Source organism: Abramis brama, assembly GCF_963993115.1.
Source record: "Abramis brama genome assembly, chromosome: 14".
NCBI lineage: Eukaryota > Metazoa > Chordata > Actinopteri > Cypriniformes > Leuciscidae > Abramis > Abramis brama.
In genome coordinates this window covers 19,615,794-19,687,882 of record NC_139976.1, presented here as the reverse complement: position 1 = coordinate 19,687,882, position 72,089 = coordinate 19,615,794, and the positions used below count along the sequence as shown (strand labels likewise).

Here is a 72,089-nt window from a genome sequence, read left to right as displayed (position 1 = left end):
CTTGTACCACCAAAAGTTTCTCTGAGTTTTCCTATTTTTTCGTATTTCCCATTCATTTCCTATGTCGCCCGTTTTCGGGCGGGAGGAAGCTAAGTGTGACTTTTTTTTTTACGACCCTTTAACATATCAGAATCATCTCCTTGATTTTTTTGTGTGTTCATATAGGTAATAAAACAAAAGTCACCAAGTTTCACCCCCATCCGATGAAGCAAAAAAAATTAACAATTCGAAACGTTCAAGTTTTCGCCCGTTTTCGGGCGAAGAAGCCCGACAGCACAGATGCAAGCTGTTCTGTAGTAAACGACTACAGTTCATTCATTCACACACACACACACGCGATTCATATTTAAAGGGTTAGTTCACCCAAAAATGAAAATTCTGTCAGTAATTACTCACCCTCATGTTGTTCCAACCCCGTAAGACCTTCGTTCATCTTCGGAACACAAATTAAGATATTTTTGATTAAATCTGAGAGCTGGCTCACTCCTCCATATAGGCTTCTAAAGACGTTATAACTTGCTGGCCCAGAAAATGCATTAAAGACATCATCATAGGACTATCCAAGTGACTACAGTGGCTCAGTCTTAAGTTTATAAAGCGACGAGAATACTTTTTGTGCGCAAAAAAAAACAAAAATAACGACTTTATTCCACTATTCATTTCCTTCTCTATGGGCCTCGAGTTTTTTCACGTAGTGTTTTAGAGCAGCGTGTCTGTGTTGCACGTCACCATTATTGGCCGACGCTGGTCATGTGTGTGATGCGTGTGACGTACAACACAGAAGCGCTGCGCTATTATGGGCGGCGGGGGCTCGTCCGTTTGGGGCATAAGCACAGGAGAAAAAAGTCTCTCTCTGTAAAATGTGAGTCACGCGGGGGCGGGGCCAGCGTGGGCTCACCTGTTTTTGAATGCTCAATAATGCTCGAACTCCGGCGATGTGAACAGGAGGGCGTGAGGGGCAGGGTCGCTTTCTGTATGTAAGGAAGCTAGCCGCAGGCGCAGTGAAGAACAGCATAATTTTCACCTGCTGCCAGAGCCGGGATTCTATGGCGCGAAAGCCTTAAGATTCCACCACTGATCCACAGGGAGGGAATGACGGTTAGTGCAAGCAGAGAAGAGAGCTGCATGTTTTGTGTCCACTGTAGAAATGGCGTTTGTTTGCAGGTGAGCATGTTTTATAACAGGCTCATTTGCTGCAATATTGACATTTCCAGCCACCTTAACTGGGAACTGGGACTGGGAAATGTGTGAGAAATAGAGGTTGGTCCGTCCTCGGCGGAATTTATAGGCAAAATCCGCACCCATTTTGGCGGGCTCTTTTTTCACCTCCACCAATGTGCGTGTTCTTAAAGAGAAAGACACAGTCTTTTCAGCTTGCCACTATAAATCGCTATTTTTCTGCACTAAACTAGTGACTTTTGGCAAGATATATTCAGAGATGATAGACAAGATGTTATAGAATAATTTAATGAAAATCCAATTTTGACAAAAATATTGACATTCAACCTGTTTTTAGACCTTACTGAAAACGTACCAGCGCGAGATCCGACGGGTTTTCCCAGATCGCATCACATATTTCAACATGTTTCCGTCGATTTCATATTTGCATGTGAATTGCTCGTGCGCGCGTGAGTGGTCACATTAGAGGTAATGAGCACGCACTTGAGAAACTGTACATCTCGTTGCTTTCATATCGATAACTTAGAGAATGTTTGTTTTTGATATTATTTACATAATTTAAAAATAGATGCTCAAGCTTTCTAAAAAAAACATCTCTCACGTATGTGTGGCAAGTATTCACTGAGTTTCAGTTCATTCTGTTTCAGAATGAACTTCACACTGAGAGAGACGGCAGAACGTGCATCATGTTTATTTTCTTTATTTTACGAAAAGCACAACATTTTGTTTTTATTTTGAGTGTACACAAATAAAAGTAGACATTTAACAGTTTTAAATGATGTATAACACTTGCCTGTCTGACAAAAATAGACAAATAAAAAAATCAAATAAAAAGCGAGGTGATCACGCCAGCATGACCGTCAACCCCAGGGGGTTAAACATTCTTGTAATATTAATATGTTGCATAGATATCAACATATAACATAAATGATCGTTCAGATAATTAAAATAGAAATATATAGATACTGTAACGACTGAGACAATCAGACACATAACTATTTGTTACATTTAACAAATAAGCTTTAAAGCTTAAAAGCTTTAAAGATTTAACTAAAAACATCCCCCTAAAAGAGACAAGAGAGCAGGAAAGGATTCAGTCGCCAGTGCGACAATCAGATAAGATGGTTTTTATTGCTCTGAAAAATGTGGTCACGTGGAAAAAGCAGAGGCCATAGGAAAGACCTACAGCCCTTAAAACAGACTTTCCTGCAATAATTTATTGACGAACTGATCTATAAATGAACATGCATCCCAGGACATTGTGCGTGTTAATTGTATATCTTGTATACTGTCTCTTGCATTTATATTTATTTTATAATAATAATAATTTGTTACATTTATATAGCGCTTTTCTGGGTATTCAAAGCGCTTTACATATGGAGGGGGAAACTCTCCTCAACCACCACCAATGTGCAGCATCCACCTGGATGATGCAACGGCAGATAACGCCCACCACACACCAGCTTACTGGTGGAGAGGAGACAGAGTGATGAAGCCAATCAGTATATATGAGGATGAGGAGGAGGCCATGATGGACAGAGGCCAGTGGGCAAGTTTACCCAGGATGCCGGGGTTACACCCCTACTCTTTTTCCGAAGGACATCCTGGGATTTTTGATGACCACAGAGAGTCAGGATCTCTGTTTAACGTCTCATCCGAAGGACGATGCTTTGACAGTATAGTGTCCCCGTCATTATACTGGGGCGTTAGGACCCACACAGACCACAGGGTGAGCACCCCCTACTGGCCTCACTTACACCTCTTCCAGCAGCAACCTAATTTTCTCAGGAGGTCTCCCATCCAGATACTAACCAGGCTCAACCCTGCTTAGCTTCAGTGGGCAACCAGTCCTGGGCTACAGGGTGATATGGCTGCTGGCTAAATTTATGCATGCTTTATGAGAGAACTACTAGTTAATGTAACCCCACCTATATCGCGTCTCTTATCTTATTAATACTCATTTAATGAATCACACTTTAGAGTACATTGCCTCATCATAGAATGCAATGTGTGTTTGTTAAATTTATCTGAGTATAAATATGAACACAAACGGCAAGGCCTATGTCTAACCACACTTGAGACGGAGTCATAAATCCTCCCAACAGAGGAATTTCCCACTTGGAAATTCCCCCTTTCTTATTGGTCGAGCCAACCCTGAGAGGTGGGACCTTTCTCAGACTTTAAATGGCCTCTACACAAGCTCTTCCCTCTCTTGGCCTTATCAGTACGTTCACATAGCTGTCCTGCGTGGCCATACTAGGCCCCAGGACAGCAGGCCTTGGCCCACAACCAGCCATGTGCTCATTCAGGAGAGAGAGGACTCTCTCAACCAGAATAGAATCAAAGGACAACATCAGGAGTGTGGCACAATGTCTTCATTCAATGCAGAAGAAGTCCATCGCAACTCCAACCATCAACTCTTTCGACTTCCTCCCTTCTCATGTTTGCTCTGTGTGTCCTCTCCGGCCCAGGGCTGCCATGGGAACAGAGTCAAACCAACCATGCAAGTTCATCCCCAATTCTTCAGTCAACGCCGAAGAAATCGATTCGAGACTCATGGGACCATCAAAATCCTTCTTCAGGAACTTCACGAAATGTTTCACAGCCAAGGCCATGCAAGTATACATTTAATGAGGTGCTCTGAAAATGATAAGCTGATGGTTTTTTTCATAGTTAAATGGATCTTTTCCATAGTTCCATTCCGGTTTCATTCTGTCACTCACCATTTTACCTATGCATGTATGTATGTGTGTTCAGTTTAGTTATGTTTGTGATTTAGTTAAAATTTGTGCACAATACATATTTGGTTCTGATTCTCTGCTTGCAACAAAGTTTAGTACTGTACAGTAAGAAAGACATTTCCCTCCCCCGGAAATGAACATTTCTTAGAATTAATAAACAATTAACACTGAGTGTTCACGGGACGAACAGGTGGATTGATTGTATTAATATTTAATTAATATTAATTTCACTACATTAAGTTCATTCTATTAACTGATCCAAATATTCATAATCAATTATAACAAGTTATGATTGATTATAAACATTTCTTTATCATTTCATTGTTGTAATCATACTCTAGATCTAATATTATCACATGGAATAGATGTTGATTCCGTTGAAATTCTGCAGCAGAGCGATGACATCTCAGATCATTATCTAGTCTCGTGTAAATTACATTTAGCCAAGGCTGCAAAGCCGACTCTGTGTTATAAATATGTGGGACCTATCACTTCTGCCACTAAAGATTGCTTTATCAATAATCTTCCTAATCAGTTTCATCATCTCAGCATCCTGGATAGCTTAGAAGAACTTGATATTGCAACAGAAACTTTTAACTCTCTCTTTTCCAGCACTTTAGACACAGTTGCTCCGTTGCGCTTAAAGAAGATTAAAGAAAATAGTCCAACGCCGTGGTACAACGAGCACACTCAGGCCCTTAAGAGAGCAGCCAGAAAAATGGAGCGTAACTGGAAGAAAACAAATCTAGAGGTATTTCGGATTTCATGGAAGGAGAGCTCGATTACTTACAGAGAGGCTTTAAAAGCTGCTAGATCTGCTTATTTTTCAACCCTATTAGAAGAAAATAAACATAATCCTAGGTATTTATTTGAAACGGTGGCTAAACTAACGAAAAAGAAAGCTTCAAGCCCAGAAATTTCCAAGCAGCACAGCAGTAATGACTTTATGAACTTATAAGATTGATAATATCAGGGACAAAATTATAACTATGCAACCGTCTACTACAGTATCGCATCAGGCCGTGCATTGTAGTCTCCCTGAGGAAAAATTTGATTCATTTATTGCTATAGGAGAGGAAGAATTTTGCAAACTCGTTAATTCATCTAAATCGACAACATGTATGTTAGACCCTATACCGACTAAGCTACTGAAAGAGATGCTCCCAGAAGTCATAGATCCTCTTCTTAATATCATTAATTCGTCTTTGTCTCTAGGATACATACCAAAAAACTTTAAGCTGGCTATGATTAAACTGCTTGTTAAAAAAACGCAACTTGATCCTACAGAATTAGTCAGTTACAGGCCAATCTTGAATCTACCTTTTCTCTCAAAGATATTAGAAAAGGCGGTATCCTCACAACTGTGTTCCTTTCTTGAAAGAAATGATATCTGCGAGGATTTTCAGTCCGGATTTAGACCGTACCATAGTACCGAGACAGCTCTCGTTAGAGTCACAAATGATTTGCTCTTATCATCCGATCGTGGTTGTATCTCTCTATTAGTGTTACTCAATCTTAGTGCTGCATTTGACACCATTGACCACAGCATTCTTTTAAATAGACTAGAAAACTATGTTGGCATTAGTGGAATTGCATTAGCATGGTTTAAATCATACTTATCTGACCGTTATCAGTTTGTAGCAGTAAATGAAGAGATGTCTCATCGATCACAAGTTCAGTATGGCGTACCACAAGGCTCAGTACTAGGACCGTTGCTGTTCACTCTGTACATGCTACCATTAGGAGATATCATTAGGAAACATGGAATTAGCTTTCACTGTTATGCCGACGATACTCAGCTGTATATCTCTTCAAAACCTAACAAAACTTACCAATTCACAAAATTAACGGAATGCATAGCTGATATAAAAAATTGGATGACTCGTAATTTCCTACTTCTAAATTCTGAAAAAACAGAGATTCTAATTATTGGACAATAAACTTCCTCACGTAATAATCTAGAATACTGTCTAACACTTGATGGCTGCTCTGTTAAGTCTTCGTCGTCGGTTAGGAACCTGTGTGTGCTCTTTGATACCAACCTTTCATTTGAAAGTCACGTGTCTAGTATCTGTAAAACCGCATTTTTCCATCTTAAAAATATATCTAAATTACGCCATATGCTCTCATTGACAAATGCAGAACAATTAGTTCATGCGTTCATGACCTCAAGGCTAGATTATTGTAATGCTCTACTGGGTGGTTGCCCTGCACGCTTAATAAACAAACTACAGCTAGTTCAAAATGCAGCAGCTCGAGTTCTTACCAGAACCAGGAAGTATGACCATATTAGCCCAGTTCTGTCAACACTGCATTGGCTCCCTATTAAACATCGTATAAATTTTAAAATATTGCTGATTACTTACAAAGCACTAAATGGTTTAGCTCCGCAGTACTTGAGCGAGCTCTTAACGCATTATAGTTATTCACATCTATTACGATCTCAAAATTCCGGCCAGTTAATAATACCTAGAATATCAAAATCGACTGCTGGCGGTAGATCCTTTTCCTATTTAGCACCAAAACTTTGGAACAGTCTTCCTAACATTGTCCGGGAAGCAGACACACTCTGTCAGTTCAAAGCAAGATTAAAGACACATCTCTTTGACCTAGCATTCACATAACACATTATAGACTTTTATAATTCAATGTTAGGCTGCATAGATTAGGTCAGCCAGAACCGGGAACACTTCCCATAAATCCTGATGTACTCGTTACATCATAGGAAGAATGACATCTACGCTAATTTTAGTGTCTTTGTTTAACCCGAGGTTTTCCCGCAGCCTGCCGGATCCAGGCCGTATCCAGATCTGACGAGGGACCTTCATCTGGACCCGATGACAACGCAGTGCTGAAGTGCCAACTAGTCTCTCCCTATGGAGGATCCCTTTACCACTCCAGATAAAGCGTTTTCGGAAAATTAGTTTCACGTACCTACCCCGAAGTGATAAAATAAAATAAAATTCTGTATCAAAATTTATAAGGAAAGACCAATACTTTGTTTAGGCTTGGTTTGTAGGGAATTACAAACCTGTTGTATTATGTGCGCGCAACACCAAAAGAAAGTGCGTTTGAAATGAGAAGCACGTGATCTGTCTTTATGTGAGGAGAAAAAGTGATTGTGTTTGTATGTCTAAGTGATTTTTCATCTTAAATATAAGGAGAAAATTAGCAAAAGTGATAATAATAATAATAATAATACATTTTATTTATAGTGTGTTTTTCTAAAAACCCAAAGTGCTAGAAATGAAAAGTTAGAAATTATATAGCCGTGTTTAAGCAGAACTGATAGAAAGGACGGAGACGCAGAGATAAAGTGCTTTTTGACTGGGCTCTGTGCTCTGCATAAAGGAAAAAAAAAAAAAATTACAGTTGAGCCAGTCAGATAAATTAGCACCAGGGGCGCAACTACCCAGTGTCAGAGGGGTATGCAGCAAAAAAATTGTGCTTTTTAATGTTGAATTCATCAATCTGGTGCACTTTGAGAGTTCAAAATTAAAAGCTCCAAAATTAAAAGCTGTCTACATTACACTACTACATAATAATAGTTATAATATTAGTCCCATGATAGTAATAGCCATATATTGTAAAACAAATGCACTGAAAAATAAAGGAAACTTTCATAATTAGTTTTGTACTAATTTCTATACATTAAAGATGTGATTGGGCCAGCCCAGTGTCAATCAAGAAAAGAACCAATGGGCTGCTGATCTAGCCTACGTGTTAAATGAAAAATGTCAACAACAAAAAAAAAAACTAATGCTGACTTTTTTTCTTTTTTTTAACCAATGTATTACAACGGCACTAACCCAGCGCCACCAATTAAACAAAACGAATGGGCCACCGATGTACGAGTTTTGTGGGCCGTTAAGACAAAGACAAAAAAATAGCCTGATGTATCGGCCCAAAAAGCACAATGTTCCTCAATGTTATATAAGCAAAAAGCTTATATAACATTGAGGAAATGCAGAAATTATTTAGAAACGCACAACAGCAGCTACGTATAGATTTAAAAAAAAAAAAAAAAAAAATTACCATCGCTTTGGCGCCCCCCTGGTGCTGCGCCCCTATGCGCCGCATATAGCGCATACCCACTTTTTGCGCCACTGAATAGCACTGTCCCGAAATTGTTACAATTGTATGCAAGTGACCTTGGCACCGCTCAGTGAGAAAAAAGGGAGTAATTAGGCTGAGAAAGTAAAACTCTTACAAGAAACAAGAATGGTGAATCAATGTTATTAAAAAGTTTAATGGATATTAAAGAAAACAAATTAATGAAAGGAAAATAAGAAAACAAACATATTAAAGAACAAAGAATATTCTTCGAAATTGCTTTTATCGGCTGTTTGGCTATTTTCCTGATTGTAAGCGTTGTGATCCAGATAAGGAAAAACAGCCCATATTGAACAAAAGTTTAACATTAACTTTGTTTTTTCATTTGTTACAAGAAAAATAATAAGAATAACGAGTGAATGTGTGTGTGTGTGTGTGTGTGTGTGTGTGTGTGTGTGTGTGTGTGTGTGTGTGTGTGTGTGTGTGTGTGTGTGTGTGTGTGTGTGTGTGTGTGTGTGTGTGTGAATGAAATCCCGGGTGTGTGAATGAACAACGTAGTACATTAAAAATAGTTGTATTGAGTTAAAGAAATAAGAGATAAAGAAATAAGGAGGAAGAGAGGTGACAGAGAGAAGAAGAAAAAAAAGAAGAGCTTTTTGTCTTTTTGAAGCCTGAAGATAAGAACACATGTGGACCAGAGTGAGGAATCATTATGAAGCAGAGGATAGGAGAGCACAGAGAGAAAAAAAGGACGAAGACGACTTTAAACAGGCATTAAGACAAACAAAAGGCATTAGAAACCATTTTTGTTTAGAAAAAGAGTTTATAGATGATGAAGGGCAGAGACAAGAGTTAACAGACCAAGGAAAGGACAAGCTCCTGAAAAAAATTACAAAAATCACAAACTTGAACCAGCTTGAGCGAGAGTGGCCCTTAGTGGATTGGCGTGATGTGATCAAAAAAACAACCCCAGAGATATTTGGTGTCTGTGGTTGGAAATCCATCGAAACAGACAAGAAGTAGAAGGTCAGGCTGCAACATCAGATGAGAATGTCGCAATTCTGGACGAAGGGGCAAAGGAGGGGCAAGAGGAGGAATAGGGGGAGAAAAATTTTAAACAAAAAAGGAAGAAAGACTTTAACTGATTTATTTGAACCCTTACAATTAGACACTTGCAGCAAAGAGGAATTAAATATTTCAGTCATTATGTGGAAAGGCCATGAAGTGAAACTGACCCCATCTCTCACTTATCTATATAGGGCAGGAGAAGTAACTGCACAAGGCCGGTGGTTTGAAAAGAACATTGTCTGGAGTTTCGAATTGGTGTGCCTGGGGGAGGACATCATTTGGAAACGAAATATACACGACTGGCTAGGAGAAGTGACGCCGAGGCCATTGTCTGAGGTACAAATATGAACCATCTTGAGATATCTTCAAAAAACCAAACAGGTACCGGAAGTTTTAAACCTAACAGAAAATTGAGAAAACAGATTATAATTTGACTAATTGGGTGAAGAGACAGAACAATTGAGGTTAAAACAATGGCTTCAACGTCACCACAACAAGAGACCCCTGTAGAGAAGCTTATATCACAATACCCGATATGTAGAGATGCTATTAAAAACCTATCAGGAAAGTGGGAAAAAAGAACTAGAAAATTAAACACTAAGTGGCCAGCAGAGGGAACATTTGATTTGGCTATGTGCAGGGAAATGGGAGCACTGATAAAGAATTGCAAAGCCCAAGATAGAAGCAAAAAAAGAGAAGAGAAAAGAGGAAAAGAGCAGGAGGGTGTTGAATCTTTTTAGAGACCAAGGGGTAAAATTGATTAAGGGAATTAGGGAGAAAACAGGAAAAGAAAGTGACATAACAGCAACCCCACCCCCTTATGTACTACACTATGATTCAACTGGTAAACAACTGCCATTGGTGAATGCAACTTTAACAGTACAAGGCAAAGTGGACTTTGAGGATGAACCAGCTGACGAAGGCAGGAGGGAGGAAGAAGGGATGGATGACGACAGAAAAGTGAGTCCTGGCTACAGAGAAAGAAAAGCTACAGACATCTTTGAAGCTTTAACTACAACAAAACAGGGCACACTGAGTCATGGGGGAAGTCAAGACAGCAACCTAAGCATGAGACATCTGACCAGGACAATCCCAGACCCCACCCTCTCCAATCCTTATCATCATGCAAGTAAAGCCCTACAAGAACTTTGCAGAAGGAGGTGGAAGCTGACAGCCAACAATTCAAACCTGAGTAAGATGAGATAGAAAGAGATACTCATAACCAAAGAACAAATCCAACGAGAGACTGAGTCCATGCGAAAGGCCTTGGAGGAAACCATGCGAAGAGAACATCGGAGACTTCAGGAGCCGGTTGCACCAACAGGGCTTTACTAAGCCTGGTCCTAACTGCTAAGTAGGTCTTAGTTAAGACCAGTCTTTAGAGTTGACCTAACGTCGGTTGCGCCAACCAAACTTAAGCCTAGGCTTAACTACGCCTGGTCTTAGCGTTGCGCGTTCATATGCGGTTGACTAGCAGCGTCCGTTGCTAGGTTACGCTATAAACTATCTTCCACTGTTTTGTTAACTTGTAGCCGTATCAATGGAGGAGCAAAGAAAAAGGAAAGGAAATTTCTCAGTGGGGAGGTGAGCAGATTGCGGAAGGCGACGGCTCCGTGCCAGTGACACTCTGTGAATGGCCCAACATGCGGTGGATTTGTGGATATTAATCATGTGTCCAACAGTGTTTTGAAACACACCATTTGCATAAAAACGTAACGTTAGCGCTATTAACAGCTGTAATGCTGGTGTCAATGCTGCGTTGTGGTTCGACACAAACTGTAAATCGGGTGACAGCTCTTCAACAAGTTCATATCTCTCTGACAGAATCGAAACCTCTCTATCAGCTCCTCATCATTGTAAATGATGCTTCTGTCCCTAATAACTCTCTCCAGTCTAAAAGCCTGCTCACTGTGTATAAGGCGCGCCATGTCTTTACTGCTGAGTTATCAAGTGGTTACTATAGAAACATTATCTGTCGGATAACGACTATTAACACTATTATATGCCTAGATTTTGAATTTACGCCTGCTACTGACTAGGCGCAAGATTTACGCCCGGTCTTAGCAAGAAGAGGACTTAAGCCTGGATGGTGCAACTGTCGTAACTTTTAGGTCGGACTTAGAATGCTGAGTTAAGACCTACTTACCTTAAGACCAGGCGTTAGCCCTGTTGGTGCAACCGGCTCCAGGACTACACAAGGAACAGACCCCGCTCAGCCAGCCCTAACAAAGAATACAATAATGTGTCAGGGACCCTCCTCTTGGAGGAACTCCCCCATAACAAACCACATTGGATAAGAGGGGACAATTTGAGAAGAAGGTCAATGAGTGGATTATGCCTGCACAAAGAAGAAAGAGACCAACTGAGAGAGGAACAAACACAGTGCCCCATCCTGATTAAAGGGCAACAAGGACAGTATGTGCCATGGGCAGGACAAGATTTGGAAGGACTGATTGCTCGCCTCCCTGACATACACGAAGGGGCGGACAAATGGATTTGACTACTGGAAGAAGAGACAATGGGCAAGATCTTAGCCATCGGAGATATCAAGGCCCTGCTGGCAAAGTGTGTGGGAGGTGCAAGAACAAATGAAATCCTTGCTGACTCAGGACTTAACCAGGCAGTCGACTCTACAAGGATGGATGCCATACCACTCGACCATTACAGAACCTAAGTTATTAAAAGGGGAACCAATGGGAGAAGAAAACCCAACTACCTATGTCCAGAGACAATCAAGAAGATGGAAACAAGAGCTGGAAAGAGACCCAGAACGAGACCCAGTGATAACAGCACTGTTCATGTCTGCTATAGTGGAAGCTATGCATCTGTCAGTAAAAGCCAAACTGGAAGATGTAGTGGGACTGAATTCAAAGACAACAAAAGAATTCTGCGACCATGTGGCTCATGCAGTAGAACAATACAGGAAGAATGAACAGAAGCTGAAGAATCAAGAAAGAGAACATCAAAGAAGGCTGACCCAGCTACAGCTGGATGACCTAATCAAAAACAAAACAAAAAAGTCCAAGCTACCATGAAGGATGTTGGTCAGTCTGTAGTAATGGCAGCGATGAACATCCCAAACCCAGCTGCACAAGTCATGCAGCCGGCACCAGCCCCTATGGGTCAGACTACACCCATCACCTTGGGAAATCCGCAGCCACCAAATGCACCAATTGTGATATACCTTCCTGAACAGCAAAACAGATCAAGGCCAAGTGGAGGAAGAGGAAGAGGAAGGGGAAGACAATACAACAATCAACAAAGAACATCTGACATGTGTTGGGGATGCAACCAGCCTGGACATACCAAGAGAAACTGTCCTATTAACCCATGGCCCCAAAATGAGCCTCCACAGGATCAGATGTACCAGCCATGGCAACAAACTCATCAGAACCAGCAACATCAAGTGTCAGGGCCTGTCAACCCATGGCGCGGCCCAGATCAAGGATACTAGGGATACCCAGAGAATCCTACAGGGAGGGGTCAGCTTCCAATGATATCATCTAATGCTGACCAAGAACCTATGCTGCAGGTTGAAATAGAGGACAAAATATCACCCATTATGCTTGATACAGCGGCAACATTTACGTGCTTGAGCCCAAATTATGCCTCTCACCTATAGGTCTGGAAAATATGTCAAGACAGTAGGATTCTCGGGACTAACGCATCTAATCCCAATGACGGCCCCTGTCAGCATAAAAACCAAAGACTCAGAGATAAAAATTCCCGTACTAGTGTCAGAACAAACACCAGTTAATCTCTTGGGTAGGGATGCTATATGCAAACTGAAATTACAGATATGTTGCTCTCCTGAAGGAATATACATAGATGATACAGGCATAAAACAAATGACAGTAATAGGTAATAGTGACCTGCAGGAACCACAAGCGAACATATTTTGGTTAGGGAACATAGAAAAGGGAGTAGGAGAAACACTTGAAAAATGGGGAAAATATATAAAAGAACAGCTTAGAAAACCAAGTCCACCAGGAACTGAGTTTCATTGTAGAATGATATATGACCCCCTAAGAAACCTGAGATTAGAAAATGACTGGTTAGAAAAAACCAGGGGACAGAATGTATATTTGAACTCAAATTATATAATTGTAGGACCAGCAGGGGCAGCATTGCAAATTTAAGAATGTGACTTTACTAAAACATTGTTTAGGGTAGATGATTAAATCCCACATGTTACTCTATACCTGAATGAAGGGTGTCAAGCGAAAGACTTAGGCCCAATGATGTTGAAAGCCACAGAAAAACAATGGGAAGCCACTGAAAACCCTTTCATTTTTCAAACACAGGAGGTGACACATCTTAAAATGTTATGCTCAACCACCATGTTAGGGATCCCTAAATTAATAGTAGAGACAGAAAAGAAAGATGAATTGAAGTCAGAAATGGAGGAGCTGATATTGGATATGGAACAAAAGGTACCGATACAGTTGTGGTCTAAGCATGACACAGATGTGGGCCTGGTGAAGTCAGCAAATCCTGTTAGAATTAAAGTAAAATCAGGAGTGCAGCTGCCAAGAAAACAACTATACCCATTATAGCGAGAAGCAGTAGAAGGAATCAGAAAAACAATCGAGGGACTGTTAAAGGCTGGAGTGTTGGTTGAAACTGTTAGTCAGTGTAACACGCCCATTCTACCAGTTGAAAAGGCCAGTAAGTCCAAGTGGAGGTTAGTGCATGATTTAAGGGCAATCAATGAAATAGTGGAAGATTGGCCGGCAGAGGTCCCAAATCCACATACGCTATTGACAAATGTTCCACCTGCTGCTAATTATTTCACTGTAATTGATCTCTGTTCTGCATTTTTCAGCATCCCGTTAGCGGACGAAAGCAGACACCTTTTTTCCTTCACTTACCAAGGTAAACAATATACATACCCCAAGGATTTAAGCACTCGCTACATGTTTTTAACCAAGTTCTGAAATTAGATTTGGAAGATCTAAGACTGGACAGCACATTGATACAGTATGTTGATGATTTGTTAATATGCTCAAAAACGCTAGAACAGTGCCATCAGGATTCAATCAAAGTGCTGACTAAATTAGCAGAAGGTGGCCATAAGGCCTCAAAAGAGAAATTACAGTATTGCCTGCTTCAAGTAGAATACTTGGGACGATTAATTGCACACCAGACAAAGGCAATATCACCTAATCAATTAGAGGGAATAAGCAAAGCACCACAGCCACAAACTGTGGGACAAATGATGACATTTCTGGGGATGACAGGGTTTAGTGCTGACTGGATAGAGGATTATGCCATTAAAATTGCCCCACTATGGGCCTTAATGAAACACGCAGGTCATCGAAATCTTAAAGCACAACTTATGTGGGATTCTGAGGCACTGATAGTGTTTGACTCGTTAAAGAAAGAATTGCAAACTGCCCCAGCATTAGCAACACCTTAGTATGATAAAGATTTCCACTTGTATGTCGCACACAGAAAGAATGGGTTTGCTTCTGCTGTTTTGATGCAGGAAACATGCAACGGTAGAAAAAAACAACCTATCGCATACTATAGCACCAAATTAGACAATGTAGCTCAAGGCTACCCCCCATGCTATCAACAAGGTTTAACTGCTGTATATTTTGCTTATAATAAAGCCTCTGCTGTCACCATGGGTTATCCAGTCATAATATACACTCATCATAAAGTTGCTGAATTAACAAGGACGTTTTGTTTTAACCCAAGCTAGATGTTTGACATACTCCAATTTGCTAACATATCCTGATGTTACAATAAAGAGAAGTACTGCAGCAAACCCGGCTAATTTTGTCCCGCTAGAGGGGGAGGGAACACCTCATGAATGTGTTTCTGCCTCTCTGGCCTTTACTCGTCTGAGACCAGATTTGGAATCAACACCAATTGTTGATGCAGACGTGGACTATTTTGTAGATGGCTCGTGTTTCAGAGACCACTTAGGCAATCAGGCTGGTTTTGCTGTTGTGCAAAGAGATGGAGACAGTTTCAATTCTGTTGTGATGCAGCATTGTGAACAACCTTGCTCGGCACAATTGGCCGAACTAAAAGCACTCACTGAGGCTTGCATGTTGGCCAAAAACAAAGTGGCCAACATCTATACCGATTCCGCATATGCCCATGGTGTTTGTCATCTCTTTGGTGCAGTATGGAAACAAAGAGGATTTAATAAGAGTGATGGAACCCCAATCCAACAATAAGTCCTCTAGCATAATATACGCCATAACAACAGTGAACAATAATATGACTATAACGACTATTCAAGAGAATTGTGAAAATGCCACCTTGACCCTTCCTTTGATAGGACCATTAGAAAATCAAACTGAAGCAATAGCTGACTATTTCTGGTTGTGCGGAGGAAAGAGACTAAGAGCCACCCTAGTAGACTGGAAAGGACTTTGTGTCAGAGTAAGATTAGCCCAGGAGGAGGGAATTGTAGACTGGGATCCTAATGACACAGGAACATTGGAGGAACTTAATAGACAAAACACAGAGTTAAAAGAGCCAATGTCTCAGACCCCAAAGTAACGATAGACTCAATTGGAAACCAAGGGGGATACCCCATGAATTTAAAGCTAGAAATGAGATATCAGCAGGTTGGGAGTCGATACTTGGATATTGGTATGGATATTACCAAATAAGAATCAAGAGTGGATCAACTATATTTATTATAATCAACAGAGATTTATTAACTACACAGATCAAGCAATGGATGCCTTAGGCCATCAACTAAAATACACCAGCAAAATGACATGGCAAAACAGACAAGCTCTGAATTGGCTACTGGCAGAAAAAGGAGGGGTATGCGTGATGTTTGGAACTGACTGTTGTACCTTTATTCCGAATAATACAGCCCCTGATGGAGCTTTTACTAGGGCCATGAAGAAGCTGAAGGATCTAAGACAAGAAGTTGCTGAAAATGCGGGGAAAGACAGACACGTTGGATACTGGTTTGACTCTGTATTTGGGTCCTGGAAAGAATGGTTCATTAAGGTGGGAATAATAATAGCTGTGGGTGTTGTCATTTTTCTTTTGTTGTTCTGCTGTGTTGTGCCTTTTCTCAGGCCGCCAAACAGATGATTAATGTGTCAGTCAAACCATCTGGAGTTGACATTGGGTGCACAAACTCAGGAGTGCACCAAATTGGGCCAAGACTGGACGAGCTAGATGACTTCCTGTAAGAAGTCCTGGTGGAGGAGTAAGGAAGAGGGCGCCTTGTTATTCTTGTTTTCCTTTTTCTTTTTACTTTACCTTTATTGGGTTTAAAGGTAGGGTAGTTAGGATTTTTATAAAAAACTTTTTTTCAAATTTGTTTAAACTGTCTTTATATACCAATACATAATTAAAATGTAAGTGCTCTGAAAAAGAGAGTTTAAAAATCGAGTGACTGTAGACCTTTTAATCTGCAATAAACACAGCTCATTATTTCCATCCGGGACGAAACAATTGATTGGTTTGGGCGACTGTCACTCACTCTCACAACCAAGGCTACCCCCACTGTTGCTAGATCTGCCCATATGCGCGCGCACCCGTTTGATTTGAGGGGAGTGCAAGAGAGGCACGGAACCTACGAAGAGTAAAATTATGGCAGAGAAAAAGAGCATTCAAAATTCAAAGCACCTGCATATGCAGTCAGCGAAGGCAAACAAGGCAAAAACTACTTCCTCGGACCCTGGTCGCCCGCACTCTTGAACGACCTCCTCTGCTTCGCCCTCGACCCCGGACCTGTCCTTGAACCGACGATGCGGTACTTGTCACCGGAGTGTAACGTTAGTCCTCATCAGAGTCAACAATGTTTTCATCATGTAAATTCTTACATGCAAAACACTGTATATGTTATGACTCTTACACGAAATTCACCTTCATCACAGTTTAACTGATGGTAATGGAAAAACGTGTATCAATGCAACCTGTTTTTAGCTTTGCCTTATAAATATAGCTCGTTACCTATAGCCTAAATATAGCTTGTTACCGAATCAAACAAAATATATTTTAAACTTTACCAGTATCGATATGCTAGCTTGATAGTGAGTACTAAAAGCCATCTTATTTGTTTATATTTATAGTGATAAAGTTCGGTATTTTATTACATGTGATTCTGACATGATGTCACTGCATGCACTGCGCTCCTTTCTCTGCACTCGTCTCAGGTAAATAAATGCGTCTTCCTAAGCCTGAACATTTGGCGTCGCGCGTTCATGTGTTTTGGGGGCGTGGCTTTGGAAGGAGCCCAGAAGGGAGGGGGTGGAGTGAATGGAAATAATTAGCTGTGTTTACAACAGTCGTGAGAGGTCTACAGACACTCGATTTGTATACTCTCTTTTTCAGAGTACTTATATTTTAATTATGTATTGGTATATAAAGACAGTTTAAACAAATTTGGAATGTTTTTTTTTTTTTTTAAATCCTACTTACCCTACCTTTAACAATTTGACACTGTTTTTGATAGAGAGAGAGGTAGCCACACTGTGTATTTTATTTTTGGGGTAAAATTAAACAGATCATTAGAACGTGGGTAGAGTAGGGAGTTAGGTAGAGGGGTTATTTTTATTTTTTGATTTGATACAAGGGCTCCTTCCAGAGTATATTCTTACATATATTCTTACATATAATCCTACTGAGTATATTTTATATAATCACACTAACTGTTCACAAAATATGAATATGTGAATGAGAGGGGACAATACAAGGTTTGAAGCAGGTCATTGCCCGTGGTACGAGGTAATGCAACCAGATATAAAGGGAAAAGATAAGAATGTTTTTACTATTTTTATCACTTACTAATCATTTTACTCGTCATAACAGAGTTCTTTTAATATTTTAAAGTTTTTATGAATTAAAAGTGAAGTACATGCATTAGACTACTGGTAGATGTTTCCACGGGGTAAAAAGATAAATTAATTATAAGCGCGGTCACCAATTGCCGGACCAGCAAGGGCAGACTCAACTGGTGGTTTAAAAACCCGCTGTCTGCTCCAACACCAGATAGCGCCCTAGGCAGGACCAGGGCACCTCTGGCAATGATGGAGCAACCCAGATAGCACTCCAGGCCACCGGAAGCGCCTGTGCAGTTCCTCTGATACTGTGGGACAATCCTAACTTCAAGTCTGTACACTGAAATATGTTGATTATACTGGAAATCAAATGTTTAAAGTAATTTATCCCTTCAGAGTGATGATACAACAGGAAGGTGAGATCTTTTACTCCACTCCACTCAAAGGGGGGTGGAGATGTTTGGTCTCACTATTCCTCCAGAGTGTACCTTTGTGATGAAAGCCTATTGATAAGAAAGATGGATGGTCTATATTGGCCATGATTGATAGATAACAGAGAGAGGCTTATTCATGAAGATACATTCTGGGACAAAAGTGAAGGTGGGACTTAAGTTAAGTCCCAAAGGGGGGATTATGTTGAAGAATTTCCCTTGTCTCATGAAAAAGTCTGAATACTGTAATGCCAAGCAGAAAATGGGTCACAAGGATAAGAGAATGGAAAAGTACCAAGTTACAAGGGTAAGAGAATGGAAAAGTACCCAAAAAGTCTGTAAATGCAGGTGCTGGGATGTGTTGGCAGAAAAACATATTTTTTGAGATGTTCCACCAATAGAAGAAGGTCAAGGGAGAAAAGTCTCTAATGGTGGCAAGGCCACAAGATATGAGGGTGCCCATTGGGCACCTAGTGATAAGAAAAAGTATAAGACATGAACACTGACCATTGTAACCTTAGATGACCAGCTGGCTTCTCACTTTGTTGGTTGACAATAAAGTTAATTCTTCTGACCTGGAACCTCGACTCTTGAGAAACTTCTTTGTGACCTGAACCAAGGACTTCGAATTTGCTATAACTTAATAACTTCTTTGAGACCTGAACCAAAAAGAACTTTGAATTTGCCACAACAGTAACACAGTGTTTTGCAGCCATTCCCCATATCAATCAGAGAAGATCCTCTGACGCAATGTGAACCGTATCTAAAGGGAGCGAGCATTGCGTATCCTGCCGTGCTCATGCGCGAGTCAACGCTACTGCTGTTCAGTCGAGAAAATCTGACAAAATGGCCCTTTTGTGCAACTTAAATATGCAGTCGGCCCCGCCCCTTCTGGCGGGCTGAAAGGCTATTTGTCTGTGCAAGTGCACAGACATGCACCAATCAGGCTTCAGTATTCGGAGATAACAGTTTCCCCATACTCGTCAGACACTGACCCAACGCTCATTCCAGTATCTCAGGGAACCAAGGTTACATTAGTAACTGGAGCAATATCTTGCCAAGGGCATCAGGCAGTATCACCACCAAATTTTTGTGTTTTCCCTCCTCCAAATTCCCAATATAACCCCTCTTTACCTTCATGGGAATAGGCAGTTTAAAGACACGAAAAGACACGGTCCAAAAAATTCTCTATTGTGCAGATGGAGAATAAATTTGGCACAGGTAGGACATACATACACTTTCCTAGACAGAAGAGAGTGCTTTTGGAAAAACTGACTGGCTATGACACAAAGTGGAAATCCAGAGGTGTTGTGACCGACCTGTAGAAAGTGAAGAAATCCACTTTCATGAGCTCAGAGCCCAGGCAGTGTCTTTCTACAGAGTGGCACATCTTTCAGAACATCAACTCCCAGAAAGCAAAGTTGTGTGAGCCACAGTCTAGTGGGTCTTTATCAACATGATGCTGAATGACTTTCCCATTTTAGAAACTGAAGAGTGATGGACACACACACACACACACACACACACATTCCCTCCTCAACCATCTAAAAATTAGATAGCTGTCTCTTTTTTATGATCTTTTGGCAGCATTTTCTCCTCACTGAAAGCAGTGAAAGTCGAATCACTTGAAAAGTCGATGGATTTTGGCCGTGGAGAAATTATGTCCTTGGCAGATGAAGCTTGGATGAAATCACAGAGAAAATATGAGGCAATGCTACCGCAACCAGAGCTCCACACACACCGCTGTGCAATGAGACCATTCAGGAGGGAAAGAGAATTGAACCATCTGTAACACATTCAATAAAATAAACACTGTAGTGTTTTGTCTCTTTAGAAATTTTAAATACCATGACATAAGTATGAAATCAAAAATGGTACATGGAGACCAATATAACCGATATTCATGAGTGTATTTTTCTTCCGGACAAAGACACAAATACAATAACTCAAGTATACAAGTCATATGTTGTATACATTTCTAATCTAAAGGAATCACCTCAGGAACTTTACATTGAAAAAAATAGAATATTCTAAGCAGCATTTCATGTTTGTTACATACAACATACATTTCCATTTTTTTAAAGATAAAATATCTACAAGGGCTTCTTACAAAAATACATTTTGATCATTGCAGTACAAGGACATTCAAGGGACTATTCTAAACAAATATTATTCAGTGTCCACACATTATTTTATATTTTAAAGTCACCTTTTTAATGGAGGGAGATTCAGAGGAGATTTGTAAGGACATGGAAAAATTCACAAATAGACTGGAAAATTTTTTTTTTGAACTCTGAGAAATTAGGTAGTTTTGTTACATGCTCAGAAATTCAAGCTTTCTCTTTGCCACATGGCCTCTGTGAGTATAGTTGTAAGGCAAGGCAAACAGTTTTTAGCCTGTTATGCCATGTGGTCAGATGCTATAGAATGTCTTTGGTGAAATATGACCAGACTAATATACTGTAATGTGGCCCAGCAAATCCCTTAATTCTATTTTGCAAGAATTAAAGGAACATACCGACTTTTTGGGACTTTAGCTTATTCACCGTATCCCCCAGAGTTAGATAAGACCATACATACCCTTTTCATCTCCGTGCGTGCCGTAACTGGAGGTTACGTGCGTGCCGTAACACAACAACTGGAGGTAAACGGTTCCAGCTAGCATACTGCTCCCAATAAGTAACAAAATAACACCAACATTTTCCTATTTACATGTTGTGATTTACATAGTCACAGCGCGTACAAATAACAAGGTCACGAGACACAGCCATCTCTAACCGTATACTGGGAACTATATTCTCAGAAGGCGAAGCACTGCTACTTCTGCGGAGTGATTTACTCCAACTCTGAGGGAACTCTCTGCTCCTCACCACGGGGCTTCTCAGGTGCTGCGAGCAAATCACTCTGCCCAAGTAGCAGTGATTCGCCTTCTGAGAATATAGTTCCCAGTATGTATACAGTTAGAAGATGGCTATTGGCTAATATGGTTATTTTGTCACTTATTGGGAGCAGTATGCTAGCTGGAGCCGTTTACCTCCAGTCTTTGTACTAAGCTAGGCTAGCGGTGGGTGTGTCAGACAGAGTTATGGCACGCACAGAGATGAAAAGGGTATGTATGGACTTATCTAACTCTGGGGGATATGGTGAATAAGCTAAAGTCACAAAAAGTCGGCGTGTTCCTTTAAGTATAGTTTCTTCCTTTGCTTTGACATTTCTTTCTTTGGACAACTTGATTCAGGATTTATTCTGACATAAAACAGGCAAGCATGACTCAAAAACTTTGATTTAAGACAGCAATTATGAACATTATACCTATGTTTCTATAAAATCCGAAAAAAGTATTACAAATTGTGAGGAAGATTTTAACTCATTGCCTGTCAGCCATAAACCAAAATGACAGGACAGTAAAGCTGAATTCTTTCTCAATTATGATGCCACGGAAGTATGATGACATTGTAAAACCACTATTCGATGTGTTTAGCAAAGTTAAATTCAACTTGTTTTTTTTGTTTTGTTTTTGTTTTTTAAATGAGGCACATATGCAGAGGTCACCAAAACCATGTAAAAGAAACGGTATTTTTGAGAGCATAGAGGTATAACCTATAATAAATAAAACCACTTAAGTGGGCAAAATCAAAAACAGACCAGCTTAAAACCCCCTTAGAGGATGTTTGAAGCTCTAATCAAGCCTAGAAGCTTTAAACACCAGGAGCCTAGTATTAAACCACTTAAAGTGACCTAAAAATTCACATTCTGTCACTCACCCTTATGTTTTTCAAAACCTTGCAGGGCTTGTTTTGTCCGTAGAACACAAAAGGAAACAATTCTGTAAAAACTCTTTATAAACTCAACGTCTGTCAGAATCTCTTCACAAGATGATGTAATAAAAAGGCACTGCCGCATTTACTTGAGATTTTCATATCATGTGACATTTTTAAAGGGAGCTACCATCAAATGCAAATTGCTGAAGGCCTTTAAACATGACTTTTGCGTCACTTTGGTAAATAAACTACAACACAGGAAGTGAAATAAATCACAATGTTGTAAGTGACAATCTTTCGACAAAAAAACGAATGAAACTAAACAGAAGAGATGGGTAGAGCACATCTTCAGAACTGGTCCATTCAATTCGCTGTCTGTTCATAGGATGAAGTTAGTGCAGGGTATTTCAACCTAGCCAAAGTCAATGCGTGGTCGATATTCAAGTACCATTGGGTATACCTGGAGAAAGAGACATGTTGTAGATGAGTGTAAAATTTCCTTTTATGATGATATGCAAGCTTTATATTCACATAAATCTATAATTAAATCAAAAACTATCATTCAATATAAAAGTATTTTATGATCACTGATTACAAATACAATATAATTCAAGTTCATTGCAAGCTACCCTGCTGAAATCCAGCATTGCTGGTCACCAGCAGAATATGGTGTGTTTTGCATGCTGGGATTGGTCATCAAGTTTATAGGAAAAGTGAATAGTGAAAATATTATTTTAAGTTATCTGATAAAAAGATAAGTGAAGTGAAAAGTGAAATCATCAATAGATTTTTAACAATTAAACACAATTTTAATAGTGAAGTTGAAATCACACTGACATACTGTCATTTAACAATTTCTGAGCTCATAGAATGTCTTTCTTTTAAAGATAGGGTAGGCAATTTGTTTTAGAAACAATTTTTATCATACTGGTTAAAACTCTCTTCACATAGCAATCAATAATAGAAGTGGTCTAAATATTAAAACTAGGGCTGTCAACGTTAACAAGTTAACGCATTTGATAAATTTTTTCCTCATAAGAGTTACACTTTAACTTAAATTAGTTAAATTAAGTCTTAAATGAGCGTTAAGAGTTGTGAGAGAAGGATACGTGTGTGAGATCCGCGTCTCTGTCAGCAGCGGCAGATCTTAAAGTGACAGCAGCCACTAATTATATGACATTGATTATGGGTTTATGTGAGGATTGTTTGAAGTTCACTTAAATTAAAAGTTGTTCTTTTTTTGAAGCCTAATAAATAAAAACATTAAAAAGATGTATAGCTTTCAATTACACTGCAATGTTGAATGGCTATAATTAATGTTTAAAATTGGGGGATTAATCACAGAAAACGTGTGATTAATCTATTTTCTTTTTTTATTTATTATTATTATTATTATTATTGACAGCACTAATTTAAACATGTACATATATCTTCTGTGGAAGCCTCAGGACCAAAAAATGTTTGTCCAATCATTGCATTCAGTCCTCATAGCTCCATACTCGATGACAGCCTTGTGCAAAAGTTACAATCATAATGCTAAAATGAATGAAGCACCTGCTCAGTTGAAGGGTGTGGACTCGACTGAACCGACTGGAATTAACCTTAAAGTTTTATGGCTGTCTTAGTTACTTTGCTTCACAATGTAAGTACCATGAAGAGCAAAACCACACAACTTGCTATGAAGCTCCTTTAGGTAATAGGGTCAGCCGCACTGCTCATCCCAGTGGAAAAGATGAGAGGATTCAGATTTCACGCATAAGAGGAGAGGAGGAGATACTGGTATTCTCATGGCTTACATTTTCTCCCCGAAGCCTCCAGCGGGTCATGTAGATGAATTCCATGGTGTGGTCTTTACCCATGATCTCACCATTGCATAGAACATCTAGCTGCAGAAACAGTTAGTGATTATCAGATCTGTTTAATTGTACAGTAGTACAAAACACTAAAGCAAGTATCAAACAAACAAAACATAAACAGCAGGAATACGGTAAGTGATGAAACACATGCAAATATATAAAAGAAACACACTTGAGTCCCAGACAAGAATATTTAATTTGTAGTGTTCCTATATCTGTCACAGCTATGTTCTGTTTAGTACGGAGGCCCGATCATGACATGCAAGAAAAAAAAAGTAAATCGTGCGCACGATTTACTTATTTCTTTTCCTCGATTTGCTAAATCGTGTGCACGATTTACTAATTCGATTTAGCTAATCAAGGGAACGAATTAGTAAATCCTGCGCATGATTTACTTATTTCTTTTCCTCGATTTGCTAAATCGTGTGCACAATTTACTAATTCGATTTAGCTAATCAAGGGAATGAATTAGTAAATCCTGCGCATGATTTATAAATCGAGGAAACAAATTAGAAAATTGTGCACACGATTTAGCCTACTATTTATTTTGCTGCATGTCATGTGAGGGGCTCCGTAGTTTAGTTTCACTTTCATGGATTTTTTGTTTGTTTATCTTCAGTTACCTGTTTCCTTTGTTCTAGATTTTCACCATTCATTAGTTGTCATGGACATTGATTAACGAGCACACCTGTCTGTATTTAGTTCATAACCTTGTCTATTTAAGTGCCTCATTTCCTTTCTTTCCTTGTCCAGTATTGTTTGTGCCATGCACTCTGTCTCATGTTGTTTGCTCTTGTTAAATAAACCTTGTTGTTGTTATTTTGAACCATTTAATCTGCCTTCCTCATTATCATTGGACTTCATATTTAATTACCATGTACTGCTAAAACTTATGTTTATCCCACTATAAGCTTTGCATAAATATGCCTGCAAAATGCATAACAACATTAATATACACGTGAGATTTAAACAAAATGCAAAGGCAATATGTAAATTCCAATAAATCGTTCTATCTTTGTACAGAAAAATGGTAAACTACATAGACTTAAGATATCCAAATGTTACCTCATAAGAACTGGGAAGCTTTAACTTCAGACTTAAAAACTTCTTAATTGTTCCAACAGTCACTCTTGTTGAGCAGCGAATAAATTTTTTCATTAAACCCTGGAAAACAAATAAAAAGACAACAAATTTCCAAAATGTGTCTCAGAATATTAGAATGAAAATTTCTGAAAGATCATGTGACATTGAAAACTGGCTGCTGAAAATTCAGCTTTGCCTTCACGAAAAAAGAAAGAAAAAAAAAAGTTTAAAAACTATATCTAAATGGGGACTGCAGATGAAAATTATTCTGTATGGCTAAATCTGGCACATTTACATGATGGACTTATGTGCTCATGTTAATTATTGTGCATTGTCCCTTTTAAAATAAAGAATGAAGAAATAGAAAATGTCTCAGTTACTATTGTAATCTCCGTTCCCTGATGGAGGGAACAAGACGTTGTGTCAAGATTGACATTATGGGTCGCACATGGGAGCCCCAAACACCTCTGATTCTTCCGAAAAATTCTTCACTGTGTGCAAGTAGAGCACCCGGCTAGTTGCCCGCAGCTTACAACACACGGGACGAAACTGGCTCAACCCGGAAATTGAAAATTCTCGAAAAGGTATTAGGTGTCGACGAGCCAACCACTCTGCAGATAGAGTTTGCAGTTAAACAGTCACTGCAGGCTAAAGCCCAGGAGGATGCAACACTCCTTGCGGAGTGAGCTTAAACGAAGGGGAATGGCACGATCCCCTGTGCCTGATATGCCAAGGTAATAGCATCCACGATCCAGTGGGCCAACCTCTGTTTGGAGACAGCCTTCCCCTTCTGCTGTCCCCCAAAACAGACAAAGAGCTGCTCAGAGTGTCTAAAACTCAGCGTGTGGTCCAAGTAAATACGGGAATGGGAATGTAGTGGACACAGCAACGATAAGGCTTGGTCTGCCTCGCCTAGGGGTAGTGGGAATGTAGTCTGATAGGGATTATGTGAGAGTATCCCTGTCCGAACTCAAGGCACAATTCACTGACAGAGAACGCCTGCAGGTCCCCAATCATCTTGGTGGAGATGAGCGTAGTCAGGAGTACCATCTTCAATGAGAGGGCCCTTAGCTCCAGCAGCTCAAAAATAGCTCTCTGTAGACCCGACAAGCCTAAAGAGGGATACCATGAAGGAATAAGGCGTGGCCTAGAAGGATTCAACCTCCTGGCATCTTTGAGGAACCTGATTATCAGGTCATGCTTCCCCAATGACTTACCCTCTACTAAACTGTAATGTGCCGCTATGAAGGCCACATATACCTTCAAGGTGGAGGGGGACAGACATCCCTGCTGTAGTGCTTATCATAATATCATTATATTCTATAGAGCTATAAATAGCAATAACACGATGGAATGCACTTCACAACTTGAACTTTACTTAGCAGATGTTGAAGGTATATGCAATCACACCGTGCAATCTAGAGCATAAGACAACAATTGCAGCATAACCCAGTTTCTAACACTAAATAAATAACACCTCCAACCTGTCCTGCAGGAAGAAAAGTGCTGCCTCGACTGCGCATCTCTGTGGGTCTTCTCCTCTGGAAGCACACCAGTTAACAAACCGACTCGTGAAGTGGGCTCTAGCCTGAGTGATAGTGTCTGCCGCTGGTGATAGCCCACACAAGTCTTCCACATCCCATCCAGGGATTAGGCGTGGAGGTTCCAGAGGTCTGGGTGCAGGTGGCAAGTTTTCCCCTGTCCCTGAAAAAGGAGGTAATTACTCAGGGGAATTCACCAGAAAGGGGCTGTCGCAAGGAGCTTGAGCTCCAAGAACTAAGTCGGGTTGGACAAATACCTGCAACCAGTAGGACCCGCTCTTTGTCCTCTCTGACTTTGCACAACGTCTGTGCAATCAGGCTCATTGGGGAAAAGCTTACTTGCGCAGACCCCGGGGCTAGCTGTGTGCCAGTGCATCCGTGCCGAGGGGGGCCTCGGTCAGGGAATACCACAGAGGACAGTGGGAGGATTCCTGGGTAGTGAACAGTTCTATTTGTGCCTCGCCGAATCAACTCCAAATCATCTGAAAGACCACTCTCCATGGAGCGTGGCCTGTCATAAGAGCGAGTCAGCTGTGTGATTAAGGTCGCCTGGGACATGAGTGGCTCACAGTGACTTCAGTTGCTGCTGACTCCTCAGGAGGAGACGGTGGGCGAGTTGGGACATGCAACGAGAGCGGATACCACCATGGCGATTGATATACGCCACCATCGTCACGTTGACCATTAGGATCAACACATGCTTGCCATGGATAAATAGTCAAAACCTCCTCAAGGCTAGCAGCACAGCCAACAACTCAAGACCTCAAGGCAGTTGATGTGCCAGTGCAGTCGGGGACCTGTCCAGGTTCCCAAGGCTGCATGCCCATTGCATCCAGCGCACCAGCCTGTCTTGGAAGAGTCTGTTGTGACGACAACACGTGGACACTTATTCTAATTGAACTCCCACCCGTAGAAACGCAAGGTTTGTCCAAGGACTTAAAGAACAGCAACAGATCGACGTGGTGGTCACTCGATGTGTGCATCTCGTGACTCGAGCATGAAGCCAATGCTGAAGTGGTTTCATATGCATTAGCCCAAGTGGCGTTATTGTGACTGTTACTTACTCTTGTTAAAGATGTGCTAATTTCGCCGAATGCAGTTCCTGCATCAATCCTGGCTCAGAACTACCCTCATGCACATCTTTTAGTGCCTTGGTCTGCAGGATGGTGGCCTGCCCAGCAGTACTGCAAGGCTCCGCCGTTAGAGACGGAGTAAACTTACATGCCATAGAAGGGAGTCTGGGATGATTCTGCCAGGTTGACAGTTCATCCTCATCTGAAGCCCTGAATAATAAATTAGGCTCGCCATTGGACGAAACGCCTAACCTAATCCATGAGCTCAACTAGGAGAGATGAGCGTGCTGAGGAATAGAAGGTCCGTGGGGACTCACCCGGCAGAAATGCATCCATTGGTACCCTCAGATCACAGTAAATGAGCATGAACCATCCACAAAAGCTGCTCCAGCATGGGCATGCAGCAGCGATAGGGCTATTTAATTGAGACAGGTGTCGACCACATCCAGAAATACACATGCAAAAAAGCATCTTTAAAAAGACGGTTTTGTCTGCATTTACTCTATTAGAGAAAATTTCTGTTTTATGGAAAATTTCTCTTGCTAGAGAATCTTTTTTGGAAATGTCTCTTTTTAGTTGCTCGTTGAAGCACCCAGGGGAACTCTTTTGCACTAAACTGTGTGTGTGGAAGAGAGAATCACTGAAATGCGCCATACAGAAATCACAGAGAGAATCACAGATACATCTTCTCAGCTCTGAAAAATAAATCTGAATGAGTGGAGCACACCAGCTTCCTTTTATACCCGTATAACCCTCCAGGGGAGTGGCTGGCATGCAAATTCCCATCGCCAGTTCTCATTGGCCTTTTCTGAAGTATCAGAGGTGTCTGGGGCTCCCAAGTGCAACCCCTAGTGTTAGTCTCAACGTCAACGTCAAAGTGGCTGACAGATAGGGAACAGTTGTTTTAAACTGTAATTATATTACACAATATTACTGTTTTTACTATATTTTTGATTAAATACACGTGGCCTTGGTGAGCATAAAAGACTTCTTTCAAAAACACATATATATATATATATATATATGAAATTAAGCTTAATGTAGTTGCAGAGAAAAAACATAAGACTATATGAGACATCACGTTAACAAAGAAAGAAAGAAAGAAAGAAAGAAAGACCGAAAGAAAGAAAGAAAGAAAAATTTATTAGCAAGCAGGGAGATAATGGTAAATTGGAAGCTGATAGAAAGGATTGAGCCTTGGAGTCACACTGATTGATGCCAGGCTTTAGTAAAGACTGAGGATAAAGGCCTATTTATACTTCTGCGTCGAACTGCTGCCGTAGCTACGTCGTAGGCTGTGTGTAGCGCGCGTACCCTACGGCGTACCCTGACGTGCACCTCTCCAAAAATGTAACAACGCGTCAATTCTACGCGGACGCAAGCGCTGTGATTGGTGTGCCAGAACCCCTCCCTCGGGGTTTCACATGCTCCCTAGGTGCGCGTCAACGCGGACAATGACGCAGAAGTATAAATTAAAACCAACACGTTGCCTACGGCGTATAGGCTCCGGCGTAGGTCCGACGCAGAAGTATAATGAGGCCTTAAGTCTCATCTTTAATCTTAAAATGTCAAACACAATGATCTTGTGGGGAAAATCTGATCCCGGTTCACCTTTCCCATATAAGGAATGATGGGGCAAGACCAATGCATAGAGAAGATAAAGGAAGCATAAGACATGGAGTGGCACCCATAAATGCTGACAGGGGGAGGAGAGTTATATCGCAAAGTTCAAGATGGCTAACCTTAACAATGTTCTCTCCCATCTGCCCATTGTTACGCAAGCAGTCCAGACAGATAGCTATCTGAGTATCACTCCTGTGGTAGTCCCCATCACCTTTATCATCATCCTCTTCATCTACTCGGGCTTTCTTACATATAGGGCCATCCTCTGGAAAAAGACAAAACAGTGGTGCTTATGCTAAAGGATTGCCATTTAAATAATTTAATGAAGGTTCTGAACTGTTGTTTTATCTACTTTTCACACAGATGTTCTCTTAAATAACTGTACTGTTGCTTTTTTATTGTACTAAATTGAGTTAATGACTGCTTTACAGCTCAAATTTGTTTCATAATTGATGCATTTTTCAACATTGACACTGTTATTTTCTTGTTTATTACTGTGAAGCTGCTTTGAAACAATCTGTATTGTATAAAGCTTCATAAAAATAAATACTTTTAAATTTATTTACTTTTTTTACTCCCAAATATTGTTAAAACACAAAATCCCTGTATCCGCCAATATACACATCTTATTGAAGATTTCCTTGAGAAAAAACTCAACAGACTTCATATGGATTTCTTGCAAAAATTTCATTTAAAAAAGTGCTACATTACATGCTTCTTCGACAATGTGGGGCAAAAAAGCAAAACATTTCAGGCAAAGCTAAATAGATATGGTAATCCAAAACAGCATCTGTTTGTTTTACTTTTATATGAAATAGATAACATTCAAAACAATGCTCTTAGGAAAATTATAAATGTGGTAATTATCTCATCATTAAGAACTATTTGCAGCTGCAAACACTTACAAGTTACCTTGGAGACTCCAACTATTATGAAAGTCCTTCATTTTGGCTCATACAGAGCACAAGGACTGTAGATTATTATTGAATTTTCAGCAGCCATTACTGGTCAGTGTCACATGCTCCTTCAAAAATGTGTTGATTTGGTGCTAAAGAAACATTTCTTACTAATGTTGAAAACAACATTATTGCAGCTTAATAATTTTGTGGAAAACAAAACTGTTTTTAACATAGCTAACAATTAGAAGCATTGTTAATAATTGAGCAGCAATAATGATTGATAATAAATAAAAAATGAAAATTCAGCTTTTCCATGAATAAATTACATTCTAAAATAAATTTAAAAACAGGTTGTTGTTTGTTTATTTGCATGCAGCCTTGGTAAGCATAGTGATGGTAGTGTAAATAACTAAACAGTTACTTGTATCTTTTGAGTCTTGTGTCTAAATTTGACAGTACATACATTAAAGTCTAAGAGTTTAACATTTTGTTCATCTTTAAAGTTGTAACTGTATAAAATAGCTGTACAGAGCGATTCTGTGGTTCCCTCTGGAGTCAAAGAAGCAGAGAGACATAGACTGAGGACAGCTATACTGATGACTCGCATCATTCTACCACCTGTGAGTCAAGGTCACAGAAACAGATTGTGGTGGATTAATTTGAGCTGTGAAGACATTTCTTGATAGGGAAAAAAAGTTATACCAAAAGTCTGATGAAAGAAGTTTAAATGCTGAATACAGCAAAGTAACCTGTACCATGAGGTCACATTGGACTGATTCATAGCTATGAGAGCCTAATGTGTTGGATTACAGGGATAGATCAGCCAAAAATGAAACTTTTGGAAAACATTTACTGACCCTCATGCTGTTTCAAATCCATAACACTTTCTTTCTTCTGCAAACCACAAAATATGTTATGTAGACTTTTCACACTGCTCTTTTCCATACAATGAAAATGAAGTGACCAGGAGCTGTTAAGCTCCAAAAAAGGGCAATAGGCACCATAAATGTACCATAAAACTAGTCCATACAACTTGTGTGCTGTATTCTAAGGCTGCAACGGAAATCGTATACTTGCCTACTGCATAGTAGGTGAAAAATAGTGTGTGAATTAAGTAGTATGTTAAAATGTACAGTATTCATAAAACAGTAGGCAAAAAGATCCCAGGGGAACTACTACTATCTGCAAGATTTTGAAGTGCGCATCCAATGAACACTTCACAATCCCATGAGGCCATGGGAGAGGATTTGTGAATGACAGTGAAGTGACACAACTGACGCTGGTAGGTCACATGGCAAATACTCAAGACAAGACAATATGTGATTTCTGATGCAACCTAAGTCATCTGAAGTCGTACAAATTCTATTTGGGCTGTTTAATGGTGTTTTTTGTCCTTTTCAGAGCTTGACATCTCATTGTCACCATTCACTTTCATTGTATGAAAAACAGCAGTGTCAACATTCTGCTGATTCTCTCACATTTCATTCAGGTTTGGAATGACAACAGAGTGAGTATATGAAAAAAAAATTCAGATGAATTATCCCTTTAAAATAGAGAAGCTCTGTGGTAACATGGCTATCAGGTGAGTGCAGATAATTTGTGAGTCATTTTACCATTAGAATTTTCTTTCGATTTGTTTCTTCTCCAAAATTCAACCTCTTGCTGCTGTTCCTCTGGAAGGAAAATGAAAGGCAGGGAAAAGGTTAAATAAATGCCAGTTGATATTTGGTATCTATATATAACACACAAGTTACTTAAAATGGCTCAGTAAAATACATACTTTCTCTAAGACCGGGCACAAGTTTGAATATGACTTCTTCAAGAGTGTTGTCCAGCCTTTGGAGAAAAGAAATGTGAGCTACCAGAACACATGATGAGAGCCATATTTTCCCTGTCCCATCTGTTAGCAAGTTCAGGCTAATGCTGCTCTAGATCTTGTTATCATGTTATCATTCTGTCTGGTGTTGGGGTGGAGATGCATCACTGGTGTGGAAAGGCAATCCTGCGCTGGGTCATCTCAGCTGACACTCTAGCTTCAGAAAACAATCCGGCTGTTGCCTGGAATGCCTCCCAACCAAGATGCGAAATCAAGTAGATTAATCTGATTAAACCTTATCATGGTTTGTATTGTGGTGTGATCTACAATGCTGCACTGAATCTGTTCCCAGATCACTTGAAACAGTTTTTCTGAAGAGAAAATTTTGTCTTAGTAGTAGGATATTATGGATCAGTGTGGTTTACCTTAACATCTCCAAGGGATTCGTTTCATGAACCTGGATACCACATTTTGGGCAATCATTGCTGTCCTCAAAATGCTGGACTATACAGCTTTTGCAAACTGTTCAGAAGCAAGAAAACAGAAGAAATTATTCTTAAAAAACTGAATGCACAAATAATGTTACCTGTTTAATGAACATTTAAAACGAGTCAAAATACTATTAAAGCAGCTGTATCTGTGCAGTGAACATAATGATGGGCTCTAAACACACTTGGTGTCTTCTATTGTGGTATTTGTGGTTTCTACGATTTTATCCCACAATTGCTTGCATCCCCTTTTACATTTCACAATTGAAATTCTGCATGTTGTACATAAGTACATATACCTAACTTTTTTATGCATGTAATAAAGTGTGACCAGAAACACCTATCGCATTCCACCAGCAACGAACATACCTTATTGCTCTGTGAATACAGACGCACAAACCTGTCAACACACAAACTAAATCAAACTGCTTTACCTAATTAATGAGTGGGGGGGGGGGGGGGGGGGGGGGAATAGTCACTGCCCACACTGGTATTGATACAAGACACAATCAGGTCATCACTGTGTGGAATAATTGGCTGGGTGGAGGGCTAAAATATAGTGCATAGTCCAAACAAATGCGTGGTGCATTCAAAATATGGAATTCTTGTTATGGCATTAATGAACATTATATAAAAGAAAAAAATAAATAAAGCAAGCAGAAATCAGAAACTGACTCAATCAAGAATATTAAATAGTGAAAATATTATGAGTGAAAATAGCTTATGCATTGAGAAGAATAACGGTGGTCATGGTGACTGATCAACAGATGACTGTGACACTGTGCTGGTCATGTATTTTAAAAGAGTGGGAATATTCACATCTAGTGTGCTTGTTACTTGGCCGATGCAAGGAAGAGGAGAGACTGGATCCAAATGCAAGCATAAATTTAACAAAACAAAAGATAACACAAAATGAGGCCTAAACCAAAACCAGAACATGAAACATGATTCAAAAAGCACTGAAACACAAGGGGTATATATACACAGGATAACAAATGGGTAACAAGGAACACCTGAGACTGATTAAACCCTAAGGAAACAAACAAGGGCTGCGTTCCACTAAACTTTTAGACATGCACTTGCAAACATCCCTAAGCACTTCTCCTCGGGGGAATCCCTACAATGGTTAATTCGTTAAGTGGATGAGGGAGGTTTATATGGACAGACCCTCGTCCCTCGATTTTGACAGAGGGAGTGAGTCTACTCCGATGTACACTTCAAGCAGCTCTATATCCCAAAATGCATCTTGTGACGTCACAGATCGCACTTAACTGTGTGATTAAGTGTATGATATATTAATTATTTTGAGAATTAATCGCATAATATATTCATTATGTTGAGATTTAATTGCATAATACTTGTAGCTGCCTTATGTTCACAGTCAAAGTTTATACTATTGATGTTTTTTTAATTTGTGTAATTTTGTTTTTCTCCAACAGCTCATATACCTATAGGATGTTATATATTTTTCCCAACAACTTATATGCATATAGAATGGTGCATCAAACAATTCATAAGTAAAAAAGGGGATTAAATAATAAATCAGCTCCAAAGTGAATTCCAAGTGATCAAGGGCTTAGTGCATTCCATTTAAACCTTATGCACGAGTTCCGCCAGTAGTGGGCACTTGTGCAACGTAAGCAATGATGCATATTCGAGTGAACGAGACGGAGGGAAGTTTGCGAGTGAAGGGCATAAAAATGTGGAGTGGAACACAGCCCATGTATCTACAGAAACAAAGGCAAACAGGAAAGGGGAAGCAGTGCAACAAAGTGAACAGAAAATACACTTCAAAATAAAAGTGCATAAATACAACAAAGGACAAAGAGACAGGGATGGTCACAATGCTGCACCAATATGATGCAAAAAGGAAAGTAGGTCCTTTACACCTGACAATAAAATGACAATTAATTAACACTAAATCCTGATTTTCACATACTCTCTGTGGAAATTCATAGGTGCCTAATCAAGCATTATGAAATTAAATGTCCCTAAAATCAAATAATATCGAACATTAACAATAGCAGTTGTGATTTATTAGCCTAAAACACATAGAACAAACGCTGTGTTGTATATTAGCGTGGCAGGTAATACAGTAGAGTTTAATTGGACACAGCTTTATCAGATATATGACAATAAATCATATGGAAAATGGTTTCTTCCTCATTCTGCAATCCTAACAATGCTTGAGTATCTGCATTTTATTATTATTATTTCATTATTTGCATTTAGCATTCCTTTATCACCCACTATCCATCAAGCAATCAGAACAGACCATTTTGGGGTGAGAAATCACCAATAAACATTTCACTAAACTTTCACAAAAGCCCTATTCGCACTGGATTAGTATTACCTGGTGACCTCTAGTCATTTGTAATAATTGTGGAGGTTGTCTGTGATCTTAATCCCGTGCGAATCGGCCATGTCTGTAATTCGTACAGTAAAAAATTTCTGGCAAATGACCTACCATATTTCGCCCAACACTGAGGTCCTGTGATAATATCTGTCTCGTGCGAATCGGCATCTCTGTGATTTGGCGGGGTGGTATATAATTTTTTCAAGGTTTTTGTTTCCTGTGCGGCTTTTTATCCATCTTTCGCGAAGAATGGAGGCTGTGTTGGAGTGTTTTGATAGTATTTTGGGTGCTGGGTCATATCGCTATACCTACACCATACAACTATACAATTTGCAGAAAGAGAAAGTTAAAAACCATCAGAAGAGCAAAAACAAAAAGAATGATTAGATGGAGATGGATGACATGTATAGCAGCATGCAGGTAAAGAACATTCTTCTGTTTATGATATATGTAGACCTATAATGACAAGACATTTCCAAGCAATAGCCTATTGACATCATATCCCGGAGAAGTCAGTAAATTCGAGTAAAATCACAGGCTTCACTTATCCCGTGCGAATGCGCCACACGGAATTCAGATAAGGGTGGGTCATTTCTAAATCACACGAGGTCCCTATATAATACTTATCCAATGCGAATAGTGCTAAAGACTGTAGGTACTCACATGTGTGCAGGCACTCTGTCACAGTGGTTGGCTTGATCAGGTACCCTTTACAGACATAACAGGTGATGAAATGGTTGAAGTCCTTCACCAGGTGTTTCCTATGTGATGTCATTGTCAAGTTACCAAAGTGGGGATGGAGGGAAAACAGATGGTGTAAGGATGAAGGAAGAAGGAAGATTTAACCACTCCGTGGCTCAACTGCTGAAGGGCCCCTGGCCTTCTCGTCCTTCATGACATCATGGATAATTAAACATGCCTTTTAGACAGACCTGTGGATGTGGATTCAACAATTAGACTTTGAAACAAAAATGTGATATCTTTTTGACTTTTTTTTTTTTTTTCACTTTTATTGCTTTGGATATCTTTATGTGTAACTTTTATAGTTTGTTAAAGGTGAATTCAGTAAGGCTGAATCCAAAAATCGCAAACTCTCTAAGTAGGAGGAGCTTCTTTTGAAAAAGCCCTTATTTTCCGACTGTGAAAAGTATATTCTATATAGTATGAATTTGCATAGTAGGCCAATAAATGTAATCTGGATGTACTAGCCTACATTCATCATGTTGTCGTTTTTATAGTCATGTGACCTAACAGCGTCAGTTGCATCACTTCACTGCCATTCACAAATCCTCTTCTGTGGCCTCATGGGATAGTAAAGTGTCCATTAAAGGCACAATTCAGAATCTGGAAGTAGGAAGTCATCCAAGGTACTTTTCACCTACTGTTTTGTGTTTTATGAATTATGTGAATTCTGAAATACTACTCTTTTCACATACTGTTTTTGCTATGTTTTGTATGTAGTAGGGAAGTATGTGATTTTGGGTGGATTGATTTACGCTCACTCTTATTTATGCCAAAAGTACCAGTGGTTTTGGATTTTGTACTGACCAGAGGTTTTGGATTCTGATTCTGTGCATCATCACGGATTTTGTACTGACACCTACTGGCCTACTGAAGTATGTTTACTAACTGCACACAGAAGCTTTCCATCTATTTTTTTTTCTGTCTTATACTACTACTACTCCTACAACACATAATGGACATTCCCCAATTCACTTTCCTATGGTTATGGTCATTTTCCTATGGTTCATCCTTGATCGGTAGTGTGAGAGCTGCTTGCTTGGACATTTACTTTTCTACTCTTACTCATTGTGTTTAGGCCGGTTCATCGCATATATACTGCACATCTCTGGACTATGTCTCTGCCTTCATTAAAGGCAGGGTAGGTAGGAATGGTCTAAAAAACTTCTTTTTCAAATTTGTTTAAACTTTATGTACATATCAATACATAATTAAAATGTAAGTACTCTGAAAAAGAAAGTATAAAAATCGAGTGTCTGTAGACCTCTCAGGACTGTTTTAAAGACAGTTCATTATTTCCATTCACTCCACCCCCTCCCTTCTGGGCTCCTTCCAAAGCCACGCCCCCAAAACACATGAACGCGCGACTCCAACCGCTGAGCTGAAGACGCATTATTTACCTGAGAGAAGCAGAGAGGAAGGAGCACAGTGCATGTAGTGACATCATGTCAGAATCACATGTAATAAAAAAATCTAACGCTAATTGCTTATGAATATAAACAAATAAGATGTATTTTAGTACTCACTATCAAGCTAGCATATTGATATTGGTAAATTTAAAATATATATATTTTTTGATTCGTTAACGAGCTAGTTATATAAGCTAAAAACAGGTTGCATTGATACACTTTTTTACATTACCATCAGTTATATTGTGCTGAAGATGAATTTCGTGTAAGATTCATAACATATATGGTGTTCTGCATGTAGGGGTGGGAGATATTGACAAAAATGAATATCTCGATATTTTTTTCCAATATCTAGATATCGATATTCAGGCGATATTTTTGCCATCCTTCAAAGAAATGTGAGCAAACTGGCAAAAAAGGTCCAGTTGGTCTTTTGACTTGCTGCATTTGACCTATATTATTCTAGGCTATAGAAAAAAACAATAAAGGAGCTAACTAAACAGAATCTGTGGCAGCCCCTACTTTTTCCACTTACAAAAAAAAAAAAAAAAAAAAAAAAACTTAACTAGGCACTTCTTGCAACAGTGATTATTAAATCAAACAACAATATTGTTGATGATCAATTCAAAGTAAAAAAAAAATAACATTTTCAAAACAGTATAAATCCATTCATTTTTCCCCCAAAACGCTATAAATCCATCTTTTTTTTTTTCTTCTAAATTTATGGTTTGTCTTTTTAAAAAAGTTTTTGTCTTTTATTTTTCGTGTTTGCATTTATGAGGAAAAAACAATATTACTTGACAGTTCTCCATTATGGACGCGAGCGCTCTGAAAGCTGCACTAAGACTTTCAAACTTTAACAGAGACCTCAAAACAGAAAGCACAAAGCCTTTCTTTAAAACGAATTTCGTTTTGTATTAATTGTATCTTAATTTTAATATTTTTTTTTTTCATTAATTCATTAATATTTTCATTCCTGGATTAAATACATAAAGTAAATATAGGCTATCAATCACAACATAAGGTGCTTGAACTGGAGATTATATCATCGTGAACCGAACCGTAGCCTCGCCTCACAGGCCTAAAAAATGTGGAATATATTTACAGAAATCTGGTTCTAAACAAAACCATCCAAAACAAAATAAAACTATGTAGCCTAAATGTGCATTTCTCCGGTGCATGCGTTCACTAGCCTACTGCGAAGATCGCGAGTCAAATATCGTCAACTTCATCTTTGCAGCCGACACAGAAATTAATAAACAATTAAAATGTCTTATTGCAATATTTTACACATTCATAATCATTACTTTTGCTGGTTCTTTGAGGCAGCTTTTTAGGTTTATGGCGTTTTGGAAAAGAGCTCTTCACGTACGTACAAACACCGTTTCACCAAGGCACAGCAGCCCTTCAGCACATAAGAACAAAAAGAGAAAAAGCACGGACTTACTAATTACGAAACTTTGATGTGGTTGAACAGCTGAAACAGTCACAAATTCCTTTGCAACTCAAACCTTCTCAGTACGAGTTATGATGGAAGAGAACAGCATTACAGTTTTCAGCGCGTCCTCCTTTGATTGCTGTGTTGTGACTGGAAAAGTGCATGCAGGAGCACATGCGCAAAATGTAGGTTTGTAAAATGTCCTTTTGTAAAATAAAAATAATTTTAGGGCGAAGCAGAGGAGGTCGTGCAAGAGGCCGTGGCGTGCAACTAGGGTCCGAGGAAGTAGAGGCTGAGGACGGGGTGGTCGCTGGAAAGCCACGATGATATTGACACGCGTTTTATTTCTTTGTTTATCCAAAGACTTTTTGTTCATTGCCTTTTCTTGTACTGTCTTCTTTTTTTGCCTTGTTTGCCTTCACTAACTGCATGCCGGTAATGTGAATTTTGATTGCTCTTTGTCTGCCATTGTTTTGCTATTCCTAGGTTCCGTGCCTCTCGAATTCCTCAAATCAAACGTGCGCGCGCAAGAGGGCAGATCCCGTGGCAAAAGGGTGGTTGCCATGGTTGCGAGAGAGAGTGACAGTCGCCTAAGCCAATCCTTTGATTCGTCCCGAATCGAAATAATGAGCTGTGTTTAATACAGATTAAACGGTCTAGAGTCACTTGATTTTTATACTCTTTTTTTTCAGAGTACTTACATTTTAATTATGTATTGATATATATAGAAAGTTTTAACAAATTTGGATCTTTTATTTTTATATAGTCCTACCTACCCTGCCTTTAAGTTGTTAAGTAGGCCTATCTATATTGTGTTTGCTGATATATTGTCTGGTTTGCATGTTTTTCTTAGACACTCTTTTAAAACCGCAATATAAAGTTAATATATGATTACTTGTTATCCATAATTCTGAGTGCAACTTTTAATGTTTGAAAAACTGAATGGCTTACATTTGTTTGAGCAGTCTACAGGTGCATAAAGCCCCGCCTACTGCTTCAAAACGAAACCATTGGGTTAAACTCAAAGTACAGAGGGGCTTCAAAAATTACATTAAATAAAAGTCTAACTGCGTTCATCCTTACAAAAAGTCCTGTATAAAGTGGGGAATTCGTGTTATTTTGTAATAATATCAACCGACACAAAATTTGGGCCTGTGAACGTTGTATTTTGTCCTATTTTACATTAGTTTGACGCCCCATATCTTATGTTGGGATCAGACATATGAAAGGTTTTGACAAATAGATTCAATACGGGTTTGTCATATAGCCTATACTCCAACGTTAATCCTCAGCTAATCCTCATTAGCTACGTCGCTTCTCATGACATCTTCACGACAGTAAGTGTTTTTTTAAAGTCTACTGTCAAAAACTAGTCGGTTTATCCTCACTTGGCTACCGTCAGTGTGAGTGTCATTCTCTGCGTCATCTTCCTGTAAAAACCCTGTGTGCTGCGTTACGTCGATAACGAATAATGAGCGATCAGTGCTGCACTCGTTTTAACTTGCTACCATTTGTATGTGTCACTTTCAGCAGGCGAGAGGCGAGTGTATTATCGCTTACCAGTGCGCACTAAATAACCAACTCTACCCTGACAACTAGTCTCCTACAGAGAGACAGACATGCTGACGAACTTGATATATGACACGAGACCGCATTCCCATCCCACCCGAAACTTTACGATGAAGGGAGAGCGTGAAAACGACACGCAGCTGCAGTCAGACAGTAGCGACCATCTCTTACCTTCTACAAATGATGGGTCCATGTCGATGATGCGCATTGATTTTTACAAACAGGCTTGACCGAATTTGGGCTATTGAAAGTGATGGTTGTAGTAGCGGCACGGAATACGGAACTGCTTTCTTTTGAGATGTTATGGGGAAGGGGGCGGAGGACTTTCCAGTTCTTGTTTACGCATTGCTGTTTTATTCATTCCATGGCAGATTGTCTCTGATTGGACACAAACTAGGGCGCAGCCTTCAATTACCAGCTAGTCCGGTAACAGAACCAGTTTATCAATGAAGACAGACATGTGGCAGCACTGTCAAGCTGGTGGATTCGTTATTACTGTATTACTAAGACCTGTACAAGGCAGTACCTGCTATTATAACAAGGCAAGGTACCTGCCAGTTCATGCAAGTTTTGCATTAATAAGGAGAGGCATAAGTAGCCTCAACCCCCCTAAATTTATATAAATTGCCCTTTATTTATTTTTCACAGCATCACACTAGAATACATGAAGAAAGATATTTTAGGTAAAAATATGGATGAGTAAAACAAATTTACTCTCACAAAATTATGTTTTATTAACAAAGTTCGGGAGGATCACGTTCAGATAATTAACACGAGTGGAGAGCACTCAGCAATCAACGATAAGAGGTGTAGGCCTATATTTTTTTTTTAGCAGTCTCACCTCAATTCATTGACAGTTTAGCAGCATCCCTCCACCACCCTTTCTCCACACTTCTAGTCCTAACCACTTACATACGGGGGGAGTAGCCTACTCTGGGTTCAGGCCGAGCTCGGAGCCCTCCCCCCGGACAGCACGCCAAATACGCATTAAACTTTACTCCCTCCCTCTAATTGTATGTAAGTGTGAACTCGTGAAACAAAAATGGGCTATACAAATTAGTGTTCAGTGTGCACATCACTGCATGCTCAGATGTTACATTTGTGTGACAACAAGGAACTACCACCGAAACGTGGCTGTTGCAAAATTCCCACAGTTGATAGCAACAGAAAATATTCCACAAGAACTATAGGCAAGAAGCACTTAACTGCATAAAACAAGTGGACTCTGACCATAATGGATCTATTCCACTTAATTAAATATATTTAATGCAAATTTATTTTAAAATCGTAATGACGGACCCGGACCTGGAAAATTAAGTAAATTATGTAATGTAAATGAACGAGCAAAAACAGCTGTTTAGTTTTCAAGAAACTGAGCATAATTGCATTCTGTTCTTTCTAACTATAACAACTTGTTGGCAGACTGGTGTAGAGAAAGTTCTCTGAATCCCTCTCTCATTAGGAGGCATACCACACATTCCAGTCCCACTGCTGTCTGCTCAATCAGCACCTCACATCAGTCACACTGTGAAAACACAATTACAACCATCAGACAGCACTAATATGTACATATCTGTTACATGAAAGACTTCTTAGCCTATACCTGAGAAATCTAAAGCACACTATAAAATGCAGAAATGATCGGCTTACTTTACAGTATATTGTATTATAGAAGAACACTTTCCATAAATAGAGTACAAAAGAGGACCTGATATGAATGAATAAATGAATGTGTAACTGGGTTGTATGCAAAAATGTGACACAGCAATGAATCTCAAGTCAATATAATATCTAAATTTTGAGATTGAGGTATAATTTTAATTGCTGAAACTGCAAGGCCAAAAACACAATTTTAAGGGAGCAAATGAGAATGTCTCAAACTGATTAAATGCTTGAAGTCCACTCACATTTGGTCTTCCTCTTCCTCTTAGGTGTGATACACACTTTTCCTTTATGAGGACATACTTGGATTTCACAAGGATATAATCAATTAATTCTTAAAAATAAACATAAACAATATAAATGTAACTATTCAATATTTATTGTGTGAAAATAATTTAATTTGCACAAATCTATACATAAATTGCAACTGTGTCTGGTGTCATTTCCGCCACAAGCAACAATTTTGCTGCTTTTAAGTTATTTTTAAAAGGTTCATGTACTTGTTTACATCTTTAAAGTCAAGATGTATTTTTTTTTTTTTAATTATACAAAAATGAATAATATTTAATGCAAAACAATTATTTAATTGTGTTTATGTACAGTATAGAATACATGAAATGCTAACTATGAAATTAGCCACAGAAATTGTTAAACAATACATAATGTGAGATGTGGTGGAAATGTTAATTACAATGAAAACAAGATCAAAATTGTCCTGTTATGTCCTATTGGAGATAATAATCAGATAAATGAAATAAAAATAAGCTAGCAAGAGTGTGAAATAATATTTCCACCTGTTTATGTACAGGATCATCTATCTTCACAAGCTGCAGTCTCTGTGGTCCCCGCTCTTCTGCCTTCAAGGGTCTCAGGTGTTTAATGCAAGAGGCTCATGACCTGTTGCTCTGCCGATTACTCAAATGCTCAACTTTTCTGTTATATGACTAAAATGTCATGCATCAACATTGAATAATATTTTATTTGACATTAAGCATCGCTTAATGTGATACAGTATCTCTAATGTATGTATCAGCTCAAGGTTCATATTTCATATTCCATATTAATATTGCTCAAGGTATGCTGTACCAGAGCTGGGTGGTGACAAGTTCAACACACACACACACGTGCCATAGTAGATAAATCAGTCAGAGTATACCACCTGACTGAAAACTCAAAAGCATGAAGTTAATGTAAGACATGCCTTCAGATTAGAAGAACACTGAACACTTGTTAAAAAAAAAAGAAGATATTTTTATGGAAATACAGTAAAAATACTGTTTACAATTAGAAAAGATTTAAGAAAAAGATTAAAGATGACAATAAAATCACATGGTTTAAGAAAAAGTAAAAAATGCTAATGTGCAAAGCCACAGATTTCAAGTGGTCTCTCTACTGAAAAACTGTTTACAGCTTTGCGTGTGCATGTCAGACCTCAGGTCATTAAAGAGCAGGTAGAAGCTGTTACACGGTCCAGAAATGGTTGCTATAGGTATTCAGGCAATGTGTTAAGTTACAGATCATCTTTTACAAGCATTTTAATAACACACTGAGAATGAGGACAGATAAAAACACAAGACGGAAGCTTCACTTCACATATCATATATCCTACTGACCTATGGCCTAAATACATCAACAAAATACATATAGTGTAAATGTAGAAGTCTCATCTGATTGGATTGATTCCCTTATCAATTAAACTTCCTCTCGATTTCAACTGCTTTTTTTTATCTGCAAATGTTTTATCTGCAAAATTAACGTGTAAATATTTGAATGTACATAAAAAGATTCAACAACTGAGACTTAAACCAAATTTCACAGATCTTTCCACCAAGGCACCAAGGTGTTTTTCTGAGTTATTGTATTGTAAACTTGATTGGCTACCGCCTGTAAACATTTGGTGTCTTGAGGACTGTTCAACTGTGCATGTGCAATAATTGTTTATGGTTCATTGAATAAGCATCAGAAACATTGCTTAAACCCTTCCCAATAAAGATCTGTGAAGTCCTGCCCTCAGGCCAGTAAACACATCAGAGAAGAGATGACATACCATTATTTTGATTAAAGATTATGGGGGATCATGAAAGAAAAAGAAAAAGGATGTCCATGGATAAATCATTTATAATAGAAAAGGTGTACAACTTTCCATAAAAAATAAGAATTATCTATTTTGATTTGATTGTGATTTTAATGATACAGATGAAAGTTTACGCAGTGGTGAAAAAATTCAGTTCACAATTCACAGATGTTTGCAAATTTAAAATCTTTGATTTGATTCACAATAAAATTACAATTTTAACGTGTTTCGATTTGTGTATAAACAAAAGTATTTATATGATTATTAAATGATCAACCCTCTAAATACATTGTACACAGTGTCTTTGAGAAAATGTTATTTTACATACATATATTAAATATACATATTTAATCAGATTTTCTCGCAAATATTCCATGTCAGCCCCCAGTTTAAACCCCTGCACTAATATTATAATTTTATATATCCAACTTGTTGAACTCTTGATACAGTTATTAAAGAAATACGTTAAATACGTTAATCTTCCATTTGTATTTTTTGTTTTTTTCTGAGCTGCTATGAGCAACATTTCTGAGTTGCTATGAATAAATTTAAATGAATAAATAAGACACCTGTGTCCATAGACTCCAATGACAATATTTTGTACTCTTCATGATGCTGATGATACAAACAAATAGGTATTTAGGAGGGATCTCTCTGTCTAACACCAGTGAAATATTCTGCTTGTTAAAATATGCTATATGCAGTGCTTAAGAAAACTTTGAAAATGGCACTCAATTAGACATGGTACAATGTCACTATATATTCATTTTAACAGATAAATTCTTTAGATCTGCATCATTTCTCAGGTTTATAGACCATGTACATGTGACAAGTCAACCATACATGTGACTCATTACTCTACGTGATTCATGGGCAGCTCCATTTAAAATAGTCACAGGGTGTGACAATTTGACCTGCTCTTGTAACAGAAGTAATGTAAGTGATGAAACCCAGAAGAAAATAGCCTCATAAATGAAGACAGCTCCCCTAATATATGAGACAGTCAAAACTGATTATGATGTTATATTCATAACTTCATAAACATTTGTGTGTGTTATGTGAAGTGGTGTTCTGTGATTTCAGCTCTGTGGACAACTGTAACTCATCCTTGAGACAAGGGGCTCTATGGCGGCACCTCGAGTTCCCCTCAGGTTTCATTTTGGAATGTCAAATGTCTCTCAAAGGCATTTAACTTCTGAAAATGGTGTTTTTTCACCTTCAGCGCCACCCAAAATGTGACATCACAGTGATGAGGGACACCTTAGATGTGGGAGTCACTGAACAAAATGCAGGACCATCACCTCCTCCAACTGTCGCCACCACATATGTAAGTGACACTTGGCTCAGATGCTATAGTTTTGACACAAGGAATTTTCAAGTAAAGTCATGGGAATCCTACAGGTCGATGAACTGGTAGGCACTTCTAAATGTCTTTCTGTGTATTTATATATATATATATATATATATATAGTTTCATTTGATGCTTTTGATCCAGTTTCTTTTGTGCATCTCAGAATTTTAGGTCCTAATCTCCTGCTCTCCTTTATCCCTGCTCAGAATTTTTGTTGTATGTTTTATTTTTGTACAAAAGACATACCGGGGCAGTTGTGGCATGTGTGTGTTCACTACTCACTAATGTGTGCACTAACTTGGATGGGTTAAATGCAGAGGACACATTTCGAATATGGGTTACCATTGGCCTTCACGTCACGTCACTTCACTACATACAGATAATACCAGGCATACTTATATTATTTGAAGTATTTGAAAACAAACTCTTTTTTCAAATAGCTCAAACTGCTTGAGAAATCTGAAAGGAGATGGATTATATCTCTTTATATATTTTACCTCTTTTTTTTATCAACACTGCATTTTCTGTGTTCTATAATGGGTGTTTTAAAAAGGGATAGTTTATCCAAAAATGAAAATTCTGTCATTTAATCACCCTCATGTCATTCCAAACCATGACTTTCTTTCTTGCATGGAACACAAAATAAGATATTTTTACAATTTACAGTTTGGTTACTAACATTACATTATGAAAAATATGTTATTTTGTGCTCTGCAGAAGAAAGAAAGTCACACAGGTTTGTAAAATGATGTAATGAGTAAATGATGACAGACAATGATTAGGTTATCATTATATAGGTGTTTTATTTTTATGCTACTATTATTTTAGGTTACAGACATAAGTGGAAACAAAGAACAGGACGATGTGGCACAGAAATATCCTTCTGAAGAATGCAAGATCTCTGTTGACCATCATCTGAAAAGCCATAATAATCTTCAGAGTGATAGTGAAGATGGTTTTAATACCTCAGCAAGCATGTGATTAGAAGTGTATTTTCTTTAGCATATGAAATGATTTTGCAGACTGACAACAGCACAAATGACCTCCAGGAGATTCTACAAGGGAGTCAGAAGATAAAAATCAGTACACCAGTCTACAAAATAAAGTCTGAACAAGAGATAGTGGTAAACAATGGTCATTTTGCTTCAAAATAATCCTCATTAATAAGAGATTTCAATCCCTGAAATAATCATATCTCATTGTTTCACAGAATGATTTTGTTGACGAGGATGACTTCCTGAAGGCAGCGCTGGATAACAAATTGCCAATGATCAAGAGTTACCTTGCCAGAGGTGCGGACCCAGATGCATGTGATAATGTGAGTTTACCCAACACAATGAATAAAAGTCAACTGTAAGCATTAAAGGACTAAAACACAATACTGTTTTTTTTTTTCTAGTTCAACCGTACAGCTTTACACAGAGCTTGCTCACAAGGAAACGTGGAGATTGTGAACACGCTGCTAGAGGCCGGTGCTTCAATTGAAAATAAGGACAAGGTATACTGAATTCTGTTTACATGTACTTTTTATATGGATACAAACACACATTTGTGCTTGATAAAAACGTGCAAGGTAAAGACAAGGGAAAATATTTTAATACTGCTTAAAATCCATGTACCAAATTCTTAGAAATGTTTGTATTCATGTCAGTTTCATAATGGTTTTGAAAAAACATTTATACCATTTTCAATAAAGTCTGAGTGTAACCAAGTAAAAAGTATGGCATGTTTTCTTGAAAACATGCATTTGCATGTTTCTTTTATTTCTAATTTAAAAGTTTATATTGAATTAACAAGAACATAATAGACGTACAGAGGATCACAATGTATTCAACTGTTACATTCATAATAGTATCAAAGAAACAACAAAAAGAGGAAAACAACTACATAGGGGATAATTTGCATGAAATTAGCCTACCAAGAGAAAATTATTAAAGAAATTCTATATATTCATTTTGCTTTTCCATTTCTTGCATCTTTTAGGGCCTCAATATAATATATTAGTTCATGTATTTTTGATCCTCATTGATCTTTATGTCATGGGGCCAGAGGTTCTCACCATTATCTCACTTCCTGTTGTTTGCCCTTCACGTTGGTTGCACCAAATTTTGTTTTCAAATATATATATATATATATAATAAAAAAATGAGCAGCATGCCATTCCTCCATAGTACATCTATTCTGTGGATACAAATTTGGATAACATCAGTGGAACTTCTTACTCTCATGATTGTGTTTAAATAGCTTCAAGCAACTGAAGTTCACTGGGCTTGTCGTGGCGGCAGTTTGCCAGTGCTGGAAGCACTACTCAATCATGGGGCAAAACTGGATTCCAGAGACAAGGTAGAAGTAGTTATTCAAACTGCAAATTTGTTTTAATGATATAGCTGGTGTGGTCTGACATACTGTCTCTTTTGGTCACTCTTGGCGTCCTTAGCTTCGCAGCACTCCCCTTCATGTGGCAGTCAGGACAGGACAATATGAATGTGCTGAACATCTCATTCACTGTGGCGCAGACGTCAACGCAAAAGACATAGTAAGAAATCAGGCAACACAGACTCTGAGTCAGTAAATGGTTAATTAACTTTAATGGTCACTTAAATGTCATTCTTCATCAGGAGGGTGACACACCAATGCACGATGCTGTCAGACTGAATCGTTTCCAACTGATCCAGCTTCTTCTGATGCACGGAGGAGACTTAAAACTCAAGAATTGTGTAAGAATTTTTAAATGTAATGTTTAGTCTATATACTATTATCCTGTTGCTGATGTATTAGGATGCTGATACTGATATATGCTAATATAATTTGCATAGGGTGTAGCCAATCAATGCATATCTGTCTAAATGACAGCTATTTATTTAAAGGGATAGTTCGCCCAAGAATGTAAATTCTGTCATGATTTACTCACCCTCATGTTGTTTTAAACCTGTATGAGTTTCTTTGTTCTGATGAACACAAAATATATTTTGAAGAATGGTGGTAACCAAACAGTTGACGGTAGCCACTGACTTCCATAGTAGGAAAAAATATATATATTATGGAAGTCAATGGCTACTGTCAACTGTCTGGTTACCAACATTTTTTAAAATCTTCTTTTTAGTTAAACAGAAGAAAGTAATTCATGCAGGTTTGGAACAACAAGGGTAAGAAAATCATGACAGAATTTTAATTTTTAGGTGAACTATCCCTTTAAGCTGTGTGCAGTGCCATCTTCTGGTAATTATGTAAACTTATTCCTTTTGCTAGAGGGGAAAAAAGTTATCTAAAATAATTTTTATTTGACATTTTTGTAGAGTCTTTTCACTATTGTTTGATCACACTTGCTGTTGCTTTGTTTTCTTCAGGAGGGAAAGTCACCGATGGACAGTGTTTGTGAGTGGCAGAACGGAGCTAAAACTATCTTTGACAACTTTAAGGATGGTAAAAAATAGAAGCAATACTTGACCACCACAGCTACACTTTGGGCATAATATGCTCAAAACCTGCATTTTTAGAATCTGATATTTAAGGAAGGTGTATTATTGAGCTCTGCATGACATTACACCTTTTAAAAAATAAACTTTTAGAAGAGTTTTTGAAAATGAAGCACAAATGGAAATGCATTGCCTGAATTAGCTCTGTTGCTAAGATTAGATTTGGCTTCAAGCTAAGTTTTGATCTTGATTGATTTTATTTCTGAAAGTATTTAGTAAGACATGAACCATTTTGGTTGCAATTCTTCCAAAGGTTGATGAAATAAAAGTAATTTTTTCATGACTATTACATTTTTAAGTAGATTGCAAGACTTTAAGGAACAGGGAAAAAATATATATATAATTTTAAAATACTATAGTTATTATACATGAAAACTTAAACTCCATCTAGAATACTGATACTGGCTACACTAGTTCAATTTTGGCCTTTTTAGGTGCTGGAGTTTCCTCTTCTTGCTTCTCAGGAGTTTGTGGTTTCTTCATGGTGTGAACAACACCAAACGCAGTAGCTCTCGTCTCTATTATAAAGAATCATGAAAATCACCTATGAACAACATTCATATATCATTTTTAACAAATGTAATATCAAAAAGATCTGAAAGATCAATAAAAACCTCTCTTATGCCCACTGGTTTAAATGCATACTCCACAAATCAAAGAGCAAACTAACTGGAAACAGGACTATGTGGCATAGATGTATGCCTTTACTGAAGAAATGGGAAATAGTGAGGCTATTTCCCATCAATTTACCTCCATGCAGCAAGACAGATCGACAGTTAGTAGAAACGGCAGCTTTGGCGTCTCCATCAGACAGGCTGAACACAAGCCCCCTGAAATCTCAATGAAGGAACATACCAACATGCACACAGTACCATGACATATTCAGACAACTTATTTATATACTAATTTAAAAAGGATACAAATTGGCAATGTCATATGGGCCTCTCAACTCAAGAGGCTAAGAAAAAAAAAAGAACAACAGATGTAAAGGTCATACTGACCATACAATACAGTAATATTGAAATTATATATTAACAAAATACTTTTTTACCCTTTCTGCTCCACTGGACACTATGATATTCTGTGGGGGGAAATGCAATTTCTGAATTGGCGTAACGTTTTATGGGCATTTATGCATAAAAAAGGGACAACATACTTTTCCTTTGCAGAGTTCCATAAGGACGAAGGCATTGGAAATGGTGTATCTTCTCATAATGTTGTCTCTGATGGCTGCTGCATAACAGATCTCAAAGAAAACCCCCCTGTCAATAGCCTGAAGTGACAAACAATGACATCAGTGATGATAAAGGGATAATTAAAGGGATAATTCACACAAAAATTGCAATTCTCTTATTTATCAAAGTTCATGATGTTTTAAACCCATATTGAAAGGTGGAATGTTAAAGATATAATGAAAGTATAAGAAAAGTGGTCCGAAAACACCATGAGAAAATATTTGAAAAGGTGCTCATACAACTCAACATGAGGCAAGTACATTTATTTTAATTTTGGTGTGAAATATGTCCTCATATTCACATTGTTGTAATTTTGGTTATTTAACTACCAAATCAAATTTAAAGGGCACCTATTATGCAAAATTCACTTTTACATGGTGTTTGAACATAAATGTGTGTTGGCAGTGTGTGAGCAAAACCACCCTAGAATGATAAAAATCCACCCAGTGGTTTTTTTACAATCTCAATAAATCATAAGCACTGTCTCAGAATGAGCTGTTCTCAGATTCGGTGCAATGTGACGTAGAATTGCACAGGCCCCTCCCACGACTCCTTGATTGACACTTCAGTTTGAGCATAGACCCGCCCTGAGTGAGCTGGACACAGAGTCCGCCATTGTTCGACGCTTGAGCCGCTGTATACAAGAATGTCTCGTAAGCGATTGAGGTGTGTTGTTGTTGGATGTAAGAATGAACATAGCAGTCTTCATTTACTCTCGTTGTTACTCGAGGATGGATCTGTACTGTTTGTGATCCAGCTTACGGTCTTCAGAGCGACAGGACTAACGTTATTGATCACGGCAGAAATGAAAGTGCGAGCGCGCTCTTTATGACAGCTCATCGAGTCGTTTTACGGATATAAGGTTTACCAGTTTATTTAGCACCCACTGAAAAGGTGTGTATATATTTGTTTACTGTTAGTTGTAACGAGTGTTTTGTGTACTTCGCTGTGTATGTTGATGATAAGGAAAGGGAGAGAGAGAGAGTTTATGGATAAGACTTTAATGCTCACTTCTTATACTGTGTTTATTCAGCTCTTACTTTGATTCTCTGGAGTAAAACTAACGCTCATCTTTTGTGTGATGTACAATAAACTTCACTGAACTCATCACAGTATATTTTGGTCATCATTCGGACGGGGTTTGCTACAGCAGGCTTGTATTAATAGTGGATAAAAGCAGATGACAAATACATTATAACCATAATTAAACTAAACTATACCTGTTCTATCTCTATACAGCATATATTCTCTGGCTCTGTGGGCATTATTGTACGACTCCCGAGTCGAAATGAACACCGCAACTGAGAGTTTCTGTTGAGATTGTCCTTCTGGTCCTTCTGGTTCTTCTGAGCGCGAGCTCATGAAGCTCCGCCCCCTGGGCCGGCAGCAGCAGTTAATTTGCATTTAAAGGGGCACACACTAAAACAGCACGTTTTTCTGAGCCCCAAAAAATGACAATTTAAACATGCTGTAAAAAATGATCTGTTGGGTATTTTGAGCTAAAACTTCACATACATACTCTGGGGACATCAGAGACTTATTTTACATCTTGTGAAAAGAGTCATAATAGCTGCCCTTTAAAATAAATGCCTTAGTGCTGCTTGAAATCACCTGGTAGGTATGGCTATAAAATGCTATAAACTCACCCCATTAACCGGAGCCCTTTTAAAATGGAAAGGCTGTTTTTCAGTCACTGCAATGCAGATAATGTCGACATCAAAAGTCATGCAGGCTGCCTGGCTCAGATGAGGGAAAACATACAGACACTTTAATAACACACAACAACTGTTGGTTGTCATCAGAAATGTAAAGAAAATAACTAATACTAATTGGCCTAAACTGAAGCTAATTCAGAATTGCAATTTCACTTACATGAAAGAGTTTTTCTGTTTTGGGGTACACCGCCACAAGATCAAAGTTTTTGTATTCATTGGTTGGTCTCTGAAGAGAATAACAACACGACAATACAAATCTCACCATTTGAATACTGTAACAAAAATGTTCTTGTTGTTTCCTCATTATATACTCACAAAATGAGATGCATCAGAAGCCACAATGGTCAATCGATTCAGTACTTTGATGGGTGATGATTTCCCCTATGAACAACAAAAAAAAAGCACATACTGTTCATTAACAGAATATTCATCACGGTTAATTATGCTCTGGAAACATGCTGAAGTAAATTACCTGTACTATTGGGAATTTATCAAATATGTCTGACACACTCTGTGGCTTAGGAATTTCCTGTAATACAAGAAAATAATAGCATCATCACATGAAGTCCCTCAAAGTGTACAAATGAGAGTAACTTATTTATATCATACCGGTTTCTTCTGTTGTGGTTCAACCACATAGTTTATTGCGACTGTTGAGTAGCCAACTGAAATATAGATTAACGTTACAAGTTTATAACAGCATTAAGTGTTTCTCTAAAAGTACAGCAGATCTAGGCTTTTATTTACCCTGTTTTCAATAGTTAGATTATCAATGCGTTACATTTCAGATAAGATTAAGCCTTCAAAACTACTACTATAACTAAGTTACTATTAATGATACGTACGATGCGCAGCTGTCTCTATGATGCTTTGGAGTCTGTTCTTGTCATTACTGCTGATGATGTTTAAATCTATAAACACCGACATCTTTCTTCCACTGACACCGACCCGCAAGGTTTTACAAGCGCAAATGTATAGTTTATTTCTTATTACACAAATCTAAACCATTTCAACTAACGTACTGAGAGCCACATGCACATACAGAATCGACTACACGCTAAAGCGTAAACCACGTGAGTAAATGGAGCTTTATGTGCTATGTAGTTCATACATGGCATTCCTTGCCTTAGTTTTGTTCATCCTGTCAGTTAACCAGAACTACAATACATTTACTTCCTCTTTTGGGGGTGGAGCTACGTCTTTAGCGAGCTGTCCGATTGGTCCGATTTGAACAGAGAACCGCGACGGCAGGAAAGAAGCAAGCATGTTAGCAATGTAAACGGGATAAACAAAAGAAAATAATAACAAGTAAGTGAAATTAGCGAGAATGAAAACACATAGGTAATACTTTTATATTCTTACATGTCATTCAAAATTGGTTCTAAGTTTAATAGGATAACATCTTAGTTAAGAGCTCATTTTAACACGTTCAATGGCCGATACCTCATTATTGTTTTAATTTTGCTTGTAGCCACTTAATTAATGTAATCATTATCATATAATAACAACATGTTTAGCTAAACGTCAAACATTTTGATAGGCTTTTTCAAGATGATGGAATCGTGTTTAAATCACAAGCCTGAGAATGTTGGATCTATAACGGTTGAAGACCTCCGGAAAGATCTCTTCGCCGAGTTCTCCAAATTATCAAGGGTATTTATTATTACCAGACAGAACTCACGTTTAAAGCCTTCGAATCTGATTTTAAGGCTGTAACTATTCTTTAATTTTGCTTGTTTCTATTTCCATAGGACTCAGTATTGCTGGAAAAAGAGAATTTACAGGTCTATCTCCGTGTACGTCCATTCACTTCCTCAGAGAGAGCAGAAGGAGAATCACAGGTGCCTGAATATTTTTAACAAATATTTGACTATTTTATAATATTTCTGAGAAATTCTGTCACCACAACCCACATGTTGTTCCAATATAACCATCTTCAAAAAAATGTAAGGTTGAATTAAAGCCTCAGTTAGGCTACTATTCAATTTTATTGTAGGCTATGTATCTGGGTTTGGAACAACATGAAGATGAGTAAATGGTGACAGAATTTTCATTATTTCATGAACTATCGTTTAATGTAATTTGTTATAATTGTAATCTCTACAAATAGGAATGCATTTCAATTGAGCCTCCAGATACTGTGATTCTGAAAGCACCTAGAGCATCTCTGACAGCCAGACACAGTGAGAGATTCGGCCCAAATCTGGCACAACGATTTCAGTTCTCTCAGGTATGATCGGCCACAGTCTCCTCTAGCATGATCATTTATTGTGAACAGGTTTCGAAAAATGTTAAGTGTTTTCTGATGTAACAGTGTTTAATTCATATTTTAGGTGTACGGTCCAGAAACAACTCAAAGACAGATATTTGATGGAACAACTAAAAACCTTGTGAAAGAAGTCTTGGAGGGAGGGAATTCCTTGATCTTTACATATGGAGTTACCAATGCTGGGAAGACATTCACTTTTCTTGGTAAGGGTTTTGTATGAGATGTTTTTTATATATGTTTAGCTGTCTATTAATACATTTGAATGTCTATTTTGCTACTTGTATGTTATAGGCCCTGAATCAGATGGTGGAATTCTGCCCAGGTCATTGAATGTTATCTTTAACAGCATAGAAGGTAGAATTTATTCTCAAAATAACATCAAACCTCTCAGATGTGTCGACTTTACAAGGCTCACTAAAGAGCAGCAGGATGAGGATGCTACAAATAAGAGAAACCTTCTTCGTCGATTTAAAGATGTAATTTTTTTTGTTTATATATAAGTACATTTTTTAACATAACATTTTTTAGTACAGAGAAGTACATTACTAATACTCACATCATGGCTGTTTCTTGATGTTTATCAGAATGACTCCCAGAAAACTCTGTCCAGCATGTCCAGCTCTAGTTGTTCATCTTTTGAAAGTAAGCATTAATAATTGTTTAATGACTTTCTCTCTGCCTTTGAAACAGTTTTTTAGCATTTTGTCAGTAAATGTGAGCTTGCACTTTACATTGATTTCTTCTTCCAGGCTCCACTTCTAGTGAGACAAATGGGGACAGTGTCTGTTTGGATGAGACCTCTCATGTTAAATTCTCAGTGTGGGTCTCCTTTTGTGAAATCTACAATGAAAGCATCCATGATCTGCTTGATCTTGTTTCAAACGGCTCTCACCGAAGGAGCGTTTTGCGACTAGCCCAAGATGTTAAAGGCAACGCTTTTGTAAAAGGTAACCGAATAATTTAGAAGACTAAAAGTTCACTTGTCTGTGTAGCAAATGTAATAGTGAATCATTGAAATAATAATAAAATAAATATTTACATTTCAATATTTTTTCAATAATTAAATATAGGTTATTTACCAGGATATTATCTTTATGGCTGGACATTTTGACATATACGTTTTGTCTAAATATTTTTTCCTAGATCTAAAATGGTTTCAAGTTAACAGTGCAGACGAAGCATTAAAAGTTATGAAAATTGGAAGAAAAAATCAAAGTTTCTCATCCACCAAGCTCAACAACATCTCAAGCAGAAGGTATTTCATTTTAAACCACTAGCATTAATTTTTAACTCTCATTATCATGTTATTACTTTTTAAAGTGACCAAAAATTTAAATATAAATTTTTTCCATAGCCACAGTATATTTTCCATTCGAATCTTGCGGGTTGAAGATGTGGGTGTTCCCCGAATTCAGGCAATAAGCGAGTAGGTGACCTTAATCACACCACTGTTACTTTAACATAGAATCAGTGATTTATTCATTAATTGATTTGTCTTTAAAGATTGTCATTATGTGATTTGGCTGGATCTGAGCGATGTGCAAAGACTCAGAACCGAGGTGACCGCTTAAAAGAAGCTGGAAACATCAACACTTCCTTGTTAACTCTTGGAAAATGCATCAACGCTCTGAGGCTCAACCAAACACAATCCAAGTGAGATAACGTCCACTTTCAAAACAATTAATTTGTTTAATGGGCTGCATTAGATGGAAATTTCTTTGAACCTGAACTTATGTCTTTTTGTGCAGGTTTCATCAGCATGTCCCCTTCAGAGAGAGCAAGCTCACACATTATTTGCAGGGTTTTTTCTGTGGCCGTGGAAAAGTCTGCATGCTCATCAACATAAACCAGAGTGCCTCGATGTACGATGAAACCCTGAATGTCCTCAAGTTCTCAGCGGTGGCTCAGAAGGTCTGCAAGGACCCATTATTCTTTTTTACACTGACAGCTTCAGATTATCAGAAGCACTGATTAAAGGCATTTTTTGATTCTTTGTTATTTATTTATTTTGAACTTTGACTTTGTTCCCTTTTAGGTAGTGGTCCTCAACCCTAAACCAGCTCCTAGCGTTGTGCTCAAGAGATCTGCCAGAGATGTGTCCATGATAATCAATAACGCAGACAAAAAGGATTGGACCAGGAGAAGTTCACTCATGGGCTGGGAGATGAGTCTAGAGGATGTGCAAGAGGATGAAGATGATGAAGATATTGGTGAGGAAGATGTGGAGAGTGGCGATGAGAGCATGGAGGACAACACTGTGCTAGAGACTGCACAAAGTCAAGAGCTGTGTGAGGTATTCAAGGTGTCTTTTCAGTTTTCATCAATACATGTTTATAGTTTTCAGTGTTATTTTAAACACTATGAATGACTATTGACTAATGTGATATATTCGCCTCAGCTTCAGGTGACAATTAAAGAGCTCAAAGAGAAGTTGTCCAAAGAGGAGTCTGAAAAATTAACTATGGAATCTCGTATTCGTGAAGAAGTCACCACAGAGTTTATGGAGCTGTTTTCTAATATGGAAAAAGACTACAAGTAAGTCAAACACTGTTTTACAGATCATAGTGGTGAACTGATGATGTATTTTCACAGATGTAGCATTCAGATTGAGCCTGCAGAGATTTTTTGGCCGTGTTTACGCCATTCTTTTATTTGCATAATTCTTTTAGTGCACTATAAGAGAGCACAGAACTGTCAATGAGTGCAATTCATTTTTAGTGAAATTCTCTTTGATTTTATTGAAAATGCACTAATTTATGTTGCTATTTTTCAATGTTTCAGTGAACGTCTCCAAAGAGAGAAAGAAATAGTTGAGGAAAGAGCAGAAAGGAGGATGGAGATACTGAAGAATCTGGTGAACAGAACAGTTGAGGAAATGGACGCTGTTAGCACTGACGAGAATGCAGCAAAGGTGAATGCAGATGGTTGTAATAATATAAAAGATTAAGGACAAGTGCCATTAACATCCACTGTTATTAGTCAGTGTGCATTTTCTGTAGAGCTGCATGATTAATCGTTAAAAGATTGCAGTCTCGATTCAAACACCCACGCGATCTTCCTAACTGACAACAACGAAAGTACCCGGGTTTTGGCATGTTCACATCGCAGGAACTAGAAACGATTTAGGAACTCCTTTTGGAGGAACTATTTTAGCTCCTACTTCAGAGTATGGTCTAAACTAGCACTATAGGAACTACCAGTGACTTTAGTGTACGTTGATTGGCCGAATGCACGCAAATACCAGCACCCGCCATTTAGAAAAAAAAAAAGTGTAAACGCACAGATTATAGCCTATATATTGACTCCACAAACATGTAAAACAGTGATAGATGAGCCTTTTAACCTTTACGCTAAGGAGAAAATCCAGTGCAACTTTTAGGGGACCAAGCCAAACATGTTTATGTATTTCTGCTCCGCTAGCAACACTGGACATCAACCACATGACATACACTAATACCTTTTCATATACTGTCTACTTTCTATGTATAACAGTTCCAGAGCTGCCAACTCTCACGCATTCACTGTGAGACTCACGCAATTGACACTTTGCACACGCTCTCACGCCACACATCCATTTTCTCACGCCCAGAAAAATCGCGAAGCAAAGAGGACACGGACACCGACAGACTAGACAGAGCAGGTTACTTAGGCCTGCCATTTTGCCGCTTGTAAATGTGACATGACAGATCCCGAGCGGCACGTGAACCGATCATCTCTACTAGCTAATAGTAAATAAACACGAATGAACAATATTGAAAAATACAGTACAACTTACCGAAATGTATATTCCTCATACATAATATCGATCAATCAGTGTTTTTCAATCGCGGAAAGGGGTCAATGAAACAGCTGGAGAACAATTATGTCACATTTACCTCAGGAAAGCCATTTAATGAACATAATTTAGGCTATAGCACGTTAGCTGGCTAGAAAAAAAGAGCTATAGAGATTATTTAGCTAAATATGTGTACTATATTACATATTTATTACATTTTAACTTATATCATTAAATAAAGTTATTATAATAAAAAACGCATTATATTTACAGCATTAGGTGAGATTTTTATTTTATTTTTCTTAAGAAAAATGAACACCTATCTTGTGTACCTAATATTTATCCAAATGAGTCAATATTAAATCAAATCACAAGAATTGAATTGAAATAGTGAAATTTGTGTCAAGCAGTAATAAAAAACGTAGCTTACCAGAAATTGTACCATGTAAACATTGTAACATGTTGTCACTAAACCTAATAAAATTCAGTTTAGTTATGTTTATAAAACATTTTAAAGGTCCCGTTCTTCGTGATCCCATGTTTCAAACTTTAGTTAGTGTGTAATGTTGCTGTTAGAGCATAAATAATATCTGTAAAATTATAAAGCTCAAAGTTCAATGCCAAGCGAGATATTTTATTTAACAGAAGTCGCCTACATCGAACGGCCCGTTTGGACTACATCCCTCTACTTCCTTCTTTAATGACGTCAGTAGAACCGTTTTTTGACTAACCTCCGCCCACAGGAATGCTCCCTCAACTCTACCGAAATTCGTTTATGTACTTGCGCACTTCTTATAACTTACTGTGTTTACTCAGCTCTTACAGTGATTTTCTGAAGTAAAACTGACGCTTCATCTTTTGTGTGATGTACAATAAACTTTATTAAACTCATCAGTATATGTTTGATCATCATTCAGACAGCAGACTTGTAGGCTATTAATAAATAATGGATACATACAAGCAGATGACAAATACGTTATAATAACCGTAATTAAACTACTAAACTATTGAGAATGAGGAGATGTCGTCACGACACAGCGCCCCGCCCTCAGAGACCGCGTCATCCTCCCCTTTCCGCCATTTTGGGAGGATACCCGCCAGCGCCGTTCATTGTTTGTATTGGTAGTAGAGGATGTTGTCGCACTATTTTAGAATGCCTGGAAAACACTGATGTGTAAAAAAACTGCTCCAGTGTCTCACACGATTGTCGTGGAAACCGTAGCAACCATGTGTTACAGTTTTTTCGTATTTTAAATTTTAAAAGTAAAAAAAAAAAAAAAAAAAAAGTTTGGCATTGGTAGTAAGTTTCTCCCTGTAAGGACCCTTTTCTTTTGCCGCATTCATCTCCATTTCTTCTTAATTTTCTCGTAATTTCTATTATAATTCCTCGAGCCGTCTTTCTGCTCCGTCTCTGTATTGCTCTTGCACTGTTGCCCCTGGCAACCGATAGCGTATCCTCCCAAAATGGTGGACGGGCTCAATTCGTCACGTGACCGCAAGCTACCTATGAGTATGTCCTCATTCTCAATACCCGTTTCATCTCTATACAGCACTCTGACTCTGTAGGCATTATTGTCCGACTCGAAATGAACACCGTTACTGAGAATTTCTGATATTATCATCATTCCGTGAGATGAAATTGTCCTGACTGACTGAGCACAAGCTCATGAAGCTCCGCCCCCTGGGTCGTCCAGCAGCAGCTTATTTGCATTTAAAGGGCACACACTAAAACAGCGCGTTTTTCTGTGCCCCAAAAAATGACAATTTAAACATGCTGTAAAAAATGATCTGTTGGGTATTTTGAGCTGAAACTTCAGAGACTTATTTTACATCTTGTGAAAAGGGGCATAATACGGGACCTTTAAACATTTTAAAAAAATCCTGGTGGCTAGTTCCTAGAACTACGTTCCTAGAACTACCTGGTCCGAAAGCCATTTATATACAATAGTTTGATACATCTGAAAAATAGCGGAGGGCACAATGTGAGCTGCTGCGTGGAAAAGCTGAAATGTTCCGCAAAGATTTTTGGTACCCAAATAATCGGCAAACAATGACCTGTGTTTATAGCTGTTATTTCTGTTGTTTGCCTCTATCATTTAGTTCGGGGACTGAACTTTCTTAAGCTTCCTTGTAACCCATGATATTCAAACCAGATGGATCTAATGTAGTGGGTATAATAGCTAATAGTAGGATTTAGATCTAGACACATTTTATAGGATAAGACAAATGAAAAGTGGGGAATTCTATGATACCTGTATCAAGGCACACATTTCAACACAATATATCTGTTTATGAAAGAAAAGACTAAAAACAGATATGCATTTGAAAATATAATGTTTTCCTTCTCAACATTCTAGGAGGCTAAGATTGAGCTTTTGGACAGCCTGATCGAAGTTATGCGAGGTGATCTAGCTAAGATAAAGGGAGATGCAGAAGCAGTACACATGTGCCTGACGAATGTCCCTGAATCACCTGGAACAGTCAGTCGTCTGAGGACACAGCTGGAGGAGATGAAAGAGGAGCTTCTCAAAAGCCAACAACTTCTCAGTCTTAAAACTAAAGGTGTATTAATTTGCCTTAAAGGGGAAAACTCAATATTTTATGACATAAGTCTAATTATATTTCTCTTTTTTTAGAATTTGAAGCAATGTGTGTTCAGGCACAAGAATCAAATGATCAGCTTCTCCAAGCAAATAGGGTAATATGAACTAAAGTTTTCTTTTAAATATCTGAGGTTATTGTAAATGAATGATTTAAATGGCTTCTGCTGTGTGATAATATTTTTGTTTGTCTCTTTTAGAATTACGAAAACCAGAAAGTGAGATGTCAGGAACTCATGTCAATCTGCCAGGAGAAAGATGACATGGTCTCTGTATTACAGACCACTTTGGACCAAAATGTGGAGACAGCTACTAAAGATGTAAATGTATTTTACACTTCCTTTATTTTAAATCCTTGCTGGAAAAAAAAAAAAAATTATATATTTCTAAAGAAAAAAATCTTACTGACCCCATAACCTTACTAAGTTTTACAGACATGGTCACTGTAAACTATTGGCGCTTTTCCACTGCATGGTATGGCTCGGTACGGTTCGACTCGACTCGGCACGGAACGGTTTGGCTCGCTTCGCTTTTCCACTGCGTGGTACGACTCGACTCGGTACGGCACGGTTCGGTTCGCTTTAGCTTGGTTGCTTTTCCACTGCAGTTAGTACCGCTTCAAAGTGGGTGGGGACTGATCGTTATAGTTGCTGTCTCTACTGCCATGACATCATCATATTAAATGCGAATTTTTCATTCCGTGTTTCCCCATCCACTCCTCGGCAACCAACGAGAGGAACGTCTGCACCTCGTCCACTGACCACGATTCAGCCATTTCTTTTTTTGAACTTTTTTGAACTTTTTTTTAAAGCAAATACTTTTAAAACAGGTGCTACAGCGTTGGCTGTTGTCTACTGGCTATTTAAATCTAGCGGGTTTAGTGTCTCGTGTCGTAAATACAATGACGCTGGTAGTGATGATTCTGTCTGACCAATCAGTGATCTGCAGTGTTTTCACGTCACATTTTAGTATCGGTACGGTATGCTTGGAACCTCAACAGAGGTGGTACCATTTAAAGCGAGCCGTACCGTACCGTACCATGCAGTGGAAATGCACCATAAGTGAGCCGTACCGAACCGAGCCGTACCGTACCATGCAGTGGAAAAGCGCCAAAGCGTGCCGTACCGAGCCGTACCGTACCATGCAGTGGAAAAGCGCCATATCAGTGTATTTAAAATAGTTGTTTGAAAATTCTAAAATTCTTCCGTTGTGTTCTAAGGAAAAGTAATAGCTTTCCTTTAACTTTTATCAGGTCATATATATAAAATACATTAAGTTATATATTTGAACTGTAATGACCCATGATTTTTCTTTTGTTTTCACATGTACAGAGGGCCTTAATTAACAGCATCAAAGAAGAAATTCTACATTTTAGAAACAATTGCAAGTGTTTGCTGAATGAAGACTCTGACCCTAGAGGGGAGAAAATGACAAGTCATGAAACTCAACATCTGCAAGAACTGAAAATGAAAGATGACTGGCTGAATGAACTTAAACTTGAAAACTGTTCACTTGAAAAAACAGTGTGTGATCTCACTGATAGAATGGCAGAGCTGACTCATGCACATGAAGCCACTGTGGCGATGGAGAGAGCAGAGGTCAGCAAAGTCACAAATGAGAACAAGGCTCTTGCCAATGCGTTACATGTACTTCAGCAGTCAGCCAATGAGATGAGCTCAAAGCTCAAAACTCTCCAGATGGAATTGAGCGCTCAGACAAATATGGCCAGTGACCTTTCAGAAACACTTGACACAGCCAGAGCTCTGATTAAGGAACATCAAGCAGAGTCTTGCAGTCAGTCTAAAACCATTGAATCCTTAATGACGGAGGCAGGTAATTTGCGTCAGGAACTCAGTGCCCTCCAACTCTCACATGACAAAAAAGAAGATGAATGCATGAGGATGGTGGAATTATCTCAGGAGAACAGCAGACAGATCAATGATCTGGAGCAGGAGGTCAGTCAGACTAAAGTGAACGTGTGCCAGCTGGAAGAGCTCTGCAATCAGCTTAAATATGAACGAGATGCCCAGGCACAGGAATATCAGAGCCTACTGAGCCGATATGAAGCTCAAAAGTTGGTTATGGCCCAAATAAGAAGCAACTCTGAGCTGCTGAAAGAGCTGACCACTCTGAAACATCAGCAGGGGAGGATGGAAGACCAAGAGCAAGACTTCAGAGATGATTGCTGGAAAACTCTGCAGGACAAACTCATGCAAATGCTGAGCAAACTGAACCAACATGAGGATGTTCTGAACATAGTGAGAGCAATTGTAGAGAATGAGATAACTATGGCAAGAGATGAGGCCAAGAGGAGATTAGCTGCGATGGAGAAAGATCTGTCTCATAAAGATGCAGAACTAGAGACTAAAGCTAAAGATCTTTTGAAGTAAGTCTTATCCAAACATTCTGATAACAAAAAAATAGGTCCTCAATTCTGTTGAGTGTCTTGTTTGATATGCTCTAGATCTTGCATGACTACTCTTTCTTTTCAACTATTTATTTCTAATTGCTAAAGCATGGAAATGAGAAAAAATGGTTTAAGGAACAACAGCTGGTCTGAATGACCTTTTGGTCTTTTCACAGGTCGAGAGAACTTGTGACCGATGGACTTAATAAAATCAAGACCATGAGTTGCAATTTGCAGCAGGTGGAGAGGGAGCGATCTAATGTCAGTGATCAGTTATGTAAGGCTAACTTGCAGAAGGAACAGTTAGAGAAACAGGTTTGTAAAACACTTTTGTCCATTGTTAGTGTTCCTTTTGTCCATTGCTAGTGTGCTTTTTTAAACAGTGCTTTTTTATTCCCACAGATTTTAATCTTGAGTGAAGAAAACAAAATGTTTCTGCAGAAACTATGTGAAGCGGAGGAGATGAGGGATCAGGCTGGACACAGTTTGAGCTGCACAGAGCAAACTATTGATCCACTGCAGACTGTGAGTGCTGCCCTTTCCCTCAGCTTTGTTCAGTTTGTGATGCTATCAGGTCTTAGATGCTGGATTATTCCACTTCCTTTCACTCACAGGTGCAGTCAAACCATGCAATAGAAGAAGAAAACATACAGCCTTTCAAAACAACCTGCCATGGTAACCTATGTGTCTTTTCATTTATACCATTTTTTCCACAATACTATTTGGTGTTACAAAATTGGCTTATGTTTTGTCCTTAATAAGATTGATTTTACTTCCAGATCTTTTGGCTGAACAGAAGCTGATTGAGGAGACATGTGTTAACTCAAATAAAGAGTGCACACAGACAGATGAGGAGGAATTGCTGGAGGCCAGGCTGAATGAGATTGAATCCATAACTGAAGGTGACTGAGTCTGTTCTAATTGTAATTCCTATAAATCTCTTCTAGTCAACACACTGTGAGAAGTCAGTAAGATTCAGTGTAGGTATTTCAAAATTACTGTTATTTTAAAACGAAAAAAACGAATTAAAAAAATAGCAGTCTTTCTTCAGTATTTGCAGAATTCATTTATAATAATCAAATCTGTTAATATTAATCAGCAATATTGACTTTTTAATTTTCAGTATTGGCTGTATTCATATATAATTATAATAATCAAACATGTTTATATTAATTATTAATCAGAAATATTTACTTTTTAATTTTCTATTTTCTCATCATAGAATCCTGAAAATAATTGTGTCAAATAAATCTTAAGCAGTACAACTTGATAATGAAAAGAATAATAGTAAGAAATGTTTCTTTAGCTCTAAATCAGCATATTAGAATGATTTTCTGAAGCAAAAATGTGACATTGAAGACTGGATTGTAATTGGTATTGAGAATTGTAAAAATTCCCTGGTATTGGTGTCTTGTACTGAAATTCTGGTTTGGTAACACTACTTCAGTTACACTTTAACTACGTCTCACCTGTAACTGTGATGCAGTCTGAATCATAATCACACTGTGTTCGTTCGTTGGCCAGAAGAGAACTGGCACCCCAACTGAGCCTTTTTTCTCCCAAGGTTTTTTTTTTTTTTCATTATTCTGTCACCTGATCAGAGTATGTGAGCGGAGTTGAGTGGCAGCAATGTTCCCTCCGCGCTCAAAGCATTTAATAATCACTCAACTCGGGGTTCACCATTTACCGCTCCCCGCTCCACTCCTCACTAACTGATATCAGAAACACTGCTCCGTCTTCGCTCCCTGAGGTATTTAAGTATGCTTTGAAATCTCGCAAAAGTTCTGTTCATAATATATAGGCCTATTAAATGAAAAAAATCAAATAAATAAACAATACTAGAATAATAGTTTCAACGTGGTTTATTGGAACACTGTTGTGCAAACATTTTTCCTACGACATGCCAAGCTTATTACATTGTTATCAGCATCAAAAAACATAATTTGCAAATTTAGTTTGGAAAGATGAAAATAACAGTATGTTGTCGTCAGTTATTTTATCTACGGGTCACTACATTTCTTATAGATTTCTGCTCATTCCAAAATCAGATACAGATAAAGTAACACTGTAAGATTACATTTGTTTGAATGCATTAGTGAGAGAGCGATTGTGTGTGTGAATAAGTGCTACCTTTTTAAAATGTGCTTTCACCCGATCATATTCAGTAGCCCATTTAGAAGGGACAAACAAATTCCTTGAACTACAACCTCCCGCTCATGTCCATCATAACCTCCACATTCTTTCTAATTTGAGTGATCCATCTGTATCATGCAAGGTAAATGTGTTTAACGTGTGAATTCTTGCAAAAATGCAGTTAAATTATGGGCCGTTGGCATGAATTATACTCGTGATGGAGCGCTCGGAGCGAGTGAAAACCACGACACTCCGACTTTTACTCTGCACCTGGTGGAGTCTGGGTTCCTTGCCACTGTCACTTCTGGCTTACTTAGTTGGGAATATTCTTAATATTCAACAATATTATTGATTTGACTGCACTGACTATAGGATGAGAACTGAACTGAGCTAGACAATGACATCACTGCTTTATAGATACAGTTAACTAATTTAATAATTGATGATCTTTACAACAGAACTGAATCAACACTGAACTGACTTAAGCTGAACAAAGACACTATTTTATTTTAGAGCTGCTGTACAGACGAAAAGAACTCTGTTTTCAGAGCGCTATATAAAAAAAGGTTAACAAAAATGAAACAACACCACAAACATCTCTTTGTTCTTCTCAGATCGTGCTAAACTGCAGGAAATGTATCAGAAACCAAATGTTGGTCTCTCTGATAAACCCCAGCAAGAGGAACGGAGAGCCTGCAGACCTGCAGAAAGCACAAAGGTAAGAACCTGGAAGTCTTTAATCTCTCTGACTTTTCCACAACTGGGTTTTGCCAGCAGTAGAATGATTTCTTTTGATGTTTCAGCAGCTTAATGAGGAGCAGGCTGATGATAAGCAGGGAAATGGGCAGGATGGAGCAGCCATGGGGGAAGAGGAGAGAGCGGCCCAGGCAACAAGGCAACTAGAAAGCGACCAACAGGACAGGCTGCAGCTGGAGCTGGTAATAGGATCAACATTTCCATTTCTCTCACTCTGCTTCGTTATTTTCTTTTTCACAGGCTTGAGGGCAGGATTTAGCTCAGAATAGTAATTTATTTACACAGCAGGTTTCTGAGTTAATATCACTTCTGTGATTCGAGTGACCTGCCAACAGGAGGAATGACAAGACTCTAGCAGGACAGTAATGGCACAGCAGAAAAATGGAACGTGCAAAACTATTTTTTCTTTTTTTTCTTTTTTTTTTTTAAACGACTAATTCACTAATCAGTCTTACCTAAGCCCTGTATAAATAAACAGGGGACATGATCATCTTATGAAATTAAGTTGTGTACTATTGTTAAATAGCATTCTTTTGATGATGCATCTTCTTCAAGGGCATATTACTGTGCAATACTTGTGTGTGTGTGTGTGTGTGTGTATATATATATATATATATATATATATATATATATATATATATATATATATATATATATATGCATATACACACACACACACACACACACACACACATATACAGTGAGGAAAATAAGTATTTGAACACCCTGCTATTTTGCAAGTTCTCCCACTTGGAAATCATGGAGGGGTCTGAAATTGTCATCGTAGGTGCATGTCCACTGTGAGAGACATAATCTAAAAAAAAAAAAATCCAGAAATCACAATATATGATTTTTTAACTATTTATTTGTATGATACAGCTGCAAATAAGTATTTGAACACCTGTCTATCAGCTAGAATTCTGACCCTCAAAGACCTGTTAGTCTGCCTTTAAAATGTCCACCTCCACTCCATTTATTATCCTAAATTAGATGCACCTGTTTGAGGTCGTTAGCTGCATAAAGACACCTGTCCACCCCATACAATCAGTAAGAATCCAACTACTAACATGGCCAAGACCAAAGAGCTGTCCAAAGACACTAGAGACAAAATTGTACACCTCCACAAGGCTGGAAAGGGCTACGGGGAAATTGCCAAGCAGCTTGGTGAAAAAAATCCACTGTTGGAGCAATCATTAGAAAATGGAAGAAGCTAAACATGACTGTCAATCTCCCTCGGACTGGGGCTCCATGCAAGATCTCACCTCGTGGGGTCTCAATGATCCTAAGAAAGGTGAGAAATCAGCCCAGAACTACACGGGAGGAGCTGGTCAATGACCTGAAAAGAGCTGGGACCACCGTTTCCAAGGTTACCGTTGGTAATACACTAAGACGTCATGGTTTGAAATCATGCATGGCACGGAAGGTTCCCCTGCTTAAACCAGCACATGTCAAGGCCTGTCTTAAGTTTGCCAATGACCATTTGGATGATCCAGAGGAGTCATGGGAGAAAGTCATGTGGTCAGATGAGACCAAAATAGAACTTTTTGGTCATAATTCCACTAAACGTGTTTGGAGGAAGAAGAATGATGAGTACCATCCCAAGAACACCATCCCTACTGTGAAGCATGGGGGTGGTAGCATCATGCTTTGGGGATGTTTTTCTGCACATGGGACAGGGCGACTGCACTGTATTAAGGAGAGGATGACCGGGGCCATGTATTGCAAGATTTTGGGGAACAACCTCCTTCCCTCAGTTAGAGCATTGAAGATGGGTCGAGGCTGGGTCTTCCAACATGACAATGACCCGAAGCACACAGCCAGGATAACCAAGGAGTGGCTCTGTAAGAAGCATATCAAGGTTCTGGCGTGGCCTACCCAGTCTCCAGACCTAAACCCAATAGAGAATCTTTGGAGGGAGCTCAAACTCCGTGTTTCTCAGCGACAGCCCAGAAACCTGACTGATCTAGAGAAGATCTGTGTGGAGGAGTGGGCCAAAATCCCTCCTGCAGTGTGTGCAAACCTGGTGAAAAACTACAGGAAACGTTTGACCTCTGTAATTGCAAACAAAGGCTACTGTACCAAATATTAACATTGATTTTCTCAGGTGTTCAAATACTTATTTGCAGCTGTATCATACAAATAAATAGTTAAAAAATCATACATTGTGATTTCTGGATTTTCTTTTTTAGATTATGTCTCTCACAGTGGACATGCACCTACGATGACAATTTCAGACCCCTCCATGATTTCTAAGTGGGAGAACTTGCAAAATAGCAGGGTGTTCAAATACTTATTTTCCTCACTGTATATATATATATATATATATATATATATATATATATATATATATATATATACACACACAAGGAAAAAATCTAGATAAACTACTCAATTCAACTAGTTGTTTGATGGATGACTAGTACTTTTGGAAATGATCAACTCTTTATTTTCTCTTTACTTTAGCAAGATCAATGTCAACTACAATGTTTTTTTTTAATGGGCGATAACACTATCTAGAGAGAAGGTTGGCTGGTACAATAATTAATTAACTCAACAACATTTGCTCAAATTCACCAAAAATTTGTAAAATTGCACTACTCTGATTTTGGAAATGACACTGAGGAATGACCAAATACTGCCTCATTGATCATTCTGACCAGTATAACAGCCTACCACTAGTTAAGATGTGGGATTTTTAGAATACTTTTAAAATACTTTGTATCAGCAACAATATTTTGTGGTAGTGCTATAGTATAATATTAAAACATATTTTTCTCTTCCTCACTTTCCTGCATACTGATTACAGGAAATGTTAAAGCTTCAGCTGGCTGAAAAGCAAGATACCATTGTAAAATTACAAAAGGAAAAGGGGGATTTTGCTGCTTCTCTTAAATCTGCTACCCAGAAAATTGACAGACCCAAACAGACTTCAAATGTGAAGACAAAGAATGAAGGCGATTTATTTAGTCCAACACAAGAGGTCAGTAGAATGATATTAATGCAAAATGCATGCAGCTGATAAGAATTATTTGCGCATGTAAAGATGGGAATAGTTCTGGTCTGTATGAAAATTGGTTACTGTGCATAATGTGTTGGCATCACTCAAAGCAGGTTGCAGTACTAGACTCCTCTGTCCTTTCCACGAAGAGTCTCAGAGATGAACGCTTCCCCAAACCTGAGCTAGAAATCAGCTATACACCTCTTAAACCTGACCGAATGAATGTCAGGAAACCGGGAGAAGAAGAGTCTGTCACAATCAAACTCCGACGTACAGCCAGAAAGAGAAAGAGCCCAGACATGCAGGTATACAAATACCATTTTTAAACCCTTTGTTGTGATTTCCTAAACAATCTAGGTTCCGACGGTCCAGGAAAACTTGGAAATGTCAGGGAATTTCAAGACATTTAACAGGAAAAGTCATGGAAATTTCTATAGTATATACATTTTTAGTTATGCTCAGTTCCAAAGTATTTCTTAGGATAAAATGTAGCTTTTGTGAGTGCGATCTCTATAAAATGATTTTCATCACAAAAAATATCATGAAAAAATCATGGAAATTCACTGGTTAGAGCCTTTAACTAGTCCTGCAATAATTTCCTAATTATATATTCATTTATATTTCATAAAGCGTATAATTCGACCTATTAACTGATTACATTTTTTTGTAATGATTTTTAGTAATTCATTGATGATTCAATCCAACGTTTCACAATAAAAAGAATGCAAATGAGTTAACTTTTGTTAAAGAGATGGATTTGTAAATAAATTAGCTGTGAAGAGGGTATTTGTGTTGCAGCTACTGTTGCGATAAACTCTGAAGGTTCCAGTCTATTTTTAGATATCACATCCTTTTCAAATTGAATGGCATTAATCACATTATAAATTGATCTATGGCTGCATTTACACTGGCACAATAAATCCTTTTTTTTTTTTTACTCTCATCTGACACAGATCGGAATTTGTTGCACACGTGTAAACACAAAAATCTGCACGAGATCTGATTATTATTTTTTTGCATCCGATCTGAGCCACTTCCAAATGTGGTTTTAAATCAGATATCTGGACATCTGACCTACGTCTAAACACGTACATCCGATTCCTCTTTGAATTCCAAGCCACCATAAGGCAAGGGTGACACGTTTGCCCACAAAGAAAGCTTTTAAATGTTGTATTATGAAGCAGATGTGGCTGTATGCACTTGCTCGCAGCTTTTTTATTGAGGTGTAAACTTATTAAGGGAAAGAAATTGCACGCACACGTAAACATTCAGGAGTTGGAGAAATGGGGCGAAACATTTTTCTTTACACAAGTTTTTTATCTTACAGTGCTACTTTTTCACTTCAGATTTCTATATCTAACGACCTGTAGATAAAATAAATGAAATTTACTGTTATTTTCCTGTTTCCTGCTTTTTGCACTGCAAAACATCCATGACAGCTGTTATCTTGTCCATGTTGGCAAATAATCATGGCCACCCGACATGAGTTATATAAATAATTTTAATTGCACGGCCATTCAAAACCAGAGGGTCTACCATGTGCGCAGTAAAGCGATCACCGACAATCATTTTTGGGCGGGAACAGATATCGGATGCCAGTCGTGTCTAAAGTGAATGTAAACAGTCGGTCTAAAAAATCGGATATGGTTAAAAGATCGGATCTGTGCATTATGAATCAAATTAAATTAATCACAGGCGCTAACACAGTAACTTTAACATCTTTACATATAATGCAACACAAAGCCATATAACTTGTATTGTATGCGTTTGTTGTTGTTCTAGAACTCGGTGGAGTCAGAAAATCTGAAAAACCGACGGCTAAAGGTGAAAAACTGGGATAATAACATGCAGTCCGTTGAGGTGATTTTTCTATTCTGATCTATTAATACGTATACCTGTGCCATCTTACATCTGTCCCTGTAATGTTTATTTTATAATATTTTTTTGCTTCTTAACAGACTCCCACAGTGCAAGGAAAAAAGGTGAGTCAGTTAAAGCAGAAAGACACTCCTGCCAGCCTGAAATGTAAAAAAGATGGAGCCCTCCAAAAGATTGGTGACTTCATCCAGAGCTCTCCAACCCTCTTTGGAAGCAAAGGTCAGCTCTGGCTCTTAATTTTACACACAGTCAATGGTATTGATTGGAGCTCTCTGCCAAAAGTGTTTCATACTATATCTCAGCATGACCAAACCTTTAACTTCCTCCTCAGCCAAGAAGATCATGAGCATGGTGAATGTTAAGTCTCCTGAACTGCCAAATGTTTCTGAATACAACAAACCCAAGAGATCCAAACGAAAGCTCTTCAAGACTCAGGTTTCCTCCCCGCTGGACATCCCCTCTTATCCTGTAAGTAATGTTTCTTTTGCGTAAGTCATGGACAAGTAAATCAAATGCATGTAGTCATGAATGAGAAGCATGCCTTATGTTAGCGGTAATGTCGCAATGTTACGACAACTATGTAACATTTGATTTAAGCCCCCAAGAGACAAAAAAGGTTGATAGTCAATTGTTTTAAAGCTTTCCAGTGTTAATATACTAGATTTATTAAACATTAAAAAAGATATGTAAACAATACTTGGTGAAAAGTTTCACACTATATTGAAACATTACTGCGTTAACGTTATACTTTTAAAAAACCTCCATTGTGCCACATTCTATTTTTAATTTCATTCATATTTATATTTATAATTAAATATTATTCTTCCATGAGTTTAACTTTGAGCTTGATTATTTTAAACTTTTGAGTATTTAAAGCAGTAAGTTCTAAGGCTTTGTTGAATGTTCAGTTTGAGTAAAAGAAATCAGATTATTTTATTTGAGATGTGTTTGTTCTGGGATGGAGGTACATTATTAAATTTATTTGTAAAAACATTAAAACTGCAGAAATGCTGCCAGGTGAATGTGTATTAAATTCATGAAATAATTTAACAGGTCACTGGAAGCAATGAAGATGATAAAGAGAGCGATCATCTCATAATCAAGAGAAAACTCAGAACAAGAACTGCCAAGAGATGATAAACACACAATTTGATGGCCAAGTGTAATTTCAGTTAGTTTGCTTTTTCTTTTTTCTTCAAATTGTAATATTTTGTTTGTTTAATACTTAAATGTTGTTGAACAATTCATATTTGTTTTATTAACACTGAGCATGTTTGTAAATATTTTATGTACCTCACAATGTTTAAAAAAAAAAATTTCTTTTTTAATTTAGCTTTTGATTTCCTGTGGTAATTGGACAAAATATGGCCAAAAAAAATGCTGTTTATTAAAAAAATGCCTAAAAGCATACATCATTTGGGTTTCAGTTCTTATGCTTAAGAGAGAAATGTTAACTGAATATGCTTAAAGCATTACTGTCCCTTTATGTTGGATTTCACATCATGATATCCTTTAAAAAATGCTCAGATGAGGAAAGCAGTACTAAACAAGCAAGGTGAATGGGGATGAAGAGAATGTTCCAGATGAATGTTTGGGGGTCAGCTTGTTGTATGATACTCATTTATTTCCACTGTCAGTAAATGGAGGGTGGCTGTCATCAGAGAAGAGTAAGTAATACATTTTATCTGCACCTCATGATCTCTGCACTAACAGGTCAAACCTGCACTAATACACATCTCACTTCTCACACTAATACACAATTTCACTGAGGTGAAATTAATGTGACATTGAAAACAAACATTTTTGTGGGTGTGTTCTTGCATGTCATCATAGTAGCAAATTTCAATTTGCTTTGTGGCATTGGGTTATA

General features: G+C 38.2%; 4 protein-coding genes across 7 annotated transcripts; 2 read left to right on the top strand and 2 right to left on the bottom strand.

Annotated features, from left to right (window-relative positions):
- Positions 1–20,128: 20,128 nt before the first annotated feature.
- Positions 20,129–40,207, bottom strand: pcgf5b (polycomb group ring finger 5b). The gene is made up of 9 exons (XM_084134304.1): positions 40,062–40,207; positions 35,397–35,665; positions 32,315–32,411; positions 31,854–31,909; positions 31,687–31,746; positions 29,294–29,439; positions 24,920–25,018; positions 23,795–23,884; positions 20,129–22,458 (listed from the first exon to the last, which is right to left on the bottom strand). Exons 2-9 carry the CDS (start codon positions 35,506–35,508, stop codon positions 22,411–22,413), a joined length of 708 nt encoding a protein of 235 aa, XP_083990430.1. The 5' UTR covers positions 35,509–35,665; positions 40,062–40,207; the 3' UTR covers positions 20,129–22,410.
- On the top strand, positions 39,600–47,557 carry ankrd1b (ankyrin repeat domain 1b (cardiac muscle)). The gene is made up of 7 exons (XM_084134305.1): positions 39,600–39,658; positions 44,849–44,953; positions 46,000–46,101; positions 46,188–46,295; positions 46,377–46,475; positions 47,222–47,320; positions 47,415–47,557. The coding sequence occupies exons 2-7, from the start codon at positions 44,876–44,878 to the stop codon at positions 47,547–47,549; spliced, it is 621 nt and encodes a 206-aa protein (XP_083990431.1). The 5' UTR covers positions 39,600–39,658; positions 44,849–44,875; the 3' UTR covers positions 47,550–47,557.
- rpp30 (ribonuclease P/MRP 30 subunit) lies at positions 47,543–52,485 on the bottom strand. The gene is made up of 11 exons (XM_084134303.1): positions 52,249–52,485; positions 52,013–52,068; positions 51,876–51,932; positions 51,719–51,784; positions 51,561–51,629; positions 51,335–51,424; positions 49,610–49,726; positions 49,505–49,534; positions 49,374–49,411; positions 49,204–49,283; positions 47,543–48,971 (listed from the first exon to the last, which is right to left on the bottom strand). Exons 1-11 carry the CDS (start codon positions 52,328–52,330, stop codon positions 48,859–48,861), a joined length of 798 nt encoding a protein of 265 aa, XP_083990429.1. The 5' UTR covers positions 52,331–52,485; the 3' UTR covers positions 47,543–48,858.
- Positions 52,486–52,627: 142 nt separating this feature from the next.
- Positions 52,628–71,629, top strand: kif20bb (kinesin family member 20Bb). Of its 4 annotated transcripts, none has more exons than XM_084135837.1 (31): positions 52,628–52,711; positions 52,944–53,056; positions 53,155–53,244; positions 53,514–53,633; positions 53,737–53,875; positions 53,964–54,148; positions 54,257–54,314; positions 54,422–54,619; positions 54,816–54,927; positions 55,027–55,098; positions 55,176–55,325; positions 55,421–55,583; positions 55,708–55,965; positions 56,071–56,207; positions 56,454–56,583; positions 59,805–60,009; positions 60,084–60,145; positions 60,248–60,367; positions 61,379–62,433; positions 62,631–62,769; positions 62,857–62,979; positions 63,069–63,129; positions 63,234–63,356; positions 65,202–65,305; positions 65,394–65,525; positions 68,150–68,323; positions 68,455–68,646; positions 70,124–70,201; positions 70,300–70,438; positions 70,551–70,687; positions 71,273–71,629. In XM_084135837.1, exons 2-31 carry the CDS (start codon positions 52,955–52,957, stop codon positions 71,354–71,356), a joined length of 4,842 nt encoding a protein of 1,613 aa, XP_083991963.1. In that variant the 5' UTR covers positions 52,628–52,711; positions 52,944–52,954; the 3' UTR covers positions 71,357–71,629. The 4 variants fall into 4 exon arrangements, with proteins under 4 accessions (XP_083991963.1, XP_083991961.1, XP_083991962.1 ...); XM_084135835.1 differs by having other exon boundaries at positions 68,452–68,646; XM_084135836.1 differs by having other exon boundaries at positions 65,391–65,525.
- The last annotated feature ends 460 nt before the right edge of the window (positions 71,630–72,089 follow it).

Coding starts and splice junctions, on each gene's coding strand:
- kif20bb (XM_084135834.1), top strand. CDS start 52,955: ATGATGGAATCGTGTTTAAATCACAAGCCTGAGAATGTTGGATCTATA. Junction 55,099..55,175: donor CGAATTCAGGCAATAAGCGA/GTAGGTGACCTT, acceptor TTGTCTTTAAAG/ATTGTCATTATGTGATTTGG. Junction 70,439..70,550: donor AACCCTCTTTGGAAGCAAAG/GTCAGCTCTGGC, acceptor CTTCCTCCTCAG/CCAAGAAGATCATGAGCATG.
- pcgf5b (XM_084134304.1), bottom strand. CDS start 35,508: ATGACATCACATAGGAAACACCTGGTGAAGGACTTCAACCATTTCATC. Junction 32,412..35,396: donor GACAGAGTGCCTGCACACAT/GTGAGTACCTAC, acceptor GCTTCTGAACAG/TTTGCAAAAGCTGTATAGTC. Junction 31,747..31,853: donor TGTGCCCGGTCTTAGAGAAA/GTATGTATTTTA, acceptor TTTTCCTTCCAG/AGGAACAGCAGCAAGAGGTT.
- ankrd1b (XM_084134305.1), top strand. CDS start 44,876: ATGAGGGACACCTTAGATGTGGGAGTCACTGAACAAAATGCAGGACCA. Junction 44,954..45,999: donor CAACTGTCGCCACCACATAT/GTAAGTGACACT, acceptor ATGATTTTGCAG/ACTGACAACAGCACAAATGA. Junction 46,102..46,187: donor AGTCTGAACAAGAGATAGTG/GTAAACAATGGT, acceptor ATTGTTTCACAG/AATGATTTTGTTGACGAGGA.
- rpp30 (XM_084134303.1), bottom strand. CDS start 52,330: ATGTCGGTGTTTATAGATTTAAACATCATCAGCAGTAATGACAAGAAC. Junction 49,535..49,609: donor TGGAACTCTGCAAAGGAAAA/GTATGTTGTCCC, acceptor TTCCCCCCACAG/AATATCATAGTGTCCAGTGG. Junction 49,284..49,373: donor CCATATGACATTGCCAATTT/GTATCCTTTTTA, acceptor TTGAGATTTCAG/GGGGCTTGTGTTCAGCCTGT.